Raw genomic sequence first — 60,972 nt, 5'->3', positions numbered from 1 at the left:
ACCAAAGTCTTGCTCCTTGTCCGGTCGCCTTGTGTGCATGCCCTAATGCATCCATCGGTCCCAATATCTCCTAACAGTCTGGTCAGAACGGCCCAACTGGTGGGCAATTTGTCGATAAGACCATCCAGCTTTTTGCATTTCAATAATGTGTCCCCTCTTCAACTCTTTTAATTGGGGGAAATCTCTTTGATTGCATTTAGAGGTGTCTAGTGGTCAACAAGCTCTACTACACAGGTGGAGTAGCCTCTGAGAGCCTTTTTATAGGCCAAGGGTGGAGCCACTTTTAGGGCTTCTGGTGGCAACAGGTCCTAATCACGCCACAACTCTAATCATTTGAGTTGTAACTTATGCAGAGTTTTGCAGCAAAAGCCAACTCCTTCTGGGTGCTTGATTTTTGGGGGGCAAAAAGTGTACATCAGCAGCAAAAATCTCTTCTTTCCAGTGCAGGTGACACGTATCAGTCTGGACTTTACTGATATAAACTTGATACAATTTTTTTCAACTTTTTTATTCACAGCACAGTACACATAAATGGTACATATTTAGTTTCTGCTTAAAATCGTGCATGCATATTCAACAATGCTGTACAGAAATGGTCATCGCTCACACTAGTCCCTGTCCTCGCAATCTAACTTACAAATTACAGGAGGTGAACAAGGTTCAATGTAACCGAAACGCGTTCTCCAGTTCCAGTCATCCCGATGTATTAAGCACTTTTGTATATTAATAAAGCAGGAAGATTCTTTTTCACCAGCCCGATTCCCGGATTTTCTATGTATAAATTACAAATTAACCTATCAGTATGTTTTTGATGTGTGGGAGGAAACCCATTTAACAAAGACAAAACATACAAACTCCATGCAGATTCTTTGGGTCTTTGAACCCAGGACCCCAGCGTAGCAAGGTAACAGTGCTAACCACTGAGCCTCAATGCTGCCTATTCTTATTAAAAAAAACACGTCCCTCCTTGAAGCTTTCGATCATATCCCTAATGTCCCTTCCATCCTCCAGACTTTACATACTAAGTTTATAAGGGCCTCTTACGAAAACTGACGATCAGACAAAAACGCTCAGAATATTCAATGGCTAAATCATCAGACTGTCAGGTGATGGCATCTTTCAGGTGGCACAAAAAAAAAACATCATTGTTGGCACTAAGTTCCCCATGTGCACAGTGGATGCTCTGCCGACAATGAAATAGCATGGGGATGAACAATGATATGAATCAGGGGCGTAACTAAAGGCTCAGGGGCCCTGATGCAAAAGGTGAGATGGGCCCCCCCCCCTCTATCTGTATCTGTACCCGTACACATACCTAAACCATGCTGCACAGAGACATAAGCTTCTGGGCCCCAATGCAAAACCTGTAACAGGGCCCCCAACTATAATGCTTTATTCATAGTACTGGGCTCCCTATATGGAGAAGAGAGGCCTTATGGGCCCCCTAAGGCTCCTGGGCCCGCGTGCAACCGCATCCCCTGCACCCTCTATAGTTACGCCCCCGGTATGAATGATTATTTGTCCCTTGTATTGCCTGACTTGGCCTTCCTGGTAAATAAGCGCCAAATACTTGTAGCAAGGTCTGTATAAGGCCATATAAAGATACCATAAGGTGTGTGCACACAGTGGAATCTGACGGGAATTTTTCCATGTGTGAAAACCACAGCAGAAATCCACAGCGAAGCCGTGCGTTTCAGCCATGCATTTTAATGCAGATTTGCAGAGTATATCTAATGTATTTCTGGGTAGATTTGCGTGAATAAATGACATGTCACTTCCCCACACAGATCTGAGTCAGAAATTCCACAAACGGATTTTGCCCATCGACAGGGAGAAATAACTGCAGATTTCTGCCATGGTTTTAGGGGCAGAATCTACATGGAAAATTCTGTGTCAGATTCCAATATGTGAACATTTGGAAATCCGCAGCATGACTATTTTCCGCTGCAGATTTCTTCCATTGTGAATGAATGGGCTTTGTTAATACTCCATTCACATACATTGTATTGTACTTTGTTACGGAATTTCGGTGAACATTTTGCAATTGAAATTCCACAACGATTCCACTACATGTACAATCTCGCCTACTCTGCCTAATGTGCGTCTCAGGTCCTATTTTTGACTCTTTTCACATGACATGATCTAAATCGGTGCTGGCTGTGTGGTATTTGCATTGTGTTTCCCGCAGTGCCAAGGTTCTATTGAAGCTAATAGCTTTCTGCCTGCCAACGCGCACATGCAGATTTGTACTTTGGATTTCCACGAGCGTGAAAGAATCGGCATGTTCTATTTTACCATGGATTTGCCACAGTAGGGCTCCATTGATATCAATGGAAGCGAACCCACGGAAATCCACGCAGAAAAGCGCGATCACTGGCTGCCACTTTTTTGTTTTGATTTGCGGTACTCCCGCAGCGTAAATCCGCTGGCGTATTCCACATCGCTCGTGGGCATGAGCCCTTAGGAAGTTTAAATATCCAACTCAAAAGGCAAATAGTATTCTCACATCTATGGAACATATTGGGACACAGTCGTTGCACCAGAATTATGGCATGAATTGCACTTTTTTTGGCCGAATTAAATTTTAGTCAAATTTACCATTGATTTGCTCCCAAAAGAACAGATATTACTCCTCTCAGTCTAGTTTTTAAAAGTATCTAGGAAAGGGGGCGGGGTCTGAATGTAGTGAGGTTTCTAGGCAGATTTAAAGGGTTATTCCAGTGATTCACAGTGGAAGTTATATGTTCATAAGTTGGTAACATAGTTTTGCAACTTTAGTTTTGCAGCATAGTTATAACTTACTTTACAAAGCTGTATAGATATGGCTTTACCTGTGGTCTCTTCCCTGCTCGGTTCTTTATTAGTATCCAATGAATATGACCTGTATGTTCCGCTGTTTTACTGGTCAGGCATGCTCAATACCTTCTATGTAATGACGACACAGTTTGCACAGTGGAGAATGCATACTTGTCAGTAATTGACAATGCGGCACTGTGTGAGATGTAGTTTTTGCATTCCCCAGCGAGCCATTTTACATAACATCATGAAAATCTGAAGCCGGCTAGAGAGCAGCGGTGGGGCAGGCCGTTCAGTTTCTTCAGATGGACGTTTGGAATAATGTCAGTAAGAGGAAAAGTTAGGAAAATGTTGAAAACTTCATCCAGTGTTCCAAAATACCCCTCTAAATTGTCATAATTTCACTCCATTAGCTGAGCGGTGTACAAAATGACTCCATATCTCTAGACGTATTTAAACGTGACAAATTCAGCAACATTGGGCGACATTTGATTGATTTGTTGTACTTAAAACTGGAGAAGAAAAAAAAAAAAGCTGCCAGAGAAATGGCGCCAAGAATCCCTGATGATAAATACTTCCCACCGATCACGGAGATTCCTGTATAGAGAGGACAGTGATTTCCTGTATGGCGTCTCCCCAATAACAGCATCAAATGTATTGTCTCTGGGCTAAACTTCTTTTCTCAGTCGTCGCATAAAAAAATAATTAAAATTGGTAACACTGAGTCTGTAATTGATGAATCAGAATAAACTGAAGAAGTGTTTAAAAAAATGCCAGTTGAGCGGACGGATGGCGAGTGCCCGTTGGGTGAATGTCCATGAACGTTTTTCTTCCAACTTCTGTTGGCAGCAGAAATGCCACCTTTGGACGTCTCTGGCAGTATAGTGAGGGGTCATGGACTAGACGTCAGATCATATCCTGCTCATACTTCTCCCGTCCCTCTAGGACCACCAGCTATCCCTGTGTATGGAAATAATACCAAACACACCTTGTAAATAAGATCTGCGGCAGCTGCTGAATAACTGGAGTCCTGGAGGACGGTCCCTGCGGCTGCCGTTACAACAGACAGCACAGGATACCTTTGTAGTTGGTATGCTAGAAAAATTGCAACAACATATTAAAACAAAAAAGGTATAAAATACAAACGTGCAAAAAATTAATGTACAAGGGTTAATGTAGCGATGGAAGCGCGGAGCCTGTCTGGTATAATGGTATCATACAAAGATTGTGCGTATGTAAGGCCTGCAGATAACATGGATGAGATTGATAGCCGGATGCATAACTGAGTGCGGAGCTGAAGAGTAACTGATGAGGTTCAAAACCTGAAATAGGAGCAGTCAGATCAGTGGCAACTGTAGCAGGCGGTAATATACTGTACATAGTGCATGACTGCGGGTCCAGTCCGTAAAGCTGAGAAGTATTATTCCAGGGCAGAGCGGTCAGAAAGCTGGAAAGAAAACAAGCACAATTACAACCTGCACCGGGGGGGAAATATCAATGAGACCCCCAACCCCCTTATATCTGTGATGGGGACCAGTGATCCCCCTCTGATCCTCATACTATTAGATCTGTAACTGAAACCAGTGATCTCCTCTGATCCTCATACTATTAGACCAGTTATGTGATGGGGCCCTGTGATCTCCTCTGATCCTCATACTATTAGATCTGTAATGGAAACCAGTGATCTCCTCTGATCCTCATACTATTAGACCTGTAATGTGATGGGGCCAAGTGGTCTCTTCTGATCTTCTCTTATATCTGTAATGGGGATCAGTAATCACCTCTGATTCTCACACTCTCATATATCTGAGATGGGAACCGTCCTTTTAGATCTGTAATGAAAATCAGTGATCTCCTCTGATCCTTATCCTTTTAGATCAGTAATGGGGACGCTTGATCACTAATGACCCTCACTGTCTTTTATAACGGTGATGGGAACCAGTGATCTCCTATGATCCTCTCATACCTATGTTGGGCACCAGTGATTTCCTCTGATCCTCATAGATCTGCAATGGAGATCAGTGATCTCTGTGTCCAATCCCCTCTTTTCTATGATGTGAACCACTGATCTCCTCTTATCCTCTCTTATATGTGTAATGGATACTAGTGATCTCCCTAATCCTCATCCTCTCTAATATCTGTGTTAGGCACTAGTGATCTCGTTTATGCTCATCCTCTTATATCTGTGATGGTAAGCAGTGTCCTCTGTCCTCATTCTCCTATATTTCTGATGGGGACCACTGATCTCCACATATCCTCATGCCCTTATATCTGTGATATAACAGGGTATTTTACATCCCACTCATTAATAAGTAATTTTCACACTATAACTTCAGTGTAACCGGGCCACCATAAGAGCATCAGTTGCAGGAGCATCCAGCTGTGAATATAGAGGCAGCGGCACTTCTCACTGAGTGCTACATACAGTAAACCACAATAGACAGAAGTGATAGTAATACTACTCTACTTCGCCTGGTGCCTAGCAGCCTCTGGCATCCGGGAACCCATCCGTTTGCTGCATGATCACTTGTGATTAAGCCTGGATCATACACTTGCTAGGACGCAGATGTAAGGGCTCGGACTGTGTGCAGGACACATACATTATGCGGTCCACTAGGGTAAATCTGCTACAAAAGGGTGGTTTCATACGGACAGATTACCTGTCTATGGTAACAAACACCAACTGATAATCAGCATGCTGGTTGATGCTCATTAATGTGTATAAAGGGAAATTATAAATAAAATAAGGATGAATGCTCATACTATAGTTGTTTGCTTCCATACCGATTGCATGCGTTGGCGCACATCTCCCAGTATAAACGTGTGATGTGCTGCCGAACAATGAACAATTTTCTACCTGCACAAAACAGCCGATCAGTTGATGAACAAGCGTTTGTTTGTTTATCAGTTGATCGTGTGTACTCGTATACTCATATGGACCAATCATCAGGGAGGCGAATCTTCATGCCCGATCATTGCCCCAAGTAAAAAAGCCTTAACCCCTTGTGTGGCGGGTTTCTTACCCCCCTGTCAGACCCACCAGGGCAGGTTTTTTTAAATGCGCCAATCATTTAATTTCAGCTAATTTTGCAGTTGCGTTCCAAGAGCCATAACTTTTTCATTTTTCCATTGACACAGCCATGTGAGGGCTTGTTTTTTGGGGGACAAGTTGTACTTTTTGATGGCATCATTTTTGTGTATATATAATTTATTGCATAACATTTGTAGAAAAATTTGTAGGGAGATTGGGGGAAAAAAAAATTCTGCCATTTGTTTTTTGGATTTCATTTTTACGGCGTTCAGCGTGTAGAATAAATAGTGTGATAACGTTATTCTCTGAGTCACATGATTCCGGCCATACCGAGTTTATACAGTTGTTTTATGTTTTGCTATTTTTGTACATTTAAAACTTTTTTTTTTTCTTCAAAAGGTTTGCTTTTGGGTCGCCACATTCCACGAGCAGTGTTCATTTTATTTTTCCATTGCCAGAGCCCCAGAAGGTGTTTATAGCGGGATGAACTCCAGTCTTCATTTATCTAATTTTTTGGAACATGTAAAATTTTGATTGCTTTTTATTCCATTTTTTCTAGTGGCAAGATTAACAAAATCTGTAATTCTGGCATGTTTCTTATTTTTATTTTTCACTGCATTCTCTGAGCAGTATAAATAATATATTAAAGTAATTCTACAGGCCAGTATGATTATGCCAATACCAAATTGTAATAGTTATTTTTCTTTTTTGCGACTTTTTCACAGTTTAAAAAAAAAAAAAAAAAGTTATAAAAGTTTAAATCCCCCCCCTTTTGCCATATTTATAATACAAAAATTTTAATCATAAAAGAAAAATACATATTTGGTATTGTCGTATCCATAAAAGTCCGATCTATCAAAGTAGCACATTATTTACCCCCCACGGTGAACGTTGTCCGAAAAAAAAAAAAAAAGAACACCAGAAATGCACTTTTTCAGTCACCCTGTCTCCCAGAAAAAATGCAATAAAAAGCAATCAAAAAGTCGTATGTATTCTAAATTAGCACTAACGTAAACTACAGGATATCCCGCAAAAAATGAGCCCTTGCACAACTATGTTGACGGAAAAATAAAAGTTACTGCGCGCAGAAGATGGGGGCAGATAATAATTTGAAAAAATTAAATGCCTTTGAAAAAAAATACAAGTACTACAGCAAAAAAACACTATACAAGTTTGGTATCGCAGTAATCGTACCGACCCACAGAATGAAGTTATCATGTCGTTTTTGCTGCAGTTTGTGCGCCGTAGAAATAAGGCACACGAAAAATGGTGGAATGTCATTTTTTTAAAATTTTACTCCACTTAGACTTTTGTAAAAGTTTTTCAGTACATTATATGTATATAATTATACTTTAAATAGCACCATTGAAAAATACAACTCATTCCGCAAAAAACAATCAGCCCTCATACAGCGACGTCGATGGATAAATAAAGGAGTTATAATTTTTTTAAACGTGGGGAGGAAAAAAAGAAAAAGGGGGGGAGGGGCCGCATCATTAAGGGGTTAAATAATGCACTGTCTTCCTTCTCTGGGTCATTACTACACGGGGATACCACATGTTTAATTTTCTTTTTTACAAAGTAAAGCGAGAAAAGCGTTTTTATTTTTTTAAAGAATTTTTTAACTTTTTTTTTTTTTTACTTTTTAAAATTTTTTCGTGCCTTTAGGGGATTTCCGCAGAGACCCATCAGCACCCACTGATCACATTCCAGGTGTCCGATGGTGACAGCCCTTTGCATGCTGCAGTCGCATAGACCGCGGCATGTAAAGGGTTAACACAGCAGAGATCGAAGGTTTTCTCCATTCTCTGCTGTGTAAGAACTGGTGCCTGGCTATCCTCTGACAGCCAAGCACCACCTCTCCCTGCCATAGCTGATGGTCTCCATGACAACCTGTAAACAAAGCAGTGTAGGAGTTTGAAAATAGAAGCAGGAGGTTGCCGGCAGATCGGTAATATCTTCCTGCTTCTTTTTTCAAAGTCCTACACTGCTCTGTGTGGGTCTGTGCAGGCAGCACACACTGCCACAGCTTATGGCATTTTGCTCTGCAGGTCCCATAGTGAAACATAGCCCGGAAATCTTCTGAGGCTATATCACTATGGGCTCGTCACGGAAAACTTCCGGGCGTGCCACTCAAGGAGTTAAAGCAGTTTTCCTAAAATAAAAAAATAAAAATAACTGGGGCAGATAAGAGTGGAGTATAGAGAATACTGCCATACTCAACTTTCCAATGGCATCCCCTGTCTAGTGCTGTTGCTCTAGTCCAGTTAAGGGGAACCTTTTAGAGACCAAGTGCCCAAACTGCAACCTAAAACCCACTTATCTCAAAGTGCCAGCATGTCAGGGGGCGGGGCTTATCACGACGGATGATTTTACCCCCGTCGTTCTAAAAAGGACAGGGACGCTTCAAAATAGACAGCGTGCAGATTTTGACTGCTTTTTGGATGCGGAAATACTGCAGGATGTCCTCAACGGAAATTTCTGTGGAAAATTCTGCAGCATTTCTGCATCCAAAAAGTAGTCAAAATCTGCATGCTGTCTATTTTGAAACAGCCCTGCCCATTTCCGCCACCTGTAAACATACCCTATCAGTAATAGTGACACCCCCCCCCCCAGCAGCCCCAGCGGTAATAGTGACCCCCACATCATAGCGGCCCCAGCGGTAATAGTGACCCCCAGCCCACAGCGCCCCAGCGGTAATAGTGACCCCCCACAGCGATAATAGTGACCCCACCACACAGCAGCCCCAGCGGTAATAGTGACCCCCACCCCCCAGTGGTAACAATGACCCCCACCCCCCAGCGGTAATAGTGACACCCCCCCAGCAGCCCCAGCGATAATAGTGACCCCCACCCCCCAGGCAATAATAGTGACCCCCACATCACAGCGGCCCCAGCGGTAATATTGACTCCCACCCCACAGCGGCCCCAGCGGTGATAGTGACCGCCACCCCACAGCGGCCCCAGCGGTAAGTGACACCCCCCTCAGTGGCCCCAGCGGTAATAGTGACCCCTACCCCACAGCGGCCCCAGCGGTAATAGTGACCCCCACAGCGGCCCCAGAAGTAATAGTGACCCCCACCCCACAGCGGCCCCAGAAATAATAGTGACCCCACCCCACAGCGGCCCTCAGTGCATTAGGGACACCCCACAGCGGCCCCAGCGGTAATAGTGACCCCCACCCCACAGCGGCCCCAGCGGTAATAGTGACCCCCCCACCCCACAGCGGCCCCCAGTGCATTAGCAACACCCCCCAGCGGCCCCCAGTGCAGTAGGGACACCCCCGGCGGCCCCCAGTGCAGTAGGGACACCCCCCAGCGGCCCCCAGTGCAGTAGTGACACCCCCCAGCAGCCCTCCCAGTGCAGTAGTGACACCCCCAGCGGCCCCCCAGTGCAGTAGTGACACCCCACAGTGCCCCTCCCGAGACCCACATACTTACCTCCTCCTCCTGGAAGCTCAGCTCCTCTTCTGGTCAGCGATGGTCCCAGCATGCATATTAACTTTTACTTACCCACTTCTGCCTCAATAGGTAATTCCCAGAAACCTGATTGGTTGTTTGGTGAATCAGCCAACCCAAACAACCAATCAGGTTGCTGGGAATTGCTGATTGTGGCAGAAGTGAGGAAGAAAGAGTTAATATGCTCCCGGCACATACTCTGACTTCAGTGGGCTGCCAGACGCCTCCCGGCGGAACCAAGTAGTAGGATACGTCAGGGCAGGGGGATTCCAGCTGCACACTGAAGTCAGAGAGTGCCGGGATCAGCGCAGCTAGCAGTGCCGTTTGTGAATGCCGGCAGGGGAGCCGCGGCCCCTGCTGGTATTCACTAGTGGTGAGCAGCCGATGGGGCGCGTGCCACTAGGGAGGGCTCTGCGTGCCACCTCTGGCACGCGTGCCATAGGTTCGCCACCACTGCTCTAGTCCCTGCCAGTCAAATCCCAGAAGTGACTACAAAGGTCAAGTGCTGTTCATCTCTCAGCCAATCACTGGCCTCAGTGGTCATGTGCCATTCATGCATACATGCTTGCAATTGGTGAGCAGTTGTGTGAGAGATGAACGGCATGTGACCACTGTAGTCACTTCGAGGGTCGGACCCTTCAGGACCAGAGCTGCACTGCTGGACAGAGGAGGCCCTTGGAAAGCTGTGTATGGCTTTAATAACAGGGTGTTGTAAAACTGTAACAGTAAAAAAAGTACAGTAAAAAAAAGACAGTGCAGATTTTGTAAGGCATTTTATTTCTCACATGGGCCAATGGTTCATGTGACAAAAAATTTGCACTCGGGTGACTCGCATACGGCCGTGTGAATAGGCCCTAAGAAAAAGTTCTACAACTTCAATCTCACAGATTGAGATCTCTGCATGTGGTCAGTGAATAGAAACAATCTTGATCACCTCCAGAAGCTGGAAACCTGTCCTGACCTAACAGTTCTCCCAAAGCCAAGGGATTGTTACAGTTTATCAGCCGGGTCTAGAGGACAGGAACAAGATTTTTGCTGCTGCGTTTAGCTCACAGGATTGTCTGCTCTGATACATTGTAACAAACCAGCTATGAAAAGTATTCTGTTGTCTCATTATATCTAATGCCCGGGTTTTGCTGCCATCAGTGTTACTCACTTGTATCTTTACTGATAGGCTGAACTCTTCCGTTGTTGTCCGATCACCTTTGGCCACCAGAATGTATTTTCCTTTGTCCTTCTCCTCTACGTTCTTTACAGTCAGGTTACCGGACACACAATCCAGGGAAACCTTGTTTTGGATAAGATACTTCGGATCCTTGGTGGTCGTATCCCACTCCACCAGGGTTTTATCATCCTTCTTCCAGGTAATCTTCTCTGCTTCTCTGACATTTACAGATAAAAATGTCACGTCAAAACCAAGAGCTGCACCTGGGGGTGAGAAGATCAATGTCAGCAATATCCCAAATATATACATATAGCCACACTGGACTCCACTAACAACCAGCAGCGCAACCACCAAAAACTATAGACGGGTCAAACATCAGAATCATCTGTGATTTTTGTGCAAAAAAGTGACTAAACTAAACCCTGCATCCCAAATTATTATGCACAAGCCGTTTTTCCAACAGACAGTATGCGCAAAAAAATGTTATCCTCCACAGTTTCTGTATCTTACAATTTGGATGTTATTACAAGCGGAATAAATTATAATGGCGATGGCTTTATTTACACTCATTGTAAAAAGAAAATCCTTCCCCTAGAAGGAGCTGTGGGAATCGAACAAAACTTTATATGCGCGATTGTAACGTTGACATAAGAAAGTGATTACAATATGAGAGCAAAGGGATAATTTATTCCAGATGACTGACCCCCTGAACGGAGGCTCTAGTACCCTGTTGTGCCGCCTCTAGTTTAGATACAAGATGTGGTACAGCGGGCATGGAGGGTCTAGTACCCTGTTGTACCGCCTCTAGCTAGGACACAAGATGTGATATGGGGGCATGGAGGCTCCAGTACCCTGTTTGTCTGCCTCTAGCTTGGATAGAAGATAGGATACAGGCAGGCATAGAGGCTCTAGTACCCTGTTGGGCCGCCTCTACCTTAGATATCATGAGTTCCTGGAGACCACAATGAGCTCCACATTACTGACATCATAATAATCTGGACTAACACCGAACAAGAACTAGTAAAATTCCATGAGAGATTCAATGCATTTCACCCCACCATAAACCTGGCATTAAAGTACTCATATACAGAAATCAACTTTTTGGACAAAACCATAAAAATTTCAAACAACTCAATACAGACATCCCTATACAGAAAATCTGATTGATCCGCCCACATACCTCAGATGGGACAGTTCTAGAGATGAGCGAGCATGCTCGGTAAGGTGAGTTACTCGAGCGAGCCTCGCTCATCTCGAGTAACTGCCTTCTCCTCTGAGATCTCTCTCACTCTCCCAACCGCTCCCCTCCGCTCTCCCCGGCTGACCCTCCGAGCACGCTCGGAGGAGAAGGCAGGTACTCGAGATGAGCGAGGCTCGCTCGAGTAACTCACCTTACCAAGCGTTTGTGATACTCCAAAGATACAAGCACTAACAAATCCCAGTTTGCTGCATTTTTATAGCTGCCCTTTTAATAAGATTAATTTGTCTGGAAAAAAATTCCTTATTGAAGCGATTTTCCAGGCAAAATACTACTTATGACTTACCCTCAGGATAGGTCATCAATAGCTGGGGGTCTGCTGCTTGGGTGCCACAAATACACATTTGATTTCACTGACAGCTGTGCCTGCAATTCCAAGCACTGGCCACTACACAGGGGTCGGAGCACCAGCTTCCACTCCACCCCCTGTGTATTTGCGGTGCTGACTGCGGGCGCTCTGATATCGGGAGTCCTGAGCGGTGGACCCCAGCTGATCAACTATTGATGGCATATTCTGCGGATAGGTCATGAATATTTTGCCTGGAAAACCCCTTTCAGCCTTCATTAGATCGTATTTGCATGTGCTGTGAACCACTCACATATCTTTTCACAGTTTGATGATCTCTCTTCAGTTTCTATGAACTGTTTTCATGTATTTTGCAGGACATTGGACTATTTCACTCTCTGGAAAGGTCTTATTTCCTTCCCATATTGCATGAGAACTGAGATTTACTTAATAATGTGGAACGTTCGTTTTAAGTACATAACTTTCCCTTTAACCAAGATCACGAGGCAATTTAATTAACAAACCTGTCTGAGATTGATACCACAAATCTAAAAGTATGACGGGCACTGACAGGCGACAGTGCCCGTCAGTCGTACCAGTGACTATCGCTCCTGTCCTATTACACAGGAGCGATAGTCTGTCAGAGTGGAGGCACCTGTTTACACCGAGCGAGAAGCTGCTCAGTAGTCGTTCCGTTTCTCACTCAGCGCTCTGTGGGGGCCATGTGTACATGAGCCAACAGTTGCCCCAAATCACTTGTTTGAGCAATTGCGACTATCAGCCCGTGTAAAGGTACCTTTAAAAAGGAGATGAGTAATAAAACAAATACTTTCTTTTAAAAACCAAAACCTAAACATTCATTTTACAGAAGTCCTGTTCATATTTACCCTTCATAGTAGTTTGGAGCACAGTGTATGTAGTCCCTGCTGGGGACAGAATCCAGGACTGAGGGAGATAAGCACCGGCTCTGGATCAGGTTGTGTCCACATAGGATGATGTTGCTCTGTGAAACGCCCCAACACATCTTCTAGGATGAGCCTGCTCTAGTTACGGATCTTACATTAAGCTTGGCACACTTACCCTTCCCTTTGGACGGTTCGGAAATCTTAAGCGTGAGATCAGTTTCTCTCCCCTTTCTATTCACTGTAAAACAATCAGCATTAAAGAGGAATTAGAGACGAGTCATATAAAGAACACAGGAGAGCAAAACAGGACAGAACTGCATGAGAAGCTGGGAGGGAGCGGAGACCATTCACACGGGCCAACAATCAGGGACAAACGTTTGTATGAACGATCGTCTGCCCAACTCCTTCATTATAACTGTGTGACAGGAGTAGTAACTGTGATAGGAGTGTCTGTGTCCCCCTCTGAAGAGCTTATGTGGTAGGGTCCATCAAACAGGAAGTAGACTGACGTTTTGGGAGACCATAAAGCCAGGTAATTCTCAGGTGTTCAGAATGAGATCCCATGACCCGCAAGAGGAGAAGGACTGCAGGACGTGTCAGATAGAAAGGAAGGATTACACAAGGTAACACTAGCCGCCGTATATATACTGGGGGGATAGTTAGATAATGAATGAAAAAAAACTCACTGGGGTGACCCTTTAAATTTACACCATAGAATTTACAGTGTGATTCTTTCCATACCATGTGGAAGATATTGCCTGAAATCTAATTCAGACTGCTGGTACTATAAACTGCTGTGGATTTTTTGTAGCCAATTCTGCTTCGGTAAAGTCTTAGGCTGGGTTCACACAGGGCGGATTTGCCACAGAATTTTCCTGTCCAGGCCAACCCATGTCTCCACCCCTAGTTCGGTGGAGACATATTGCACCAGTACTGGTGCCAACTTCCACGGGTGGCAGCACAGACACAGGAAGCCAAGTGAGTATAAAAACGACATCCCCGGACTCCTCAGGACCGGCTATATGAGCATTAATACTTAGTTTATGGTGCTCTTAGGTGGGGGCAGGTTCCCTTTAACTAGAAAAGGTGGAAATTGCACAAATATTTTCACAAATCCGAGTCTTGAAAGCAGGTAGAGTTATTGTTTCATGTTGAGCAATAATGCACCTTTTAATACATTTTACACAAACTATTCCAATTATCTCCTGTATTTAGTCCGGTAATGGCAAGAAATAAATGGAATGGTTGTGTAAGAGTTCAGGCTTCCAGCACACATATATACAGACGCACCATTTATATCAAACTTATACTGGTCAGAACTTCCATCAGACAGAGAGACCTCAGCGCAGTACGGCCCCAAATCTCCGGGTATAAGATCCATCCTGAGAGCCCCCCTAGATAACTCCAGTCTGTCCAGCAGAGGATCAGGGCTGCAGGTCAGGGTTAGGATTTTGTCATCATCTTTCCTCCAGGTTATTTCCTCAGCATTCTTCGCATTGAGGATCTGCATTTTCAGCTCTCCATCTACGGGATAAACCAGCTCATCTACTGAGGAGAGGAAAAGACAAAGGTTTATTATACTGGGGGACGCAACACAGACAGCACTGAGTGCAGAATATAGTGATTGCGCTATAATTTTCACCTGTTTATGGCATTGTTTAGACCATACGGCTCCCAGTGCAGTTGTGAGTATAGCGAGTTGTGAAAAGTTGCAAATTACAACGCAAATAGGGTGTATGCTATCATTTCAGACTTTTCCACACTATAAAAGTGGCTTAAAGGGGTTGTCCCGCGCCGAAACGTTTTTTTTTTTTCTTCAATAGGCCCCCCGTTCGGCGCGAGACAAACCCGATGCATGTATTAAAAAAAACAAACGGATAGTACTTACCCGAATCCCCGCGCTCCGGTGACTTCTTACTTACCTTGCTAAGATGGCCGCCGGGATCTTCACCCACGGTGGACCGCAGGTCTTCTCCCATGGTGCACCGTGGGCTCTGTGCGTTCCATTGCCGATTCCAGCCTCCTGATTGGCTGGAATCGGCACACGTGACGGGGCGGAGCTACGAGGAGCAGCTCTCCGGCACGAGCGGACCCATTCAGAAGGGAGAAGACCGGACTGCGCAAGCGCGTCTAATCGGGCGATTAGACGCTGAAATTAGACGGCTCCATGGAGACGGGGACGCCAGCAACGGAACAGGTAAGTGAATAACTTCTGTATGGCTCATAATTAATGCACGATGTACATTACAAAGTGCATTAATATGGCCATACAGAAGTGTATAGACCCACTTGCTTTCGCGGGACAACCCCTTTAAAGCCATTAAAAATTCCCCATTGGCTCACATTTATCAGAAGTGATGTCATATTATCCAATATTATTTAATTCTAGTTAAAGGCATTATGCTATTAATCATTTTCATACCAAAATTCCTAACAGGAAATTAATACCTGTTCATTTGCATTGGTCTAGCTTAAATATAACATTTTTTTGGACTACAAGATGCAATTTTAGAAGAAGAAAAAAAAATCTTGCTACTAAATGCCTGCGTCTAATAGTCCGGAGTCAGGAAAGAGGGGTCTGGTTGTACGAGACACCCCTGACTGCTCACTTACACTGCTGCTTTTTACTGCGATTAGAAGACCTGTGCGGTGCGAGCACGCCGGAGCGGGACAGAAGAAGGATGACTGTGCAAGCGCGTCTAATCGGAGCAGAAGAAGCCTTTGGTCGGAGCCATGGAGACGGGGACGCCAACGCCGGAGGGGGTAACTATATAACTTCTGTATGGCCAATATTTAATGCACGATGTATATTACAAAGTGCATTAATATGGCCATACAGAAGTGTATACCCCCACTTGCTGTTGCGGGACAACCCCTTTAATTGTACTTTGTAGGTCAGTACGGATACAGCAATACCAAACTTGTACTGATTTTTTCACTGTACTGCTTAAAATAAAATTAAATAAAATATCTTTAAAAAAATTACTTTATCACCATCTTTTGACTCCCATATCTTTTTCTGTCAATGGAGCTGTAGTTTCCATTGGTAACATGCTTGCGTAGATATGACTTGATTGCTTTGCATATTTTTTTCTAGGAACTGGGGTGACCAAAACCAAACGATTCTGGCACTGAGATGTGCCGTGTAGCTGAGCCATGTTGGTACACTAAATGCACACGCACCGCATTTCCTGTGGATTACTGCAGTGACCGAATGTGCACCTTTCAGAAAATGCTTTAAGTGGCTTCCTTACATAAAATGCGGTCTCTACACATTAGATGCATGTTGCACTCACAAGCTCTGCCGAATTAGCGGGTTGTCTGGCATTATAGAGACATGTACTATAATGGAAAGTGCTCACCTCTCTCTGACTGATCACCATGTGCTCCAGCGCCCCCATTCTGTGCCAATTCTAAAGAGTAAAGAGAAAGAAAACAAATCAGACATTGAGACTTATACATTATTCATGATGCTAATCAAATCTCAAAAGGGGTTTTCTAGGCAAATACTATTGATGACCTATGGTCAAGGATGGGTCAATAGCTGATCGACTGGGGTCAACCACTCAGGACCCCGGCTGATCGGTTTGGGCGCCCACTGTGAGCATTACAATCCACAAGGGGTACGGAGTGGATGCGGGTGCCTGTTCAGCTGATCCTCCACCATCCAGAGTGCTGGACCCCAGCGATATACTACTGATGACCTATCCTAAGGATAAGTCATCAATAGTATTTACCTGGAAAACCCATTTGATCATGAGAGAATGAAAACTTTTTAACAGAGTGTGACCCACATTAACAAAGCAGTTTATTCTAGTTCTTGGCATACGCTGGAGCTCACAGCAGACGCCTTTTAACAAATTTGGCGAAATCAATTCAACTACCTCCTTTGCCTAGACTGATGAAATATACAGGCCAGGTCTTAGTAAATAAGGGCCTGTCTAAGTTTTTCATTATTTTCAAGATCTCCGCTTCCTGTCAAAGAATTGGAACATTTTTGTTTACATCTAAAGGTCAACCCAACTTGATGATATCCAAAGGTCAGGTTCTGGACTCTTCACCACACAGAGCTCACATTCTGCATCCGTTGTGGATTTTCAGCCCAGAATTTGGAATACGGAGTAAATTGGAACTGGACATCAAAAATCTGCAACCTGCAAGGATGACACATGGAGGTCCCACCGGCGCTGGCTCAGAGTATCTGGTCAAGAACAGCTCTATACGGGCATCCACGGATACACTGAGCTAGGGATAATACAGTTGTCTATGTCACAAGAAGAGCTCATTACACTTCATACTTCCCATGTTATTCACACCGGATGCAAAAACTGCACAGAGGTGACAGAATAACTGTTGATTCTTTCTATTTTGCACTCGTTAAAAAGAATAAATCAATAACTCTACCAGAAATCCCCTGTAACCAGGCGTGCACCTATCTCCGATATGATCAGGGCTGGTTTGTCAGTGGATGGAACCATGGACAAAGGTCAGTAAAAAACTTAACATTCGATCTTGGCAGAACCCCCTTATCACCTACAGGATAGGGGTTAACGTTCTGATCAGTGGAGATTCAAGGAGATTCAATCACTGGGTCCCCACCAATCCAGTAAACATGAATGGAGCGACAGTCGTGCATGGATGCTGCTTTATTTATTTCAAATGGAGTGCTGGAAATTAGCATGGGCTCTAACTCTGCCATCTCTGGCGCTACCTCTGAAATGAGTGTAGTAGTAGCACGCTCTATTTAAAAAATCCCAGCAATCTTCTTTAATCTCCTCCTTTACTTTATTTCCAGGTTACAATTAAAGAGTAACAGCAGTTTTAAGAAATGTTGATGGCATAGTGACATGCCAAAAGTTTTAAACATTCTAAGTTCAGTTGCTGAGACCGCCGCAGATCGTTGACATGAAGGGGCAGAAGTGCGCATCGGAGTGCTGTGTCTCTTCAGTTGTCATTCCTGCTTGTTGGCTCCTTTCGACAACTAAAGACAGACAGAGAAGTCTATGCGTCTGTCATCAGCTGCTGAGAAGAACTGACAAGTAACAATGACCACCGAAGAGGCAAGACTATCAGGTGAGCACTTCTGCTCTGCCCCTTCATTTCAGCAATCAGTGGCAGTCTCAGCATCCAGACTCCCACCGATCAAAACTTTTGCCATGTCATTAACGTTTCTTAACCCCTTAACGACCGCCCCATCGGGAAACTACGTCCTGCTGTTGCAGGACGTGTATGGAGGGAGGTAGCGGCGCTATCTCCCTCCATACAGCGCGGGCATCAGCTGTTTATTACAGCTGACACCCGCGGGCAATAGCTGCGCTCGGCCGATCGCGGCTATTAACCCTTTAAATGCCGCTGTCAATTCTGACAGCGGCATTTAAATCCCCCGAACGCTGTTCGGGGGTCCCGCACGGCCCCCCCGCGGTGAGATCGGGGGATCCGTGCAGGTGTCATGGCAGCCGGGGGCTTAATGAATGGCCCCAGGGCTGCCTCAGCAGACTGCCTATCAAGCCATCCACACAGGGTGGCTTGAAAGACTGCCTGTAAAAAAGCAGTATGACGTAATGCTATAGCATTACGTCATACTGCAGGAGCGATCAAGGCATCGCATGTTAAAGTCCCCCAGGGGGACTTCAAAGTAATGTAAAAAAAATAATCAATAAAGTTTTTTTAATTGTTAAAAAAAAAAGTTATAAAAGTTTAAATCACCCCCCTTTTGCCATATCCATTATTAAAAAATCAAAATCATAAAATAAAAATATGTATTTGATATCGCCGCATCCGTAAAAGTCCGAACTATCAAAGTAGTGCATTATTTTTCCCGAACGGTGAACGTCGTCTGAAAAAAAAACTAAAGAACGCCAGAAATACACTTTTTTAGTTACCCTGTCTCCCAGAAAAAATGCAATAAAAAGTGATCAAAAAGTCATATGTATTCCAAATTGATACTATCGGAAACTTCAGGGCATCCCGCAAAAAATGAGCCCTTGCTCAACTACATCGACGAAAAAATAAAAAAGGTATTGCGCGCACAAAATGACCGCAGAAAATAATTGAAAAAAATTAAATATCTGAAAAAAAAAATTAAAGTACTACAGCAAAAAAAAATACTATACAAGTTTGGTATCGTAGTAATCGTACTGACCCATAGAATAAAAATATCAGGTCGTTTTTGTTGCAATTTGTGTGCTGTAGAAACAGGACGCACCGAAAGATGGTGGAATGTCGTTTTTTTTCCATTTCTCTCCGCTAAGAATTTTTAAAAAGTTTTTCAGTAAATTATATGGTACAATAAATAGTACCATTGAAAAATACAACTCGTCCCGCAAAAAACAAGCCCTCATGCAGCGACGTCGATGGATAAATAAAGGAGCTACGATTTTTTAAAAGGGAGTAGGAAAAAACAAAAATGGGAAAAAGCAAAAAAGCTCCGTCACTAAGGGGTTAAAAGTGCAATTACTCTTTACAGCCGAGAAGCACATAAAGGAAGCTTCAGTCACGTCTCTCCTCCTCACTGTCCTGTATCTGGCTGTAAGACAAGTAGTTGCAGCAGGAGCCTCCCCCCTCTACCCCATCTGTAAGTAAGACAAAGACACTATTAAAACTTCTCAGTTTGCTAAACCCCACCGGTCTGTTGGTTCCCAGCTGAAAATGAAACAGATAAACATGAAATCAGCCCTTGTGTTCGCTGCAACACTTCTCCAAGACTTTCAGGAACATGCGCAAAGTGCTGCACTTCTTTGTGTCCTACTGCAAGATGGGACAGTGGGGAGAGGCTCCTGCTGCAGCTGGCTTTCTCACAGACATGTACAAAACACTGACGAGGAAGAAGATGGACGCTGCTAATCTCCTGGGGCATAAGTTTATTTTATAGATTACTCGTTTTTTTTGTTTTTATTTATAATATGAGACAAATAGGATCAAAAGCAAAGGGGGCAATTAAGTACTGGGATATTTTTACATTTTTAATGCATTTTCTATATTTACTTTTCCTTTCTGGTGAGGGCTTGCCTATCCATTTTGACATGAAATGATAACTTGGAAGGATGATGAAGTCCTGAGAGTGAGTTCTATAGAAGGAATGAATCAGATACTTACCGCTCGGACGGAATGTAAAGGTTTCACAGTTTTGTATGGGTGGATGGACCTTCGCAGTGTATGTCGCATAGTCTTCCTCCTTCACATCCATGATCTTCAGTGTTCCTCGCTGAACACTCATCTTCTCCAGACATAACGATGGTTGATGTGAGACAATCTTCATCAAGTGGCTCTCAGCTTTTTTAAAGTCTATTTTTGAAGCGTTCTCCTTGATGAGATGAAAGTCAAGGCGGACACAAGGAGTAAGAGACTCTGATGAAACAAGAAGACGGAGGATCATCAGGAGGAACGGCATGGGTAAAGAGATCTCCTGCTATAGACAACCCCATGTAAGAAGTCCCTTTAACTGTGTATTAAGGTGGAGGGAGATTTGCAGGTCAGGACCCTCCACTATTACCCACCAGAGAGCAGGAGGGCACACAGCATCTCTCAGAGGTGGATACTGATGATTATGTAAGGAATGAGCATTCACTGTGCAGATGACTTCACAATATCAGCAGAAGCCTGAAATCAGCTCACTACTGAGAAACTGAACACTGGGACGGGGTTAATTTATCGACTAGATTTCTTTTTACTAATTAGAACCAGATATGGAAATATATTTTGACTGATGTTTTTGTTCTATATTGTATACATGATTATTAAGGGCAGACATCCTGCCTGAGTTGCTCTTCACTGCATGCAGAGATTTGCTTTACAGCAGCCTCATGGGCCAATGATATATGGACAGCAGCTAACTAATTGACTTCTATGGGAGAGTGTTCTTGGGACGCTCTGTGACCTGTGCAAAAGTCATTGTGCAGGGAGGGAGAGGAGGTGAGATGAGGCCCGATATCGCACTCCCCCATGTGAAATTAGCCTAAAATGGTTGTCACACAAAAATCCACAGTTAGAGGATATAATTTGTTGGTCGGTCGGGGTCTGACTACTGGACCCCCACCAATCCTGAGAACTGGGGAGTGGAGCATCCAGCAATAAAGGCAAGCACTCTGCTAATTCCAGCTGTGCCACTGATATGAATGGGGTGATGCTGTGCACGTGCAACCACTGCTGCTGTCATTGTGGGGTGCCCCAGCTCTCATGATCACTGGGGGTCCCAGCAGTCAGACCCTTACCGATGAGCAAGCCATCGAGGGACAGTCCTTTTAACGAAATTAGCAGCGGGAAAGAAAAAGCTGGCAATTTACAGGTCCTACAGCATTTTGGATTGTTCTTCATCTAATGTACGTGAACTGTTGATTCCTGAGATTATTTTTTTTGTAATGATAGGCGTGCTTTTATGAAGATTATATTGCTACTCAGATTGATGAGAAAGGGGCGGAGCTGTGACCACTTCCTATCCAGATAACATAAAATGTCATCAATTAATCTCAGTGAAAACTTTGAAATGCTTAATTAAACTTTAATAAAAGCGAAAAGGTCACAAACGTGAATGAAGGGTTAACTAAGAGCAATGTCAGTGTATCCAGAGCAAGACAGACCTAATAGTTAAAAGAGACTATATCACCAAAAAACTTTATTAATTAAAACCAGGGAGAGAAACATTTTCCATTTTTCTAATCTTTTATTTTCTGATTGTAGAATGTTTTATTCTGTTGTCTGTACATGACTATGGGGGTACATTCCATATAATCAGATGGGAAGGTGGGAGTTTTGGTTTAGGGCAAGTAGAGTGCTACATGTGATAATGATATATCACACATATATAATAAGAACATACAGATCACATACCACTCACTAGTCTGCTGCCGGGTGACATCTGTCAGTCACTTACCTTCTGACTTTCCATGGGTAAGTTTTTTGCATTCTTCATCTTCAGATTTAGGACGCTGCGCTCCTAGAACTAGATAAAGATTCGCTGGTAAATGACAAGTTTCCCTGTCAAATTTTCAGTATTCCACAGTACAACAAATTCTCTAGACTAGTGTTTCCCAAACTCTGCTCCTCATGAACCCCCCAACAGGTCAGGTTTTCAGGATTTCCACAGCATTGCACCAGTGATGTCATTATTGTCGGCAGCTCAGAACGTGTGACAGGTGTTCCCTCTATAAGATATCCTGAAAATATGACCCGTTGGAGGGGAACTCATGATGACAGGAATTTGGGAAACACTGATCTAGACTATAATTACTAACAAGGGAAGGGAAGTGAAAGGCAAATAAAAAATATAATGCAGTCTACAGAAACTGTAGGGCAAGCGTCAGAAAAGCTAATAATGAATTAAGGCTTGCAACAGAGGCTAAAACCAATAAGAAAGGATTTGGGGGCAGCAGAGGGCATTGCTGAACCACTTGCTGTAATGTTTGAAAATTCCTGGAGAATAGGAGAAGTCCCAGAAGATTGGAAAAGGGCAAATGTTGTCACTATCTTCAAAAAAGGGAAGAAGGTGGATCCAGGAAACTACAGGCTTGTGAGCCTGACTTCTATACCGGAAAAGATCTTTGAACAACTTATTAAACAGCATGTATGCAAGTACTTGGATGAGAATGGAATAATTAACCAGAGCCAGTATGTAACAAATAAGTCATGCCAGACTAATCTAATTTCCTTCTATGACAGAATCACCAGCTGGGTTGAACAAGATAATGCAGTGGATATAGTATATATCAGTAAAGCATTTGACAAAGAATCTCATACTATCCTTATTGCAAAAAATGACCAAATATGGGATCGACAAGGCAACTGTTAGTTGGAGTCACAACTGGCTGAGTGATTATACTCAAACAGTGGTCATAAATGGGTGCACATCCAAGTGGAAGAATATGGCAAGTGGGGTACCACAAAGTTCCGTCCTAGGCCCAGTGTTGTTCAACATTTTTATAAATGATCTAGAAGAGGAAATTAAGTGATCCTGCACTGAGCAGGGGGTTGGACCAGATGAACCTGGAGGTTCCTTCCAACTCTATCCTTCATCCAGTCAGTGTTCTGAAGATGGGGGACAGTATTACCTCTCACAAACACTTAAGTTAAAAAGTATTCACCCCCTTCCAAATTTCACTTCCATTTGTCGTTCGGTTTCAGCAGGCATAAAAATCAAACGATTAGCCCATGCAAACAGGTAGTTGTTCATCTATGAGCAACTGCCTGTTTACTGTGAATGGAGACAGGTGGACTGGGCGATCTCTAGCCCGCTCCATCTCTATTGACTGAGCAATCATCCTGTTTAAAAGTATAGGAGCGATTTGCGTTGGGATGGCTTTCGGGTGCTTTAGTGCCAAACAATCACCCCGTGTAAAAAGGCTCTAACTGACCAAGAAGGGAAGCTCATCATCTTTGCATCAATTTGGGAGCCGTGGATAATTTTATGTTGTATCAGAGATCCAAGAATGTGACACCAATTTTTACTGATAACCTCTGTAATGTGATCTCAGTGGTTGGTTTCCCTTCAGCTCTTCCCTCCGCTGTAATTCAGATACACTGGGAGGTTTTCCTACATGAAATCCGCAGTTCAGCTCCTGCAGCAGATGGGTTCAGGTGAAGACTGTGAATCACAACCTTTATGTTGTGTTATTGACAAGCTGACTTTTTAATGATCATTGTCTTTCTGCAGAACTCAATTATACACTGCTAAAAAAAATTAAGGGTACACAAAGGAGTGTTTCTTTCCTGCAAAATGCAGGTGAAGCTACGCTGATTGCGAATGGCACCTGAATGCGTCCAGGTATAGTGTTTCTCTGCTTGTCTTTTGCAGGGAAGAAATGCAGCCATGTAACAGCACCCCTAAGCATCACAGGGTATTACTGTATTTTGACGCCAGCAGAAGCTAAGGGTTTGACAGGAGCAACGCCCCCTGCCACACCCCTAGCTCCCGATAGGGTCAAGGCTGGAAGGTCCTAGCAGAGAGTGCATTGATTTGTGCCTGCCCTGCAGGCACAAATAGGCTGAAGGTCAGTGTTCTTCTTAGGGTTACATTATTGCCTGTAAATGCTGCCATGTTTCCGCTGTAACATGGTAACATTAACATCTAATAATGTTACCTTAAAAAGAACACTGACCTTCAGCCTAAGCCTGCAGGGCAGGCACAAATCAATGCACACTCTGCAGCCAGCAGTGTCCGCGGAGCTGCCTTTCCCCGTTCCATGTGCAGGCTAACACCTCCGCCCGGCAGGCGGCTGTCAGCTCAGTACTGGCGACCTCCTCTGTGGTCCCTGACAGTCGCTCCCCCACTGACAGGTCCCAATGCTGCCGCAGTCCGGAACACCGCCTATGAAGGGGAAAGGGGCGCGCGCTTGTGCCCCAGAGCCGCCAGGAAAGCTGCTGCACGGAACTTTTGCCTCCCGGCTACCGCTGCACGGGGCTTCTACAGTGAGGGGGGTTCTGTCTTCTGGGCCCGCTGCTGGGGGACTCCGCTCTGCGCCCCTTGCTGCTGCAAATCCTTAGTGGTCTTCCAGGACCTGCAGGCCAATGAGCTCTGCAGCCAATCAAGTACAGGGAGCGTCATTTCCCTGTCAATCTTGGCTCCACCAGGACTTCCTGATGGCGTCAATATACAATAATACCGCATCACAGTATAACCCTAAGTCACACATTTCAGGGATCTCAATCTGTCAAGTTAGGAAGCAAAAGTGATTGGGAATCGATTTGGCGCCAATGATGCTGATAACAGGTGAACTGGGGAGAAACAGCAAGACACTTCTAAAAAGGGAATGGAAACCCTTCCTCTTGCCTTTAGGCTCCCTGTCCACGGTCGAGGCAGAATATCGCTAGCGATATACCGCCGCGGAGGAGGAGGGGGGAGCACTGTCAGGTCTCCAAGGTGAGCCTATCTAATAAATAGACTCACCGTGGAGAATTGCGTCAATCACAGCATGCCATGATTTAAATCTTGCAAGCAGAGAACCGCTATGATTCTCAGTTTGTGGACGCCGATGCTGCGCTTTCTATAGCAACTGTATGGAAAACCTCTCAGAGGGTGATCCGCGGGCGATTTATCGCCTGCGGATCATCGCCCGTGGACAAACAGCCTAAATTTACACAAAACGGGATAGGTCATTGAAAACAGGATCCGGATGAATCCTGTTGTTTTCAGCTATAAGTCTGGGTCAAGAAGATCAAAAAAGTGATGCGTGCTCAGCCTAGAGACACTATAAGCAGGAAAGTGGAGAACAATAGGTGTTGTCCGGGGGCCACTGGTAAGGGTGAACACAGCGCGGTTTTAGCTAAACGTTTACTGACACAATAAAAATGGGAGGTTATGTGATAAGTCATCCATATCCTGTGTGGTTCCCAGCAAGATGCCATGCGTGACAACACTGGTACATGGCACAGACTCACCATTTTGGGAGCTTAGCATTGGGCAAACCATTATATGAATCCCTAAGAAGAGATAAATACATCAGAGAAGAGAGTGAAACAGGAAGCAGATACTGGAGGTGTAATAATGTATTTATTGTTACCATATATGCCGCAAGCAGCAGAAATTTGAGGTGTATGATGTACTTACTATTACCATGCATACTACAGGGAGCAGATACTGGAGATGTATAATGTACTTACTATTACCATATACACTACAGGGAGCAGATACTGGAGGTGTATAATGTACTTACTATTACCATATATACTACAGGGAGCAGATACTGGAGGTGTATAATGTACTTACTATTACCATATATACTACAGGGAGCAGATACGGGAGATGTATAATGTACTTACTATTACCATATATACTACAGGGAGCAGATACTGGAGGTGTATAATGTACTTACTATTACCATATATACTACAGAGAGCAGATACGGGAGGTGTATAATGCACTTACTATTACCATATACACTACAGGGAGCAGATACTAGAGGTGTATAATGTACTTACTATTACCATATACACTACAGGGAGCAGATACGGGAGGTGTATAATGTACTTACTATTACCATATACACTTCAGGGAGCAGATACTGGAGGTGTATAATGTACTTACTATTACCATATACACTACAGAGAGCAGATACGGGAGATGTATAATGTACTTACTATTACCATATACACTACAGGGAGCGGATACTGGAGATGTATAATGTACTTACTATTACCATATATACTACAGGGAGCAGATACTAGAGGTGTATAATGTACTTACTATTACCATATACACTACAGGGAGCAGATACGGGAGGTGTATAATGTACTTACTATTACCATATACACTTCAGGGAGCAGATACTGGGGATGTATAATGTACTTACTATTACCATATACACTACAGGGAGCAGATACGGGAGATGTATAATGTACTTACTATTACCATATACACTACAGGGAGCAGATACTGGGGATGTATAATGTACTTACTATTACCATATACGCTACAGGGAGCAGATACTGGAGGTGTATAATGTACTTACTATTACCATATACACTACAGGGAGCAGATACTGGAGATGTATAATGTACTTACTATTACCATATACACTACAGGGAGCAGATACTAGAGATGTATAATGTACTTACTATTACCATATACACTACAGGGAGCAGATACTGGGGATGTATAATGTACTTACTATTACCATATACACTACAGGGAGCAGATACGGGAGGTGTATAATGTACTTACTATTACCATATACACTTCAGGGAGCAGATACTGGGGATGTATAATGTACTTACTATTACCATATACACTACAGAGAGCAGATACGGGAGATGTATAATGTACTTACTATTACCATATACACTACAGGGAACGGATACTGGAGATGTATAATGTACTTACTATTACCATATATACTACAGGGAGCAGATACTAGAGGTGTATAATGTACTTACTATTACCATATACACTACAGGGAGCAGATACGGGAGGTGTATAATGTACTTACTATTACCATATACACTTCAGGGAGCAGATACTGGGGATGTATAATGTACTTACTATTACCATATACACTACAGGGAGCAGATACGGGAGATGTATAATGTACTTACTATTACCATATACACTACAGGGAGCAGATACTGGGGATGTATAATGTACTTACTATTACCATATACGCTACAGGGAGCAGATACTGGAGGTGTATAATGTACTTACTATTACCATATACACTACAGGGAGCAGATACTGGAGATGTATAATGTACTTACTATTACCATATACACTACAGGGAGCAGATACTAGAGATGTATAATGTACTTACTATTACCATATACACTACAGGGAGCAGATACTGGAGATGTATAATGTACTTACTATTACCATATACACTACAGGGAGCAGATACGGGAGATGTATAATGTACTTACTATTACCATATATACTGCAGGGTGCAGATACTAGAGCTGTATAATGTACTTACTATTAGTTTTCTTGAGCAGCAGGATGACACCGATGATGATGAGAGCGAGGATGAGTATCGCGATAAGCACATAAATATGTACCCGGCTCGTTGGTTCTGTGGGATGACACAAAGCAGACAGCGGTCAGATGCTTCATACTGAGGTACAATGATATAAGACAGCTAATAGTTTAACACCACAACTTTGTCTTTTCCAAATTGGAGGACCTTCTTGGAACGTCAGACCTGAATAAGCCCGACACAAATATATACACTTTTAAAATTGACAGGACCCAAACCTTCTGATATAACATATGCTGAATGGGTAGTTATAATGATATAACATATGCTGAATGGGTAGCTGATGTCCCTAATTTGTCCATAAAAGATTGGAAGGAGTTAAGGACTCCACTATAGTAATTCTGTTGTGTTATATACATATTAGACGTGAAGCCCACTCCACAGTTTGGCTGTATTTTCCACTCTACAAGAGGCTCTGCAGGCTATTCCAGGCTTTGCTTTAGCTCTAGGTTTAGGCCACACATGTCAAACACAAGGCCCGAGAGCCGAATCCGGCCTGCCACCTCATTTTCTGTGGCCCGCCGGCTGTGCAGCAAGTTTCCTCACCCTCCGTGCAGTTGGCATATTAGACTCTTACTCCCCACTTCTACACAAGGCAACCTAAACAACCAATCACCGTGAATCAGCCAACTCAAATAACCAATCACCGGGAATGAGTAAATCCAAACAACCAATCAGGTTGCGAATGGTGTGCATTTGGGGAGTAATAAAGATATATTCGTGCGGGCATCAGTATTTGATCGTCTGTCGGCTTGTTTTGTCTAGCAGAGCAGACAAAAACAGATGAGTGCTGATAGCACACTGACAATGGCCGCGGAGGAGGGAAGAAGCCAGCAGATAACATGATCCCTAGCGCAAGGAGACCAGGACTGAGGAGGAGGAGGAGCTGCTGCAGGTTGAGAGCTTTCACAGCCGGCCGATATACGGTGTCCGTCTGATGCATTGGTTTCTAATGCATCAGTTCAGATGGGCGTATTCCCACGGCATAAAAGCACCCGGCCGGCCAAGATAGTGCATATGGTCCCTATTCTGGTTGGGCGTTTTTACACCAGCCAGAAAAGATAAATTAGGAACTATCTTCTGGCTGGGAGCCGCCGCCGTATTCCATAGACGCTTATGGGAGCTGCCGAAGAAGGGAGGTGAGAGGGAGTTTAGCAGCGTGTCTGCTAAACTCCCACCCCTTCCCTTCTCCACTCCGCCCCTTGCTGGCTGTCTACAATGGGAGGGCGCAGGAGCTAGTTGATAAAACTCCCACCCCATCCCGCCTCCTTCCATTGCTTGCAGCCGACAAGGGGTGGAGAGGGGGCGGAAGTTTAGCACACTAGGTCCCTCCCCATCCCCTTGCCAAGAGCCGGAGGAAAGGGGGAGGCAGGACTGTCTGAATGGGCACACAAACGGGAGATTTGTGCACCCGTTCATGCTATTTTCGGTCGCACTGCAGCTATGACACAGCCAACTGAAAGTCGTCTACGCTCATGTAAAAAAGCCCTAAGGGCTAGCCTACCCACTAGCGATGGGTTTTTTTGCAATGCAAGAGCGAGTAAAAACCCAAGCCATGCAGCGCTAAGAAAACTCTGCGATATTGCTCACTGTTCTAAATGGGGCTGGCGGCAGCAGCGCCGGCCCCATTGAAAACATAGGGAGTACATCGTGGACTTCTGCCACAGCTCTGACAGCTATGGCAGGGGATTCCTTCCCTGCTTTGAATGGGGCCGGCGTTGCTGCGATGATCGACTGTTGCAGTCAATAGGAGGCTCTGACACGGTACGTCATCACTGAGGCTTCTACATTAGACCATGTGATCCATTGATGGGACCTTACCGGGCTAGACGACCAGATACCATGAAGACGGAGTACCAAAACAATGCTTCAGCAAGTATATTCCTAAACCACAGTTTGGGGCGGGAGGAGGCTTAAATATATATTAAACAGAAAAAAAATAAACAGACAACCGTTTAACCCCTTAACGCCACAGGACGCAATGTTACGTCATGGCTGCGGGGTACTTAACGCAACAGGGCGTAAACTTACATCATGTAGATGGCACTGGATCAGAAGTGAGCCAGCGACAACTTGCAGCAGGAGCTGGCTGTTACCTATAGCCAGCCTACCACTGCAACGGGGGTACATGAGGACAGCGACTTTCGTTGTTAATTCCCTATGTGCCACGATCTATGTAGATCGCGGCATGTAAAGGCTTTAGAGGGAGGGAGCTCCCTCTGTGACGTCATTGGACCCCCGTAATGTAATCCAAGCTTAGCAGTGCTTATTATCGCTATTACAAGCAATAAGGCATTGCAGTACATAAGACCGCTTTCACACGGGAGACAAAAATGGTCAGGGGGTTCCTAATACCCGCCCCCAGGAAGCGCTGGCTCTGATTGGTTCCTTGAGCTCTGCAGTGATTAGTTGAGCCGAGGCGCTCGAGAACCAATCACAGCTATCGCATTGAACGGCTGTGATTGGTTCATCGAGTGCTGCAGTGATTGACTGAGCCGCGGCGCTGGAGAACCAATCAGAGCCAGCACTTCCTGGAGGGGGGATTTTTGAGCCCCCTGACCAAGAAGCAGTGGCTGAAGACTACAAACAAGTGTGCCAAAGCTTCGGGAGGAGGAGTGTGGCGGAGCGGACAGCGCCTGTTGGATAATGTATTGTTTTTTTTTTTTATGTAGCTAGGGGTTATTTTTGGGGGTGGACTTATATTTCAATTCCCCACGAAAAACCCTGACAAAGTCGCGCAACTTTGGAGCACCACAAAATCTCGATATCGCTGTGAGAAGACGCAGCGCTATTGCACAGAATACAACTGTGATATCGCTGAGATTTTCTCACGGTGATATCGCAGTCGACCATTCAAAAGAGTCTTAAATCCTGAAATGCTTTATGATAGCAATCATAGCTGCTATGGCTCAGGTCCCCTTCAGGGACATAAAGAGTGTAAAAAAAAAAATGACACTTAGTATAAAGGAAAACGTAAAAAAAATAGCAAAAAATAAACCTTTTTTGCTAATTTTACCCAATTTGCATAAATAAAATTAAAGATTAAAGAAAAACCCCACATATTTGGTATCACCGTGTCTGTAATGACCTGTACTATAAAGTGAACACACTTTTCATCCAAAACACAGGGGAGAAATGCTTGTTTTTTGTTCCTTTTACTTCACAGAAAATGAATTTTTAAGTCATTAAAAAAAAGCCATATGTACCCCAAAATGGGAATAAATAAAAACTACCGCTCATGACGCAAAAAAACAAGTCGTCACAGAGCTACAATTTCAGAAAAAAGGTGTTGTATTGTGCAAAAAAAAAAAATATAAATAATCGAAAAACCTAAAAAAGTTATGTTTGGTTTCGTCGTAATCGTACCGACCCTCAGAAAGAACGTATTGTGTCATTTATGCTATATGATTGATGCTGTAAAAAGAAAATGTAACAAACAATGTCAGAATTGATGCGGTTTCTCTCATTGCTCTAAAAAAAATAAAATAAAAAAGCTTGTACAATACCTTATATGTACACAAAAATGGCACCAATAAAAACAATAGTTCGCCACGCGACAAACAAGCCTTCATATGGCTACGTCAATGGAAACATAAAAAGTTATGGTCTTTGAAAAGTGGAGATAAAAATCCCCCCAAAATAATTACATCCTTAAATTCAAATTAGGCCATGTCCTTAAGGGGTTAAAGCGCCCTCCGGAGTGTGTCTGAGCTATACGTCTCCTAGTGATCCACGTCAGAGCTCCCACACACTTGCGTTTTTTTAACGCGACTGTCTATGGGACTTTCTAATGTTAAAAACGCATCGCACAAAATCGTAAAGCAGAAACTTGTGATGCGTTTTTAACATTAGAAAGTCCCATTGACATTTGCGTTAAAAAAACGCAAGTGTGTGGGAGCCGTAAAGGTGTTCCATATCTGCTTGACTCTCGGTGTGACCCTATGCCTGTGTACCCAGCTTTCCTGAATTCTGCTTGTCCTGACCTTGGCCTGATTCTTGACTATGATTTGCCTAGTGGCCACCTGCCCCGATCTTCTGTTTGCTTACCATACTGTAGGAGCTCCTGACATGTTATCCTGACTACGTTCTTGCCTTTTCCTTCGGTATCATGCTTTGTTGCCTTCTTACCTGTCTGGGTCTGCTGACACTGTACTGAGACTACTTCTGGGGAAGTGACATGTAGATTCCCTGCAGCAAAGATCACATCCCTCTAAAAAGGGGCTAAAGGGTGAAGACCAGGGGACCTCTTTGTGCAACCCTCAGGGGTAGCCTGAAGTGAAATCAATCACTGGTACAGCAGGTCCACACCCATTGCATGATTTCTCTAATTTACAGAGGGGTTTCTGCTTTGCAAAATGGGTTCTCCTGCATACAGACTGGAGCTGCCCTGTATACACCGGGCTTGTCTGCATTAGATGGTCACATGGCTGCTGTGATAAATACTCCATTACTGCAGAGTATGAGAATCCCTCCTCCATATATATATATATATATATATATGTGTGTATGTCTGTCTGTTTGTCCTTTATGCATTACTACACCATTCATCCGCTCGCCATGAAACTTTGGGAAGTTGTTCAGTACACTCTTGGGAAGATTACTGGCATAGTACATCTATCCTCCGATAGGTGGCACGTGTGTGAGCGTCGTCAATAGTTATGCCCCAGACGTAGATCGTACAATTTCCATCTCAAGCACGAAAGCAAAAGGCATTATGGGCATCGGGATGCGTGTTCAACCACAAGACAATTGCTGGATATTGAGAATGAAAGCTGTGCTGTGATTGGTTACTACTTATACTACTGAGGTTACATGAAAGCTGCACTGTGATTGGTTGTTATACATTATATTGCTGAGGTAATATGAAAGCTGCGCTGTGATTGGTTGTTATATATTATACTGCTGAGGGAACATAAAAGCTGCCCTGTGATTGGTTGCTATTTCTTATACTGCTGAGGTAACATGAACGTTTCTCTGGGATTGGTTGATATTCGTTATAATGCTGAGGTAACATGAAAGCTGTGCTGTGATTGGTTGCTATTTCTTATACTGCTGGGGTAACATGAAAGCTGCGCTCTGATTGGTTGCTATTTCTTATACTGCTGGGGTAACATGAAAGCTGTGATTGGTTGTTATATATTATACTGCTGAGGGAACATAAAAGCTGTGATGTGATTGGTTGCTATTTCTTATACTGCTGAGGTAACATGAAAGCTGCGCTGTGATTGGTTGCTATTTCTTATACTGCTGAGGTAACATGAACGTTTCTCTATGATTGGTTGATATTCCTTATACTAAGGTAACATGAAAGCTGTGCTGTGATTGGTTGCTATTTCTTATACTACTGAGGTTACATGAAAGCTGTGCTGTGATTGGTTGCTATTTCTTATACCACTGAAATAAAAAAAAAACTGCGCTGTGATTGGTTGCTATATATTATACTGCTGAGGTAACATGAAAGCTGCGCTGTGATTGGTTGCTATTTCTTATACTGCTGAGGTAACATGAAAGCTGCGCTGTGATTGTTTGCTATTTCTTATACTGCTGAGGTAACATGAAAGCTGTGCTATGATTGGTTGCTATTAGAGATGAGCGAGCGTACTCGGATAAGCACTACTCGCTCGAGTAATTTGCTTTATCGGAGTATCGCTGTGCTCGTCCCTGAAGATTCGGGTGCCGGCACGGAGCGGGGAGCTGCAGGGGAGAGCGGGGAGGAACGGAGGTAAGATCTTTCTCTCCCTCTCTCCCGCCTGCTCTCCCCTGCTCCCCGCTGCGACTCACCTGTCAGCCGCAGCGGCACCCGAATCTTCAGACCCGAGCACAGCGATACTTGGATAAAGCACATTACTCGAGCGAGTAGTGCTTTTCAGAGTACGCTCGCTCATCTCTAGTTGCTATATATTATACCGCTGAGGTAAAATGAAAGCTGCGCTTTGATTGGTTGCTATTTCTTAAATTGCTGAGGCAGAATAAAAGCTGCGCTATGATTGGTTGCTATTTCTTATACTTCTGAAGTAACATGAAAGCTGCACTGTGTATTATACTGCTGAAGTAAAATTAAAGCTGCGCTGTGATTGGTTGTTATATATCATACCGCTGAGGTAACATGAAAGCTGTGATTGGTTGTAATATATTATAAAGCTGAGGTAACATTAAAGCTGCACTGTCATTCGTTTGTATATATAGATAGATAACAACCAATGTCTGTCTGTCTTCGCAGCAACGCGCGACGGGTAAGCTAGTAATGACCATAATAATAATGACCAGTGACCGCAGCAGGCAGACTGCCCCTGGACTGACGGACACCAGCTGCACTCACCTGGTTCTTTAGGAGGCACTGTGAAGGTGGCAGAACTGTAGCAGGCCCCATTGAAGGCGACACACTTGTATAGTTGTGGTTTTTCCTCCTTATGCACGGTGATGCTCCACTTGTCAGACACAAGGTGGTCATTTCTGCTGTCCCATTTATACCATTCGTACTTTGCAGGAGCGGCGCCAGAGGAGGAGCAGACGCACTGCAGCGTAACATTGTTCTGGACAGTCTTGTTACGGATCGTGACGTTACAAACAGGGTCTGTAGAAGAATTATCCATTAATAATGATGACCGAGCATGAAACTGCACATAAAACTATGTGAACCCCCCCACCCCTCCGCATCTGTGTTTAATAAAACAACATTGTGTAAATATGACAAAGATAGCAAATGGCTATAAGGCCAGCTTTACACAATCGGATTTTGATGGCGGAATCCGCAATCGTCGCCCGCGCTGACGATATGCAGTAATCCGCGCCTATTGAAAAGATTGGAGATTTGTATTACCACTCAGATGAGTGGATAGCAATCACGATTTCCGAGAGCGAATTTAAAATCGCAGCATCTTTTATTTTTGCGCAGACGGCCTACTGAAGCCAATGGAAGACGTCCCACCCGCAGTTCATCCGCAATTGACTTTCCAGATAGGCTGTGGGTACAAGTGTCATCGCCTAGCGACTGCGCGGGAAAAAAAATAAAAATCTGTACTGCACATGACTGACGGCGAGCGTCCGCAGCCATCTGCATTACAGAAATGACAGGTACGCAGGGTGGCCGGCCGGGGTCAGAGCCAGAGCCAGATTCCACTGCGGGCTCCTGCATGCAGAATCTGACTTGTTCGTGTGCAGCCGGCCAAAGTGGGGAGAAAAAACATGGTAATACTAGCGAGCAGTCCTCCTCCTCCTCCTCCTCCTCCACTCTACTGATATATACACTTATACATTATCACATTAGAATATATTCTCTTGTCCGGCATCTAATAATCCAGTGATAGCAGCAAAATTTATGTTGTATTTTGGCCTCCAGGTTTTCTGCAGGTGTCCTCCGGGTGATCTAGAAATAAGCGAATGGGAAAATGGAACAATACCTCTGCAGCACCACCTATTGGAAGGCAGCATTCTTGCAACTCAGTGTCAGACCTTTTAAACAAGCTTTATAAGGCTAGCTGCACACGGCTAGATTTGCATTGCGGAATCCGGAGGGGGCTTCCGCAGCAAATACCGCCCCACAGCATGCTATGGAAAAGCGGTTTTTCCTCTATATGAGCGGAAATTAATAGTGATTTTCGCCCGCAGAGGAAAAATCTCATATGCTCTATTTTAGTGCAGATTCCGCACGGACTGCTTCCATTGGAGTCAATGGAAGCCGTCCGACTCGCAGCCCTCCTGCAATGATATTGCGGAAAGGTCGCGGATTCCACGTCGCGGGACGCAGAAAAAGCAGAGGTTTAAGAAAAAAACCTGTACTGAGCATGTCCGACGGCTTGCATGTGGACCATCTGCAATATAGAGAAGATACAGAAAAGGCAGGTATGTGCGGATGCTGGCTGGGCACAGGGCCAGATTCTGCTGTAAGCTGCCGCATGAGGAGTCCGGCCCATTAGTGTACAGCCAGCCTTACAATGACTGGGAATTGTAAGCCAAAGCCAGAAACAATACACAGACAGCAGTTTCGGGGCGATTGCCCCTCATCAGTGTGCAGTAGGTTTCTGGCTCGGCTAGTGAGAGGCCTATGACAGTCAGGAACAGTATTGTTACTCCTTAGAGAGACACCTAGATGGTGAGTTAGGAGACTAGGGCTGGGTTCACACAGGGCGGATTTGCCGTGGAAATTCCAAAAAATAGTAAATTGCAGAGCAGCTGCCGGGGTGCAGATCAAAGCTGAGTCCTCACATCAGGTATATAGGGTGAGGTCCTTTAATTCTGACACACAAATTCACCGCATAGCAATGTTTCGATTGCTTATAGCAGTCTTTATCAAGCATATACAAACACATCTATATGCCTATATATATACAAAAACCCACCACCAATCACAATTAAAAGACACACCTCAGTCACTTCAAGGGCCAATCCAAAGGAACCGTGGGTCGGACAACACCTGAACATCTTTGTATAGGAGTATCACCATGCCTCCTGCATGTCAGCGATCAGCGTCTCCAATGCTGAATAGCGCATGCGCTGGTATACTCCTCCACATACGATACTGTCTTACCCCTCGCACGATGTGAGACCACATTATTTGGGCTACATAAAAATGGCCGTCGTATGTCCCCACCGCGCATGCGCGGGAGTAAAAATCATATATAACAGCATACATGTACACAAAACTCCTCATTAGATCAGTTCCAATCTGTTATATATTTGTGAAAATGAAAAAAGTGCTGCAAAGCCGCGGTGCGTGTTCATGAAGATACATACTGTATGTTTATATACCCACTATTTATGTGTACAGCTTAGTGGTACAATTTATGGCATAGCAGTATAATTTATACGTACAGTGGAATTATTCTGTTTGTGGCACTGTTTGGGTACATGATATAGTGGCATCATAGTCCTTAAGTGTACAGAGGTACCACTACTAGGGGTGACCGACTGTCCTATGCGATGGCCCCTCAGACCATCACAACAGCAGGGGGCAGTGTCCGGCTCCACAGGAAAGGGAGGATTGAGGCGCTCACCCCGAGGTCTCCAGACATGAACACGGCTGTTGTCAGTGGCCAAACTAAGCCTGAATTCATTGCTGAAGACAACCTGGTTCTACTTCATAGCGTCCAGTTTAATTGTTCATGAGACCACTGCAAATAGAGGTGACGGTGGGCATCAAAGACAGTACATGTAATGGTTGCCGTGAGACCAAATGTACTTTGCCCTCACACATCCACTGGTCCCAACACCTCCTAACAGTATGGTCAGACGATCCTCTCTACTGGTGGTCTGTCGGGGGTCCCGGTCTTTGGGACAGGCAAGCTGGCTGGTCTTGGAAGCAGGCAGTTTGCACAAAGAGGCTTCTGCTGACAACATGAATATTTGGTGCGACAATGGGAGTATGCGAACGATTATCATGCATTTGTGCACAATCCAACAATAATCTGAACGATTAATCATTCTGTGTAAAAGGGCCCATAGTGACTTAAACATCTTGGATTTATTTTCCAAGAGAGCTCATAGAATATGGAAAGTGAAGCTGCCACATTTCCCACTACCAAGAGCCCAGTGGGTACAACTCACAGATCGCAGCTCCTGTGGGGGCAACTACAGCCAAGGGCAGCTGCAGTGTCTGCGAGGATTATGCCAACAACTAAGAATTCAGGGACTGTGCAGTGGCTCAACATACACAAAGGTTATGGCCTGGGTGTGTATACACCTTGCTTCACCCTGTATGGGCCGGGAAGATGCGGCCAGAGAGGCACATGGCACTTTCACGAGATTTCAGCACTGACCTGCATACACAGGGGGAGGCTGTGAGCAGCAGGAGAGACAGGTTATGGCAGCGACACGCTGACTCTGAGAGCTCATGGCACCACCTGTTTAACTGGAGGCAGATGACTTGTCTGCGGGACACACTACTTTCAAAGTAAAAGGGCTTTTTTGGGCTAAAAGTTTCTTGTGTCACACTGCTTAACACTAAGAGAGCAGATTGAAAGGGGTTTCAGATGACAGGTTCCCTTTAATGTCATGACGAATTGTACACCTCTTTGACAGTGAAAAAGACAAAAGAAAACACCAATTGGGCTTGTGATGGGGTAGACGTTATATAGTGGGGAACGTGTAGGGTTGCAGATGACAGTGACCGCTATGAACTATACAAACACCCAGAAGACGCCCCTCTGAGGAGCTCCACAGGTGCAGAATCATTCGTGCAGGAAATTCTGCACCATAATCTGCAAGAGGACATGCGGGTCACGGAGCAGATTAAGCTGCGTTTCTAAATGCTTCTTGCAGAAATATTCTGTACGTGTGAAAGCAGCCTGAAAGGCCTCTGACCTCTGCTTTCTCAAAAACTGATCCAGCTATAACCAAATGCTGGCCGTCAGCGGTCACTTCTACTTACTGATCACTTAAAGGAGTATTCCAGTGACATTAAGTTATCCCCTATCTGCAGGATAGAAAATAACTAGCTGGTTAGTGGAGATCTGAGCGCTTGGACCCAATTGCCATAATAAGGATCCCGTGTTCCTGAGAGACTGGCAAAAGAACAGAGCGGCAGCGCGCACGCTCAGCCACTGCTTCATTCATTCCAATGAAAGCGCTGGAGATTGCCAAGTGCTGGAACACAGCTATTTGCAGCACTTCCATTTAAATGAATGGAGTGGTAGCCAAGCATGCGCGCTGCTGCTCTGCTAGTTTTACCAATATCTCAGGGGTCAGTGGACCCCCATTCTGGTGATCGGTGGGGATCCAAGCGATCAGACCCACACCAATCAACTATTTATCCCTTATCCTGAGGATAGGGAATAACTTTGTGTCACCGGAATACCCCTTTATCTACTCTGGATTTGATTCTACGGGGCTTATAGTCTAATGAGCCATACAGAAATCATGAAGGGGCGCACCAACTATTAGTCAAAGTGATGAACAGATGCAAATAATGGCTCCAGCTCCGCACTCACCGTCCACCCGCAGTCCGAAGTTGGTGTCCTGTAATGTACCCCCGACTAAAACCGCAGCTCTGTATGTTCCACTGTCTGCCGGAATCACATTCTTGACGATGATGGTCCTTTCTGGTAGATTTACGATACATCTGCCCTGACAGGTGTAGTAGAATGGATCCTTCCCCTCTTCCACTTCCACAATTTTACTGCTACCATTGAACCAATTGATCTCCAAGGGTCGGGCAGAAGCTTCTGCTGTAAATGTTACATTGCTGCCAGAACATACCTCAAACAGCTCCAAACCTGAAATAAAATACAAATGATAACAGATATAGAAAAAAACAACTGTAACAACCCCCAACAGAGGAGAGTGATGAGCGAACCCAGGGTGCATGGTGTATGGAAATACAGGCCATTAGTTATCCCCCACCGATCTGGAGTTATATCCTGTATTATACTCCAGAGCTGCAACTAAATCAAGAGTAGTAAAATTCATGCGGGGCTCACAGGATTATAAAGAAGTTTAGGTTTGGCAACGTAAATATTCGAACACACCCAAGGCTATTTCGAAAAATAAACTGCAGAACAAAAATCAGCAATCGTAAAAGGAACGGATTTTTCTTCATCAGAATATGAGCCAGCGGATACCACATCGGACGCCTCCGATACGGAGACAATAATGTGATGAATCGCAGCGCTGCCGGAACGTTAAAATATACCGCAATCCACAACAGCAGAGGGGCTTCCAGTAAGGACCGAGGAAGGCAGGTCGTAAGTGGAGATGCGGCGGCTCACAAATACCAACCTCACAAGGGCCGTCAGAGAGATGAATGACTGATGAAGAGGCTTTAACTGTTTATCTGCCTGCCTACTGTCCAACTCACAAATTAAATTACTCAAAAAAGATTAAACTTTGTTTGATTTGCGGTTGCTAACGGTAAAGAGACATTTCTGGTATAATGACACAGAAAATATGGATTCCCAACATGATGATATTAACTCCTTAAGGACCAGACACTTTTTAGGGATTTTACCCATGTGGTGGTTTTACTGCCCCCATTTCTTTTCCTTCAGATACCAAAATTATTTTTGCTATTTTCTTTTTTTTTTTCCATGACATATGGGGCTTTTTAAATTCTTTTTTCCTTGGCTCTCCCCCCCCCCCCCCCCTCCTTTTTTTAGTTATATTTTGAGCAATAAAAAGTAAAAAAAATATTTTAGTTTACTTTATAGTTGTTTTTTTTTAAAATTAGTATGTTTTCGCATGTTGTATCAGACGTTTTGATATAGAATATGTATAGTTTTCGATTACCGGGCGCACGCAGCGATAGTTTTAGTTGGTGTCGGTTTTCGGTCATTTGCTTTTTTATGTATATATTTTTATTTTATTCTGTAATTTCTTTAAACTTATTTTTGTAGATCTTTTTTTTACCATCTATGTCCCCCATGACGTCATATAAAACCTCTGGGGGTCATTAACATGGTATTTTATTTCATTTCACACTTTTCCACAGGAGCCCCAATTACAGGGGAAAACATCCCTCTGTAGTGACAATAGTCACTGGCAGAGCTAATCAGGGTCTTCTAGTACCCTGGAGCTCTGCTATTACGAGGAGCACATCACGCTTCTCCTCTGGGTCCTCAGTTGTGTCAGCGGAGGACTGGTCCTGCTCCTGTTTGATTGCAGAAGTAGAGGCTTTAATCCCGCACCGTACTTCTGCTATCGGCAGTGAATAAGGCCGCTTTCACCTGAGCGACAAAATCGTGCTGATTTCTCGCGATGCAGAAGTGCTACAAATCGCATGTATATGAAGCCCATCCTTTTCAATAGGTTACTTCATCACACGTTGCATCATGACACGAAAACGCGCTTTTCGTGCGATGCAACTTTTACAGTCGGAAGTCCTACTGTTTGTCCCTAAAGTAAGTCCTAGCAGCATTAAAAAAAATCAATACATTACCTAACAGGCGCTGTCCACTGCGCCGCACTTCTCCTCGCAAGTCCCTGGCACACTAGTCTGTAGCCTTCAGCCAGCGCTTCGTGGTGAGGGGGTCAAAAATCCTGCCTCCAGGAAATGCTGGCTCTGATTGGCTGAGCCACGGTGCTCGAGAACCAATTGCTGCCATCGTATTCACTGAAGACTACAGACAAGTGCCGCGGAACTGCCGGAGGAGAAGTGTGGAAGAGAAGTGCGGTGGAGCGGACAGCGCCTGTTAGGTAATGTATTGGGGTTTTGTTATGTTTATTTTTGAGGTAGGGCTTATATTTCAAGCCCCCCTGAAAATCCTGGCAAAAGAGCGCTACAAAGTGGCACAACTTTGTAACACCACAAAATCATGATATTGCAGCAAGAAAACGTAGCGATATCGCTTTGATTTTCTCACTGCAATATCACCGTCACCCGTGTGAAAGAAGCCTAAAGCCAAGGACCAAGCGCTGTATATTTACCTTGCTTGGTCTTTAAGGGGTTAATGAACCAGCGTGTCAGGGCTGGAACCCAGAAGCTTCTGTGTTCCAAGCAGCAGCTCTCCCTGCTGAGCTATCCAGCCGTCTAGACAGCTCCCCTGCTGGACTTAGCCATGTTACTGTACTCCCAGTCTGGTTCCCGGTCCTGGCTCCACCCTGTTCCTGATTGGGCAAACTATAAAAGCCCTCCCACTGCGTAATTATATATGAACAAAGTAGTCATCCGGTCATATTGTAAAGAACCTGTCTGCAGGGGAGTTTACATCGGCCAGGCGTTTGTGTACTGATGACAAGGATTATATACAGGAAAGCCATTACATTGCTAGATGATTGCAGAAAAGAGGATATTGTAATCTTTTGATCCAATGTGGCCCACACATCGCATTGGAAAATTACAGTAAGGGTCAATGATAGTCATCAGGAGGAGAGAAGACGAGGTTACACCGGTGAAGTATCCCCACGTCTACAACACAATATTCCACAGATTACAACAGAGTAGTCTCTATAATTAACTCATTAAGGACCAGCCGCGGTAAATGTACGGCGCCTGGTCCTGGGCTTAAAGCACCGCCGAAAGTAAAATTACGGCGGCGCTTTAAGCCTCCTGCCACTGCAATCAATTAAAGGCAGGACGGGTTATCAACTGTAAGTGACAGCTGATAATCGGGAGGAGAAGGCAGGAGGGGTTTTTAACCCTTCCTGCCTTTTCCTTCCCCGAGTACACAACGCTCAATGAGCACTGTGTACTAGAAAGTGAAAGTACAGTGTAACTTTCACTTCGGGAGCCCGGGGGGTCACGTGACTGTTGGGGTCCCCTGCTACAGCGGAGCTGGAGGGTCATACTAGACCCAGGCCAGCTCTGCCAGTGACCAATGTCACTACATAGGTTGCTTTTCCCTGTAACTGGGGTGTCTATGGATGCGGCTCCTATGGACGCCCTAGCTAGAGTGGGAAAGTGTCAAATAAAAATTTTTTTTTTTAAATGAATGTCCCTCAGAGGTCTTATATGACATCATGGGGGACATATGTATGTAATCATGTTTTTTTTTACTATCTAAGTAAATAAGAATTACAGAATAAAACAAGAAAGAAAATAACACAAAGCCGACGCCAACCAAAATCGTCGCAGTATGCGCCCTGTAATCCAAAACCATACATATTATATATCAAAACGTCCAAAACAAAATGAGGAACCCGTTCCCATACTTTATTTTAGCGTAAATATACTAAATTTAAAAAATTACTATAAATATTTTAAAAAATCATTTTTTTTAGCATTTTACCCCCAGTAAAACTAAAAAACGGAAAAAAAAAGTCCGTGAAAAATCGCCCTATGTCACGGGAAAAAAATGCAGTAAAAATAATTTTGGTAGCTAAAGAAAACAAAATAGGGCATTAAAACCATCACATGGGTAAAATCCCTAAAAAGTGTCTGGTCCTTAAAGGGGTTGTCCCGCGCCGAAACGGTTTTTTTTTTTTTTCAATAGCCCCCCCCGTTCGGCGCAAGACAAACCCGATGCAGGGATAAAAAAAAAAAACGGGTAGTACTTACCCGAATCCCCGCGCTCCGGTGACTTCTTACTTACCTTGTGAAGATGGCCGCCGGGATCTTCACCCTCGGTGGACCGCAGGTCTTCTGTGCGTTCCATTGCCGATTCCAGCCTCCTGATTGGCTGGAATCGGCACACGTGACGGGGCGGAGCTGCGAGGAGCAGCTCTCCAGCACGAGCGCCCCATTCAACACAGAGAAGACCGGACTGCGCAAGTGCGTCTAATCGGGAGATTAGACGCTGAAAATTAGATGGCACCATGGAGACGGGGACGCTAGCAACGGAACAGGTAAGTGAATAACTTCTGTATGGCTCATAATTAATGCACGATGTACATTACAAAGTGCATTAATATGGCCATACAGAAGTGTATAACCCCACTTGCTTTCGCGGGACAACCCCTTTAAGGGGTTAAAGAGGTTTTCTCAGGGAGAATACTATTGATAACCTAACAGGATAGGTCACCAATAGTTGGTCAGTTTGGGTCCATCGTTCAGGACCCCGTCCGATCAGCTGATTGTACGCCCACTGACAGTGAAGCAATTACACAGGGGGCGGAGCGGACAGCGGAAGTCTCTGCTCCGACCTCTGTAAAGTGGCCGGCGCTTGTAAGTACAGGCACGGCTCACGTTAATTTCAATTAGAGCTGCGCTTGCAGTTACAAGCGCTGGCCACTTCACAGGAGGCAGGAGCAGAGACGTTCGCTGTCTGCTCCAACCCTTGTGTAATCGCAGGCGTCCTGATCACTCAGAATAGGCGCGTCAAACAATTGTGCCTCTCAGAACCAATGGTTCATAAGAAGAAATGTTAGAAACACAAAAAAACTTGTAGTTAAAAATATAGGACATGCATGATTGCAATGCATGCATCTACAGTCCGTGCTGCGCGAAAAGATGTCCTGACCTATCTTAGGTGCGGGCGGCGCAGGAGTTTCAACTGCCCGGATGATCCAGAGTTCAAGCTGCCCAAAGACTATTCATGGGCGACTGCAGCTTAATTAAAGCATGTGGGTTTGTTTTCAATGGAAGCCGTCCGATCTGTGGCACACCCGGAACTGTCACTCCGGGTGTGCTGCAAGTCCTATGGGAAAGCAGGAGATTAAAAAAAGTTTAAAAATCTCCGGGCACACTCGCCCACATGCATGGAGTAGACGCCGGACAACTTGCACGCATCTGGACTGGTAAGTAATGTCCTCATGCCACGGGCAGGGTGGGATCCCGCGGCGGGGCTCCTGCCCACGGAACCCGACCCGCCCGTGGACATGAGGCCTTTAGCTATGTCCAAGGCTCAGAAAAGAAGATTAAAAATCATTAGAAGTATTTCTGCCGACCCCAGGGAATTCCAAACAGCAGCGGCGGAGTGAAGCTCAGGAAAAATTGCCCATTCACATGATATTAAGTGCAGTTTAGTAGCAATTTATTTTTTTTTTGACGCCCCTATTCTGCGCTAAAACCAAGCCTGTGTGAAAGAGCCCTCAGAAATATTAACCTATTCTTAACATGAATGAGGACATTACAAGCAGGTCGTAGTTTGCCTGCAGAGAGGTATGTCCACTTGTGGATGATACAAGTATATGGTGCCCAGTAACATGGGTGCTTCTAATGTTAACAGAAAGGATTTTACAAGCTTCTCCTTTATGAACTGTTCCACCGCACATGTAGTGCATCTCATCAGTTGTTCCTCATGTAAAGTACAATATGTGGGATCAACCATAAGACCGCTATAACAATGTATTGCGGAGCAGATATAGGATTCCATGCTGGTAACCGCAGAACTTCTGCAGTATGGAGACACTTTCCAGCTGTACATTCTTATGTCATTTCCGGTTCTGGGTCTCGAGAGGCTTCACAAGCCTCATAGGGGCGCTGACTGGGAGGCAAAACAGAGAAGTAGAGAAGCCTTTTGTATCATGCTTCTGGACAGTCGCCATCCTGGAGGCTTGAATTACCGTTCGGATTTACTTTATAGGTCCCTGGCTGCCATGACAACAGATTGGCACCCCACAATCTCATCGTGGTGGGACTGTTCGGGACCCCTGAACTCTGATCAGGCCATTTAAATGCTGCGGTCAGAATTGGCAGCATTTAAAGGGTTAACAGCCATGATCAGTGTGAATGTTGATCGCGTTTGTTGCCGGCAGATGTCAGCTGTGAAAAATATTTGGCGCCCACATTGTATAGACGGCGATCGGCTCCTGATCCGCCTCCATGATGTAACTGTATGTCCTGGAGACTATGTCCTAAATTTGATTTGCAGAATCCGTGCGGGAGATCCACAAATCAAGCCGCCCTTAGGGAAGCACTGGGGGTCCGCAAATTAATTAAAGCATGTGGATTTGATTTACGGATCTTTTGATCCGGAAAACAAATCGCAGCAAGCTCCATTTTTGGGTGGGTCCCGCACGGGCAGCTTCCATTGAAGTTAGTCCGATCCGTGGCACACCCGCAGCTGACACCGCGGACGTGATGCAGATCCGCGGGAAAGCAGGGGCAAAAAAAAACAAACTGTACTGTGCATGTCCAACAGCGAGCCATGCGCAGTACAGCGAACCCGGAAGTGAAGAGATCCGCGCAGATGATGCTGCCGGGAAAATGCAGGCACGCAGGGCTCACTGGCTATAAGCAGGGCCGGAATCCCTGAGGGATTCCCTGCACGGAATCTGACCCACGTGTGGACGTTGGGCCTTAAGGGGTTAAAGTAGATTTTCTAATTGCAAGATATACACAAACGGATGCCAACCGATACATTCAAGTTATATGTTTAAAAAAAACCATTAATGCGTGGAAACAACATCGCCCAAGAATGGGGTTCATAGTAGTGCGAGATTTGCGCGTTCGCTTTTCATTCCTCATTCAGTTTCTGCGCGCAGGAAAACTGAACACCGGATCGGCCGAGTAAACAGGCAGTATCACTTATGAACGACGGCCTGTTTATGGAGAATAGAGTCAGCGGCTGGAACAATCCCCGGTCCGCTCCGCCTCCATTCACCCAGCAGCGATACTTCTTGTATGAAAGCACAGGAACGATTACACTGCCCAACGATGATTTTGTTTCGAGATGAAAATCAGCGTATTTTTATGTATTTCCATCTGTTGCATTCAAAAATCACCATAAAAATGGCCAATTAGCTCTTGCTTTAGAGATACAGGGACATGTCATTTTTTAGAGTTTACATTTTTTTTTTTTTTTTTAGGGGGGGGGGGGGGAGTGGTCAAACCTCTCAACTGACATAACACAACGTTCTCCATATGTTTGTAGGTTATAAACATAATAAATGTTGCTATGACTGCGTTTCATATTGTTCCTGTTTTTCAGAATTTCTGGTTTTTCGAGTGCTTTTGAAGTGTAAAATGTGCTATATCAGATTTCGGGTGAAAAGATTCGGGGGGCAGGGGAAGGCGTGGAGGAGCGGGGGGTAGCAGCGGGGAGCCCTTTCTCTCTCCCTCTCCCCCCCACTCCCCGCTGCAACCCCCCACTCACCCACGGCGCCCTCCGAATCTTTTAGCCCGAGTACGGAAGTACTCGAAAATCGCGGTACTCGGGCGAAAAAGGGGCGTGGCCGAGTAGGTTCGCTCATCTCTATTAGTGAATAATTTTTGCTACATTTGTGGTGAAATAACATTTTCATCACAAAATGCAATCTGACGCCTCTTGTGAAGACTGCCTATCATCATTATTTTGGTATGAAGGTCGGGGACCGGGATAAGTCATCGGCTCCACATATACCTTGCAACTCTTGTTCCGTTAGGCCTCATGTCCACGGGGAAAATCAGGCCCGCTACAGATTCTCCATGGAGAATCCGTAGCGGGTTCCTCCTGCCCCGCGGACATGAGCGCTTAAAATAAGAATAAACTTACCCGCAGCGGACCGGGCAGGTCTTCTCTTCTTCACGGCCGGATCTTCTTTCTTCGGCCGGTGGATGTACTCGGCACGCATGCACCGGGCAAATCCGCCGGGCCAAAGAAAAAAGATCCTGCCGTGAAGAAGAGAAGACCTGCCCGGTCCGCTGCGGGTAAGCCGAACGGCTTCCATAGGCTTCAATAGAAGCATGCGGGAGCTGTCCCCGCGGGAGACCCGCACGAAACTGGAGCATGTCACGTTTTTTTTTATGCTCCATTTTATTTTTATTCACTTTTATTGACCATCCGCGGGTATTTATCTACCCGCGGGTGGTCAATGCATCCCTATGGGATGCGGATCCACATGCGGGTGATCCGCTGCGGATTTAAAAATTATATTTTGCCCGTGGACATGAGGCCTTAAACTACGAGAATGGCTGAAAAATAAAATCAATCTATGGCTTTTGCTGTGCCTTATGGTTTGGAGGGAGCCTACAAACCATACAGATGAGGGCTATTTCTGCTTGACTCCTACTGTAAAGGCAGGATTGTCAATGAAGCAAACAGGAACAGTTCAATACCCCAATCTTCCATCTGCTAGTCGACCTATTCCACATTCAGATAGTTTATCAGTTCCTACTCCACCCCAACATAATGAGCTTGAAGTAGAAAATGAAGAAAGCGTGGAAAGAGAAGAACCCAACAAGCCTTTCCCATCCTATGATCCTGACTTTGAGGTAAAAGATGATACCCCGCACAGACTGAGTCAAGCGGAATCGAGTGACCTTGACTGGTCAAAGGAGAAGGCGGAACTTCTAGGGTCAAGACTACAGCAATGGAATCTTCTCCAACGTGATGTCAGGGTCTCACAGTACAGAGAACGTCAGAGGGATCTGAAATGTCTGAATTTGAACCATGATCCAACTCAACGGAGGTCATTCATAGACTCCTCCAAGCTTAGTTTGAAAGCTGTATTAGTTCATGATGGCAACAGTCTTCCTTCTATTCCCATTGGTCATGCAGTTCACATGAAGGAGACTTATGCAAACATGACAGCCCTCCTCGACTTAATCAAGTATGCTGAACACAAGTGGAAAATCTGTGGCGATCTAAAGGTCATCGTTATGCTCTTAGGAATGCAACTGGGGTACACTAAATACTGTTGCTTTTTATGTATGTGCGACAGGTACTATTGTACCTTGTCACCACCGAACGTTAGGGGTGGTGACAAGGGAGCAACTGTCAAACAATTAAGTAACGCCCCCAGCTTCTGATTGGCTGGGGGGGCGTTACTAAATTCACACAGGGCAGGACAGCTAAAGCCGGTGAAGGAGACCAGACAGTGCCGTTTTCACACAGCACGAATACAGCGGCGAGCCTGGGAGTGGCAGCTGTGGCTTTCATCCTGCAAGTGCCCTCCACAGATGGCAGGTGGACCGCGGCAACACTGGGAGCAGCGGCAGAGGCGCCGGCTGACGCACACCGACAGCTGACCAGAACAGTGAGTCACTGGGGGAATTGGCGGCCGGGACCGAGGTGACAGCCAGCTCGGCGACAGGCAAAAAGTGGACGCACGGAGAACTCAGGGGGGTGCTGGGACAGATGCAACCTGTGTAGTGAAGTTGTGCCCGTGCTGGAGGGTTAGGGTAAGGGGTTATTTGTCCGTTGAGGCTTACATTTTTAGCTGTAAAGGCCTCAGCGTTTGCAGCTAATAATGTACGCCTAACAGGAACACTAACCCCTTACCCTAACCCTCCAGCACGGGCAAAACATCACTACACATGCTTCTGCTAGGACCTTAAGGCCCCTTGTCCACGGCCGTGAATCACGCCGTCTGAAGCTTTCCATAGCGTTGCTATGGAAAGGGACGGCCCCCTGTCCACGAGCGGAGAATCATTGAGATTCTCCGCTCGCGGCTGGCAATTTGCAGCATGCTGCGAATTGCAGCGATTCTCCGCGATCAGCCTGTCTGTCACATTAGGCTGACAGCGGAGATCCGTCTGCGGGTCCTGCTCACGGGCGGCGGCTCCCGTGGCAGAGATCCCGCCGCGGGATACCGCAATGCCCGTGGACAGGGGGCCTTAAAGACCTTACAGAAGTCACCCAATCGGGAGCTAGGGGTATGACAGGAGCATTCCTCCATCCAAGCCCTGTTAAACCTCTAGCTTCCTGGTGGTGACAAGATACAATAATACCGTGACAGGCAGTAAGGATAGGAAATCATATTACATTCAAGCAGACTGGCCTGCAAGTAATCTTGACGTTGCCGAGCCTCTCGTGGACACAAAAGATGTTCTTCTATCCTTCATATAAAGCTGGGTTTAATGAAACATTTTGTCAAATGTATGAACCAGGAAGGACAGGCATTAAGTACTTAAGAGACCAATTTCCTAAATTGAGTGATGCAAAGGTTAAGGAAGTTATTTTTGTTGGGCCATAAATTCGACAACTTCTAAACGATCCTGCGTCAGACCAAGTTTTAAAGGGAAAAGAATAGGAAGCTTGGTAAGCCTTAAAGGGAGTTATTCATGGATGATAACCACACTCAGTTTGTGACCGTACTTCTGGAAAAATACCATCAACTCGGATGCAACATGTCCCTTAAAATCTATTTTCTCCACTCCCACCTAGACTTCTTCCCTCCTACTCTGTTTCCCTGAAAATAAGACCCTGTCTTATATTATTTTTTGCCCCAAAAGAGGCAGCAGGCCTTATTTTCAGGGGATGTCTTATTATAGTTACCTATCAGGACCAGTCCAAGCCATTCCTGCGGCTCGCCGGAGCTCTGACACGCTTATTGCAGTTCTCGGCCGGCCACAGATCATCATTTTCTGGTTATGAGATTCACAAATTCCGCCTCCAGGAAATGTTGGCTCTGATTGGCTGAGCATCGCTCGATGAACCAATCACAGCCATTGGATTGGTTCATCGAGTGCTGCAGTGGTTGGCTGAGCAGCGCTCGATGAACCAATCACAGCCATCTCATTGGTTCATCGAGTGCTGCAGTGATTGGCTGAGCATCGCTCGATGAACCAATCACAGCCATCGCATTGGTTCATCGAGTGCTGCAGTGATTGGCTCAGTTCCCTCAGAACGCATCGCCCATTGTTGGCCGGAAAACACATTGAACGCCGTGCATCATGCATTGTAGACAATGGGAAACACTTGCCGATCCTCCGACGCAGCTGAAAGCGCCCTGCAGGATCACAGCTGTACGGTAGTGATGCGAGGCGGTTTTAGCACATTAGCGCCTCGCATCCGCGGGACATCGCACGTTCCCGAGCGCAATATAAGGCTGAGTTCAACGACCTGTTATCGAGCTCGGTCGTGTGAAACCAGCCTAAGGCTAGGTTCACACAGGGCGGATTTGCCGCGGTTTTGCAGCAGTAGATCCGCCCGCGGCCGCTAATCTTGGGATTAGCCAGCCATGTGGATGAGATTTCTCAGAAACCTCGTCCACGCGGGACGGCTAATCCGCTGCGGTAAGTCCGGCTGAAACCGCGGCTGCGGCGACCGCAGCCGCGGTTTCAAAAGAAGCAGCAGGTCTGTTTACCTTTCCTTTTTTGTTTATTTACGTCGCGGCCGCGCTCTCCTCTATGGGAGCGCTGGCCGCAACGGAAAAGCATGCGGCCGAGCCGCTTCAAAGCCGCCGCCGCTTAATCCGCGGCGGTTCTCCCGGCGGAAATCTCGCGGTTTTTGCTGAGGCCAAACTGCGAGATTTCCGACGGGAATCCGCCCTGTGTGACCCCAGCCTAAAGCTAATTTCACACGGGTGAGTGTGATATATTACGCTCGGGAACGTGCGATGTCCCGCGGATGCGAGGCGCTAATGTGCTAAAAGCGCCTCGCATCGCTTCAGGAGGATCCTAGTGCTTTCAATGGGAAGCCCAGCATCGGCGTCGCGTGCACCTCGTACGGCGGGCAATGTTTTTAATTTAATACAAGGGGCGAGGCATTCTGAGAGAGAGACTACAGATGGGGCAGGCGATGGGGGGAAAAATTGTCGTACATGGCCACATTCAGAAGGATGGAGTTCAGATTCGTGCGCGATTCGTACATCCCGCGACGCACAAAAATGACACGATTTTCTTGGCCGTGTGACGGCGGTCTGAGGGTGTGTTCACAGCAAGTCTGACAATTATTGTGGAACGGTGTCCACGCAGAAATATGCTTCATCTCTGACAACAGTCCGCACCCATCCACACCCCGCTGACACCCACCCACACCCCGCTGACGTCCACCCACACCCCGCTGACACCCCTCCACACCCCGCAGACACCCCTCCACACCCCGCTGACGCCCATCCACACCCCGCTGACGCCCCTCCACACCCCGCTGACACCCCTCCACACCCCGCAGACACCCCTCCACACCCCGCTGACGCCCATCCACACCCCGCTGACGCCCCTCCACACCCCGCTGACGCCCCTCCACACCCCGCTGACACCCCTCCACACCCCGCAGACACCCCTCCACACCCCGCAGACACCCCTCCACACCCCGCTGACGCCCATCCACACCCCGCTGACACCCCTCCACACCCCGCAGACACCCTTCCACACCCCGCTGACGCCCCTCCACACCCCGCTGACGCCCCTCCACACCCCGCTGACGCCCATCCACACCCCTCTGACGCCCCTCCACACCCCGCTGACGCCCATCCACACCCCGCTGACGCCCATCCACACCCCGCTGACGCCCATCCACACCCCGCTGACACCCCTCCACACCCCGCTGACACCCATCCACACCCCGCTGACGCCCACCGAAAGGTCTTGTCGCGGATCTTGTAGTAAAATTCGGGTTGGATTTTCTGAAGAAAACTAAACTTCTCAAGCAAAAATTAACTATAAATGAGATTTGTGCAGGTCAGCCGGGAGCCGACCAGATCGGCCGATGAGGAGCTGCCGCCCACATGGTACAGTACAGTACAGTATAGTACGGTACAGTGCGGGGCGGGCGCCATGACCGCCGGCTGTGAGGTAAATCTCCCGCCCTGTTATCAGCTACGCTCAGCTCTCCGGCCGCGGGGTGACGGCTCCATGTCTCCTGATGGCCGCGGCCCCGGGTGTGGCCGCCCCTCGTCCCCCACTCCTCTCACTAGTTCCCCGGTGTGGCCGCTCCTCTCACCAGTTCCCCGGTATCACCCCGTCACTCACCCTGGCAGTAGCCGAAGACCCCGAGCAGCAGGAGAAGCGCAGCCGCGGACTCCATCACCGCACCGTGTAGCCGAGCTCCGGGGGCCGCAGGGCGGGGAGGGGGAGCGGCGCTGAAAACGAAACTGAAAATAGGAGAACTGTCATATCGTAGAAAACAGTAATAACCCGGATGTATAACGGCCGAGAGTGATATTAGATGTTTACTATATACCCCTACACTTTATAATCCCTTCATGTGATATTATATACTTACTATATACCCCTACACGTTATAATCCCCTCAGGTGAGGTATTATATACTTACTATATACCCCTACACGTTATAATCCCCTCATGTGAGGTATTATATACTTACTATATACCCCTACACTTTATAATCCCCTCATGTGATATTATATACTTACTATATACCCCTACACTTTAGAATCCCCTCATATGTGATATTATATACTTATTATATACCCCTACACTTTATAATCCCCTCATGTGATATTATATACTTACTATATACCCCTACACTTTATAATCCCCTCATGTGATATTATATACTTACTATATACCCCTACACTTTATAATCCCCTCATGTGATATTATATACTTACTATATACTCTAATACTTTGTAATCCCCTCACGTGTGATATTATATACTTACTATATCCCCGTACACGTTATAATCCCCTTATGTGATATTATATACTTACTATATGCCCCTACACTTTATAATCCCCTCATGTGATATTATGTACTTACTATATACTCTAATACTTTGTAATCCCCTCATGTGATATTAGATGTTTACTATATACCCCTACACGTTATAATCCCCTCATGTGAGGTATTATATACTTACTATATACCCCTACACTTTATAATCCCCTCATGTGATATTATATACTTACTATATACCCCTACACTTTATAATCCCCTCATGTGATATTATATACTTACTATATCCCCCTACACTTTATAATCCCCTCATGTGATATTATATACTTACTATATACCCCTACACTTTATAATCCCCTCATGTGATATTATATACTTACTATATACCCCTACACTTGATAATCCCCTCATGTGATATTATATACTTACTATATACCCCTACACTTTATAATCCCCTCATGTGATATTATATACTTACTATATACCCCTACACTTTATAATCCCCTCATGTGATATTATATACTTACTATATACTCTAATACTTTGTAATCCCCTCACGTGTGATATTATATACTTACTATATCCCCGTACACGTTATAATCCCCTTATGTGATATTATATACTTACTATATGCCCCTACACTTTATAATCCCTTCATGTGATATTATATACTTACTATATACCCCTACACGTTATAATCCCCTCATGTGAGGTATTATATACTTACTATATACCCCTACACGTTATAATCCCCTCATGTGAGGTATTATATACTTACTATATACCCCTACACTTTATAATCCCCTCATGTGATATTATATACTTACTATATACCCCTACACTTTATAATCCCCTCATGTGATATTATATACTTACTATATCCCCCTACACTTTATAATCCCCTCATGTGATATTATATACTTACTATATACCCCTACACTTTAGAATCCCCTCATATGTGATATTATATACTTATTATATACCCCTACACTTTATAATCCCCTCATGTGATATTATATACTTACTATATACCCCTACACTTTATAATCCCCTCATGTGATATTATATACTTACTATATACCCCTACACTTTATAATCCCCTCATGTGATATTATATACTTACTATATACCCCTACACTTTATAATCCCCTCATGTGATATTATATACTTACTATATACTCTAATACTTTGTAATCCCCTCAAGTGTGATATTATATACTTACTATATCCCCGTACACGTTATAATCCCCTTATGTGATATTATATACTTACTATATGCCCCTACACTTTATAATCCCCTCATGTGATATTATATACTTACTATATACTCTAATACTTTGTAATCCCCTCATGTGATATTAGATGTTTACTATATACCCCTACACGTTATAATCCCCTCATGTGAGGTATTATATACTTACTATATACCCCTACACTTTATAATCCCCTCATGTGATATTATATACTTACTATATACCCCTACACTTTATAATCCCCTCATGTGATATTATATACTTACTATATCCCCCTACACTTTATAATCCCCTCATGTGATATTATATACTTACTATATACCCCTACACTTTATAATCCCCTCATGTGATATTATATACTTACTATATACCCCTACACTTTATAATCCCCTCATGTGATATTATATACTTACTATATACCCCTACACTTTATAATCCCCTCATGTGATATTATATACTTACTATATACCCCTACACTTTATAATCCCCTCATGTGATATTATATACTTACTATATACTCTAATACTTTGTAATCCCCTCACGTGTGATATTATATACTTACTATATCCCCGTACACGTTATAATCCCCTTATGTGATATTATATACTTACTATATGCCCCTACACTTTATAATCCCCTCATGTGATATTATATACTTACTATATACTCTAATACTTTGTAATCCCCTCACGTGTGATATTATATACTTACTATATCCCCGTACACGTTATAATCCCCTCATGTGATATTATATACTTACTATATGCCCCTACACTTTATAATCCCCTCATGTGATATTATATACTTACTATATACTCTAATACTTTGTAATCCCCTCACGTGTGATATTATATACTTACTAAATCCCCGTACACGTTATAATCCCCTCATGTGATATTATATACTTACTATATGCCCCTACACTTTATAATCCCCTCATGTGATATTATATACTTACTATATACTCTAATACTTTGTAATCCCCTCACGTGTGATATTATATACTTACTATATCCCCGTACACGTTATAATCCCCTTATGTGATATTATATACTTACTATATGCCCCTACACTTTATAATCCCCTCATGTGATATTATATACTTACTATATACTCTAATACTTTGTAATCCCCTCATGTGATATTAGATGTTTACTATATACCCCTACACGTTATAATCCCCTCATGTGAGGTATTATATACTTACTATATACCCCTACACTTTATAATCCCCTCATGTGATATTATATACTTACTATATACCCCTACACTTTATAATCCCCTCATGTGATATTATATACTTACTATATCCCCCTACACTTTATAATCCCCTCATGTGATATTATATACTTACTATATACCCCTACACTTTATAATCCCCTCATGTGATATTATATACTTACTATATACCCCTACACTTTATAATCCCCTCATGTGATATTATATACTTACTATATACCCCTACACTTTATAATCCCCTCATGTGATATTATATACTTACTATATACTCTAATACTTTGTAATCCCCTCACGTGTGATATTATATACTTACTATATCCCCGTACACGTTATAATCCCCTTATGTGATATTATATACTTACTATATGCCCCTACACTTTATAATCCCCTCATGTGATATTATATACTTACTATATACTCTAATACTTTGTAATCCCCTCACGTGTGATATTATATACTTACTATATCCCCGTACACGTTATAATCCCCTCATGTGATATTATATACTTACTATATGCCCCTACACTTTATAATCCCCTCATGTGATATTATATACTTACTATATACTCTAATACTTTGTAATCCCCTCACGTGTGATATTATATACTTACTATATCCCCGTACACGTTATAATCCCCTCATGTGATATTATATACTTACTATATGCCCCTACACTTTATAATCCCCTCATGTGATATTATATACTTACTATATGCCCCTATACTTTGCAATCCCCTCATGTGTGATATTATATACTTACTATATACCCTTACACTTTATAATCCCCTCATGTGATATTATATACTTACTATATCCCCATACACTTTATAATCCCCTCATGTGATATTGTATACTTACTATATACCCCTACACTTTATAATTACCTCATGTGTGATATACTTGCTATATACCGCTACACTTTATCATCCCCTCATGTATATTATATACTTCCTATATACCCCTACAATTTATTATCCCCTCGTGTGATAATTTATACTTACTATATACCCCTACACTTTATAATCACTTCATGTGATATTCTATACTTACTATATACCCCTATTCTTTATAATCCCCTCATGTAAAGTATTATATACTTACTATATACCCCTACACTTTTTAATTCCTTCATGTGATATTATATGCTTAATATATACTCCTACACTTTATAATCCCTTCATGTGAGGTAATATATACTTACTATATAATCCTACACTTTATAATCCCCTCATGTGTGGTATTATATACTTACTATGTACTCCTACACTTTATAATCCCCTCATGTGAGGTAATATATACTTACTATATACCCTTACACTTTATAATTCCCTCATGTGTGATATACTTACTATATACCAAAACACTTTTTAATTTGCTCATGTATGATATTATATACTTACTATATACCCCAACACTTTATAATCCCCACATGTGATATTATATACTTACTATGTACCCCTACAATTTATGACCTCGTGTGATATTATATACTTACTATATACCCCTACACTTTATAATCTCATCATGTGTGGTATTATATACTTACTATATACCCCTACACTTTATAATCCCCTTGTGTGATATTATATCCTTACTATATACCCCTACACTTTATAATCCCATCATTTGTGATATTATATACTTACTATGGGTATTAGTGTATCTTGACACCACCAGGAAGTCCTGGTGGAGTCGAGATTGACCGGGGGGTGACGCCCCCTCAACGTGATTGGCTGGAGAGCTGGGTTTCTTGCAGGTCCTGGCAGCCAAGTAAGCTAATGATGCGGCTGACAGGCGGGTGACACTTCCTCAACGTGATTGGCTGGAGAGCTGGGTTACCTGCATGTCCTGGCAGCCAAGTAAACTAATGGTGCTGCTGAATCCAGGGTGGCCTGTACAGCAGTACGTTGCCGGCCCCCGCTGCAGCAGAGAGACCCTTCGCCTCCGGTGGCCCTGACCCTGGGGTCAGCATGAGTGAGCGCATACTGCTGTAATTCCTTTGCATGGTGGAGAAGCAGAAGCCCTCACAAAGGACGCCGCCGTCACAGAGGAGAAAGCCGGACGGCATCAGCGACATGAGAGTTCGCCGCCATCAGGGAACACTGAGCCGCGCGGCGGCACGGAGCACGCAGCTTATGGGCTGCAACGGAGGTGGCTGTGTCGGCTGGTAAGTATCTCTGAAATGCCAGGCGGGACGGAGCACACTGGCTCCAGGGCCTGGATTCTTTTCTGCATGCCATGGAGGCTTAGCCACAAGGTTTCTTTGCTTGTTAGCCTGGCAGCATTTACAGGGATGAATGTACGCCTAAGAAGCAAAGGAACCTTCTGCGTAAACTGCAATGCTGCCACAATTCAATGCACACGGTCTTAGGACCTTTGTGCCTTGACCCTATCAGGAGCTGGGGGTGTGACAGGGGCATTCTTTCTGTCAAACCCCGGTGGCGTCTAGGTACACTAATACCCTTACTATGTAGTGGCCCAGTACATGCTTTCCTGGCCCCCTCCATAATGTCATACATGTATGTTTTATGTTGATGCACTGTGCAAAACTGTCTTGTCATTCTGTTATATGTTGCACAGCTGCAGCGTGTGATGGGTTGCTGTCTGTCTGTAAATGTATCCATTCTACACTGTCACGTGGTATAAAAGAGGTTATAAAAGAGAGTGTCTGAGAGCGGGAAAGGGTCCATGTCTTCTGGGTTCCTGTCAAAGACTACCGGCTACATGGGGGCACCTTCAGCCCTAATGTAGTGAAGAATGGAGGAGGAAGAGAGATTTCCCGGAGTGCGTGTTTAAGGAATGACGATGGAGTGAGCCCCCGGAGGGAGAGTGAGCAGTGAGTGAGTGCAGCCTTTCAAGGTCTAGTGCAGAGGTACTCAATTATTTGTTTCACGTCCGCGAGTCCTGAAGTCTGGGACCGCCTAGTGGAGGTACTGTACAGTCATGGTTCATGCTCAAGTGCCCTGAGGTCTTGGTCCCGCTGAGTGGAGGTACTCTAGTTTTCTCTAATTCCTGCACTTTTCAAGCCTGTCATTTGTGCATTGTATCGCTACAGTCATTCTTCAAGTAAAGTTATTCCATGCCCCGACCGTTCCCGGGGACCTGAGGTACTATAACTACTGTTTGTGGCTCATTTATTTCCCCACGACATTCATGCAGGGGGGTACCGGAACGGTGGCGTCACCCGTGACACCCACAACCCCTGTTCCCCAGCTTATAGGGCATCCCCATGCTGGGGGTGTCCGGAAGAGGCCCAGCTCTGCCCTGGCCTTGGCTGCGTGTGTCCCTCCGGGAGGGAGCGTGGTAAGTGCCGCTGTGACAAACCAGCATCTTGCCCTCCCAGCTCCTCAGCGTACGCCATGTGTCCGGGGTCACCCTACGGGATGCTGCAACTATATACCTTTACACTTTATAATCCCTTCATGTGTGATATTATATACTTACTATATACCCCTACAATTTATAATCCCTTCATGTGTGATATATACTTACTATATACCCCTACACTTTATAATCCCCTCATGTCAGGTATTCTATACTAACAGTACCTTTTACATAGAACGATTGTAGTTCAGATTCTCGCTGGATCGAAGGGGAACCTGAAGATCATCAGTTAGCGTAAAATAAAATTTGTTCGATTATCGCTCAGATTACGCAGGCATAAAAATCAAACGACAATCAGCCAGTTTAATCCACTTCCACACGGCCGAGAAAAACAGGCAAGATTTGTGCGTTGGAAGAGCCACCAATCTTTCACGAATAGGAACTTTATGCTTTTGAATGGAGTCATATACTCGAGCGCTATCTCCTGGCATTCCTCGGAAGGCATCGCCCATTGTCTTCAATGGGACAGGAAAACACATCGCACGGCATGCGATTCGCACGTGAGTGCGCTGCGAGGCTTCCCATTGTAAACAATGGGAAACACTTGCCGATTCTCTGACGCGGCTTAAAGCCGAACCAGAGGATCACAACCCCACAGAAGTGATGGGAGGCCTTTTTTGGCATAAAAAGGCCTTGCATCCGCTAGTTTATCGCATGTGCACAAGCGCGCTTGGCTGTGTGTAGGTAGCCTAACTGCAAATAGAGGATGCCAGAAGATATCTGCAGCCCACACCGCCCCCATTCACTGAGCAAACATCGCTCCTGTGTGACAGTACAGGCGTGATTATCTCGTGATGACTCTCGAGCGCTTTATCCCCCAACAGCTGGCCTGTCTAAAAAGACCATAATATGTTCCTGTATCCTATAATCCCTTCATGTTTGACGTACCCTATTATACCCTTGTGTGCTGGATCATATTTTCCTCCAGCAGGCTTCGGGGTATTATGTAGCTTCCAAATTGTATAGTGTGCACACATCATCGACCAGATCAGACACAAGTGCTGGTCTAAAACTGGGAGAGTCTCTACCCAAATGTGTAGAGTCTCAGGCTTTTATTATAACACATGACAACCGCCCTTTAATGGGCGTGCAACAGATTACATCAGTAACATATAGGATTCTCATTTGTCGGATCATATAGAATCCCCACCTCTCCCTCCCCACAACTCTCTCAAGTCCAATGTAGCTTGGACTTTGTCCTAGCTGAAGGAATTTCTGTGTTCGTGACAAGTCATTGTTTGAGAGGTCTCTGTGTTATTTAAGAAGTTTCTGTGTGGGGGCAGGGCTGGGGAAACATCCAAGATGAACACAAGCAAAACATATAACACTGTGATTTAACTCTTTCCTTATGCAGCAGAGTTCCACATTAGGCTGAAGTAATTACAATAGCATAATACATTTGGTTTATACAAATCAATAGACATTTTACACTGACTAATCATCATGTCTATCACACTTGTGTAATATTGTATATTTATTATACACCCCTGTACCCTATTATACACTTGTGTTATATTGTATATTTATTAAACATCCCTGTACCCTATCATACCCCCATGTGTGATGTTGTATATTTATTATATACCCCTTTACCGTATCATACCTTTGTGTGATATTTATTTATTATACACCCCCGTATCCTATTATACACTCATGTGTGATATTGTATATTTATTAAACACCCCAGTACCCTATCATACCCCCATGTGTGATATTGTATATTTATTATATACCCCTGTACCCTATCATTGCCTTGTGTAATATTGTATATTTATCATACACCCCTATACCCTGATGTGTGATATTGTATATTTATTTTATACCCCTTTACACTATCATACCCTTGCGATATTGTATATTTATTATACACCCCCCGTACCCTGTTATACCCCCATGTGTGATGTATGTTTATTATATACCCTGTACGCTATCATACCCTCGTGTGATATTGTATATTTATTATACACCCCCATACTCTATTATACCCTCATGTGTGATATTGTACATTTATTATACACCCCTGTACTTCATAATCTCCTTTTCTGATATTATATATAGCATTTATTACACACCCCTGTGCCCTATAATCCCCTCATTATATACCCCTGTACCCTATAATCCTCTATAGATCGGTATATATTTGTGTACAGTATATATTAAACCACTTTCACATGTGTGATTACTTTTCCCATAGTTCAGGTTTGTCCTAGAAGCGGAACAAGGGAAAAACTGAAGTCCTGGATACAACCGTTTACTACTGGGTTGCTTTCGGTATGCAAGCTGGCACTTTCCTTAATGAAATAGTGAAGCATGCTGAGCTATCTCATCTGGGATTTTATGACGTACTTCCGATGGAGGCGAACGTGGCCTGCAGTCAGTTTCACATGAGTATATTATGGATGCATATGAGGCTTTGAGTCAGTAGACCTGTGGTGACGTGAATTACGTTGATTCAGTGTCAGACTGGGGTAACTAGGGCCCATCAGGAGAATCAACTCTGGGGGCCCACCCTAAAGTTAGGCACACATTAAGCCAAACACCATTGTGCAGTGCGCCTGTTATGCTATATATTGCACTCTGTGTTTTCTTGAACCCCTTACACCCCCTTAGCCCCACGTAAGTTTACGTCCTGGCTGCAGGATATTTAACGCTACAGGACGTAAGCTGAACCCACGCCATCTCGCAGCAGGAGCCGTCTGTGACATAGCTGGCCTCCCGCTGCAACAGTAGGGATAGATAAGACCAGTGTTTCCTGTTGTTAACCCCCTACGTGCTGCAATCTATGTAGATCGCGGCACGTAGAAGGTTCTCCGAAGGAGGGCACAGCCTCTAGTGTCCGGACCTGCTGCTGCCTTTGATTAATATTGTAAGCGATAAGGCATTGCAGATAAGGCATTACAGAAGTCTTGCAATGCATTATCATAGTGATCATAGGTGTTATGGTTCAAGTCCCTTACAAAGACATAGAAAAAAAATGAAATAATTAAAAATAGTTTTAAAAAAACACGTCAAAAAACCCTTTCTTGCGTACTTTCCCTGATTTTAAAAAAATATTTAAAAATCCAACATACTTGGTATCATCGTATCCGTAACGACCTTTACAATACATTAAACACACTATTTATTTAGGACTGTAAAGAAAAAAACGAATGGAG

At 44.5% G+C, this 60,972-nt stretch overlaps 1 protein-coding gene across 2 annotated transcripts; it reads right to left on the bottom strand.

The window, feature by feature from the left end:
- Positions 1–949: 949 nt before the first annotated feature.
- On the bottom strand, positions 950–51,385 carry LOC136625191 (uncharacterized). Of its 2 annotated transcripts, none has more exons than XM_066599208.1 (11): positions 51,275–51,385; positions 38,277–38,561; positions 33,671–33,925; positions 27,292–27,387; positions 21,768–21,836; positions 19,994–20,245; positions 16,261–16,311; positions 14,189–14,446; positions 13,074–13,136; positions 10,441–10,712; positions 950–4,243 (listed from the first exon to the last, which is right to left on the bottom strand). In XM_066599208.1, the coding sequence occupies exons 1-11, from the start codon at positions 51,327–51,329 to the stop codon at positions 4,217–4,219; spliced, it is 1,683 nt and encodes a 560-aa protein (XP_066455305.1). In that variant the 5' UTR covers positions 51,330–51,385; the 3' UTR covers positions 950–4,216. The 2 variants fall into 2 exon arrangements, with proteins under 2 accessions (XP_066455305.1, XP_066455306.1); XM_066599209.1 differs by having other exon boundaries at positions 14,189–14,443.
- Positions 51,386–60,972: the final 9,587 nt, after the last annotated feature.

Source organism: Eleutherodactylus coqui, chromosome 4 (assembly GCF_035609145.1).
Source record: "Eleutherodactylus coqui strain aEleCoq1 chromosome 4, aEleCoq1.hap1, whole genome shotgun sequence".
NCBI lineage: Eukaryota > Metazoa > Chordata > Amphibia > Anura > Eleutherodactylidae > Eleutherodactylus > Eleutherodactylus coqui.
Note: the sequence above shows the minus strand (reverse complement) of the source record. Positions and strands in the feature narration are given on the sequence as shown.

What these genes read in the sequence shown, in the direction of transcription:
- LOC136625191 (XM_066599208.1), bottom strand. Translation starts at nt 51,329, where the DNA reads ATGGAGTCCGCGGCTGCGCTTCTCCTGCTGCTCGGGGTCTTCGGCTAC. An exon ending in GCTGCTCAAGAAAACTAATA is followed by an intron (nt 21,837 to 27,291) that starts GTAAGTACATTA and finishes ATCTTTATCTAG; the next exon opens with TTCTAGGAGCGCAGCGTCCT. An exon ending in TGGTGATCAGTCAGAGAGAG is followed by an intron (nt 14,447 to 16,260) that starts GTGAGCACTTTC and finishes TCCTCTCCTCAG; the next exon opens with TAGATGAGCTGGTTTATCCC.